Below are 62,493 nucleotides of genomic sequence, written 5' to 3' on the forward strand. Positions count from 1 at the left end.
ATGAAAGAGGGAGAAGAGAAGAGAAGAGAATTGAATTGAATTGAATTGAATTGAATTGAATTGAATTGAATTGAATTGAATTGAATTGAACGGAATCGAATCGAATCTGTTCTGGACATTTTATATTCGGGGTCATTCCTGAATCCTTTGTATTTTTGACCATGAAAAGAAAGCACACTTTACAGTTAATTCTGTACAGTAGGTCAGGCATTTTAGTTCTACTACATGTAAACTATGCTTGAACTACCAGACAAGAATCATAATGTCCAAGAGCCATTCTGTGCTACTGTACCGTTGCCCTCCCTTGCACTCTGTGTAAACTTTCTGAAGTGCTATGGTTCCCCCTCTCTCTGTTGCTAAAAACAAACAGTCATGGCAATTTCTCTCTCAGTATGTATATATACATTTATATAAACCCCCTCATTCCCTCCTGGTACTGAATGACAACCGCATACTCACACAGAAGCACACACACACAATTACAGTGATGTGCAATGAGCACTGTCTTCCATCTAGCCATAATTGCATGTATCAGTAACCAGTAAACATACACTCATTCATACTCAGACACAACTGGAAGGAGTAATGAAGGCACAGTCAGGCACAGTCAGGCACAGTCCTAAATAAGTCCTAAATACAATTGCCTGGAAATAGGACATCAGTTACAAAGCAAAAGAGAGATATTCATTTAACACCAAAACATTTAAACATTTAAACATCAATCCTATCAAATGTAAACATATATATATATATATATATATATATATATATATATATATATATATATATATATATATATATATATATATATATATATATATATATATATATATTGTGTGTGTGTGTGTGTGTGTGTGTGTGTGGTTTTATTGTGCATGTGTGTGTGTGTGTGTTTCTGTGTGCCTGTGTGCTTTGGAAGGGTTTAAGTGAAACGAAGTAATGAGGCTTTAAGTGTGAGGGGCTTTGGACAGGCAGTGAGGTGTTGGAAAGTGACCCATTTAAAGCTGTGTGAGCTCTCTAATGGGAATAACCTGCAGCCCCTCTCCACAGCATGATCCGTCCATGTCCACAGTGTCTACAGGCATGTGTTCCAACCACACGCCAACACCTGTGCAACCCTTCGAATGCAGATGCTGTGTTACTTTTGGTTAAATCTGCACCTTGGAGAACTTATGGAACCATGTTGAAGTTATTTAAACTTGAAATAATTATTTATATACAATAACATAGTTTGGCATTTGAACTCAAGCCATCTGGAAATTCAAGATACACTTATAGCAGGTATTTCAAAATGCATGTCCCACAGGGCCTAGCACTGCACAGCATGCGTTACAGCTCATAGAATGCATCCCTTTCCAGTCTTGTTCTACTATTAAGCATATTACTTTACTTTATTTGAAAGGGGCCATCGTTATGTGAAAATTGCAGTTAAATTGGGGGAGTATAGCACAATATTAGCTGGGCAAGAGAAAACGCATGTATCCGTCAATATGCTTGGCTGCGTAGTTAACAAAACCATCCCTTTGAGTTTAAAATGTGCATCCCAGAGTTGCTTTCAAAGCACATTTAGTATGTTCATGTACAAAGATTTCACACAAACACTGAATTCCATCTTCTTATTTTTCCAGGTATGTTTCCTGAGCATCATGGGGTTTCAGCTTCAATCCTGAGGCCTTGCTGCCCTATATGGCTTCAAGTACTCCCAAAACACCTGATCCAAGTCCATGTCAGGTCAGGGCAGTGAGATCAGGAGTGAAATCAGCTGGTGCTGGTCAGGGGTCATGCAAACACCTGAAGGCACCTTCTCAAATGGACTAGCTTCCAGCTGTGATGCTGGAACTATTACAGTCATGGCCATAATATTCAGATTCTTTTGAAGATGTTATAAGCTGAAGGTGTGTTAGATCAGTTCAGGAGGGTAGAGTTCCTGAGGCAGGGTCAGGCTCTGATCTGAAAGGTCGACACAATCTCATGAATGAGGAATTACAATGAGCCAGGGGGTTTCTGCTGGAGTTCATACAAAGGAGTTTGTAATAAAATCTCCAACTGCTAAATCTGTCCCTAATCTTAACCTTAAACATTTGGAACTTTTCATGACAAATTCTTATGAATGTGTAATGGTACTGTCAAGGTATCTTCCAGAAAGACCACCAAACCTATTATACCCACTGATTGAACATACAGAACTGGTTGTGATTCCATGAGTTCCACGATGATGTCTGCAAACAAGTGAAACCAGTGTTGCATCTCACTGGTTCCTCACCACTTTTGGCATAGCTGTGAAACCATACCAACTCCCCATGTCACAACACCCCCTTAAGCGCGTCCTGTCTTCAACTTTGAAAGCCTAAACCTAGCCTCAGCCGACAACTCTCCCACGAAAAAAAAATGCTTCCAAAACTTGTCGGCCTTCAAGCAAAGGAGGAGTGAACATATCTGTGGTGCATCTTATACCTTTTCATCCTCTCTTTTTTCTTATTTTCCCCTCTCTCCTCTAGCTCCGACACATGCCTGAAGACACTCCTTCATTTCCCTGGAAAAGGGGGAAGTCATTTAAAACTTATGAGCTGCACCAGTCTGTTCTGCTGGTGGCTTTCATTCTCTCTCTGTCATCAGTTCACCAGCCTTCCTTTTTGGCCACAGTTTCTTGCATTTGTAGCTTATACCCAAATTGATAGGCAGCAACTCAAAGGCCATTTCTTCTTTGAATTTGGGAGTGAAGAAAACAATAAGCCAGTGCTTGCTCTTTTTTTAGGCTGCTGTGTAGTTAGAGCTGAGTCTGCGTATGCATCGTGCGACTGTGTATGTGAGACACTGAGATAAAAGGTGACAGATACAGTTCAGTTACTAGGAGGTTTGAATGATATGTTGTGGAGATGTTCCTGAGCACTCTAAAGCCATTTCTAGCTGAATATGAGTAAAACATTAAATGTGGCTAGAACTTAAATTTGACCATAACCTGAAAACAACAGATCTCGTATGTCTTAACATTATACATTCTGGATGCTTTAATGCCATAGAGACTTCTTCTCTCTCTCTCTCTCTCTCTCTCTCTCTCTCTCTCTCTCTCTCTCTCTCTCTCTAGACATTAAATTCCATGTGTCAGGTGGTAGCTGGGTGGTGTCATAAATTCAGGCAGGCTTACGTGGGTGGGTGGGTAGCAGGGGATAATTTGTGGTCAAAAATGAGGGTGTTTTTTCCGCATGGCTATAAAACAGGACAGGGAGAGAGAGAGAGAGAGAGAGAGAGAGAGAGAGAGAGAGAGAGAGCACAAAATAGAAATACAGAAAGAGAGAGGTGTGCGGAGGCCCAGGTTTGGCACAGTAATCTAGCCAAACTCTTTCTTATCCCTTGACTGTTGACATCACCCTCAATCATGTGTACACCACTGCATAGCAAAGGCTCGTCATTTGTTTAACCTACCCCCAGGGGAAAAGGAGGGATGGAAGAAAGGATGTAGGAAGAGAGGGATCAGATGGACAAATGTCAGGATTCCTCCATGGACCTGCCTTCTTTCTATCATGTAGTATCTTCTTAGAATTTCTCTTTTTTTTTTTTTGTCTTTTTTCCCCTCTGTTGCATTATTCTTTTTTTCTATCAACTTTTCCCCAACTGACACATGATCAGCAGGTCAAGGCGAGAATAATGAAAAACTATTATTATAAGCTAAAACAGTAGCCCAAATTAAAAACCCAAATTTTAACAGCTTATAAAATGGTTTCTTCCTGTCACTGAATGTTGCCTTACACGTTCAGTTCGGTGCACAAGTCTCGGAAGGGCAGCCAACCCTTCAGCACCGCTGGGAATGCAGTGGCAGGACGCTACTCTGTAAATCTCACTCGCCTTCCTTCTCAGCCTGCTCTCCCCTGCCTTTTACTTCCTCAGAAAGAAACCACCATGGGACAGACCATTCACCCTGCACAGCATACGCACAGCTGCCTGGGCACCTGGGCCTACAAATGACTGTCAATGTGTCAGCGAGGCAAGGAGGCAGTGAGGCAGAAGGGAGGTGAGGGAGGGAGGTAGTGCTTGAAAGTGTAGGAGGCCTGCCCGCCTTTTTCAAGCGAGGACACAATTCTGCTCATGCATCTTTTACACACCTCCAGTAAGATTTCATTTTGCAGCTTCAAAAATGAGCTTCCCTACTGACTACACAATAACATTACCATCCCACCACTGGTGTTAAAACTTGGCTTTAATACCTCCGTGTGTGTGTGTGAGTGTGTGTGTGTGTGTGTGTGTGTGTGTGTAGAAATATATATATATATATATATATATATATATATATATATATATATATATATATATATATATATATATAGAACAGAGAGTGTGAAAGAGAGAGAGAGAGAGAGAGAGAGAGAGAGAGAGAGAGATAACCTGCTCCCATCAAATACTGAGTAATAGAGCGTTCCTTTGCAGGGCTATATTAATAACCATTTCTTTATGCATCACCATATTAAGGTATAACTGAAAAGAAAAATAAGAAACAATAATACTGTTTATTCAGGCGTACATCAGGGAATAACCATAACATTATTTGCAAACTCTGTGATATTGCCAGGTGTCAAGAGATCAAGTGTGCAGGGAAAAAAAATCTGAAACTGTAGCCCAACTAAAACAAACCTCAACAAGGCAGCCGCATGTCCAAGGAGCTACAAAAAAAAAAAGTCCAAGTTACAATGACTGAAAAACAAATGAGAGTTGGTGCCTGAGGCCCCTGAGCAGGGGGAGGTGCCAAGACATCACCCTGCCATTGCTTCATCTATGTGCCTCCCACCAAGTCTCCTCCACCATGTTCCCTGCGAGCTGGAGATCTTTCTGTTTCTCTTTTCTTCCTCTCTCCTCTTCCCCCGCGGGTCTGTCTTTCTTGTTTTCGTTTGTAAACACGCTCCCTTGGCCACCTCCCCCTGGGCGCATTTCGGACACGTCGCTAAGCAGTGCTGCTGATTCGCCTCTTCAACGCACAGCACCGCTGACTGCCAAAATAAGGGGCACTAACATGCACAGGCACATGTACACACGCAAACATCTCCCTTCAACTGTGTTCAAGTCATCTTAATTATAGTTATTGGTGACATTCGATGGTTCTCTTTCTGTATCTGAAAACCCCTCTCTGTGTCCATTCTTACAGGCTAATGGCTAACTTGCTAAAATACTCATTAATCTCAATATCATTGCCTCCTTCTCTCCCATGACTGATAGTTAGTAAGAAAATGAGAAAATGGCTTTTAAAATTGCCATTATAAGGCAACAAATCATACCCTGACACAACAGGAAACAGCAGGTCACAATCAATCGGGCACACTCTGAACTCTGACATTCAGTAAACATCAGGCAATATTTGAATGCAAAGCAAAGCATCCACTGAACATACAGACCCATAGATCAACCAGTTGTCTCAGAAATGGCCCATGCGCAGGGTGTCAACCAGAGGGAGGAGCAGGTAGACAACGAGAGCAAGATTAAATGAGGATGGTCGCTTGTATGTGCTCTGACTGGAGAGAATGCCACAGGCTGTCTATTTCTAATGAAGTGTGTGCTGTGTGTATGTGGTGTGTGTTGGCACATGAGAAAACTGGAAGCACAACCTGTCTGCACATCGTTCTGGCCACTGCCAAGTTCATTGAGAGGTTCTCTCAGTGTAATGGAATGAGCTAGCTATTACCAGAACAACAAGAGCTCTCAGCAATGTACTGCACTGGCAGCAGGGGCTACTAAGCAAGACACAGACATTTTGGAGAAAGTTATTTTTCACCTGAAAAGGCCTACTAGATTATTTGACAGGTCCGCTAGAGTTATCACTGACATGGTGGAAGTGTGCTTTTCAAAATAATAGTAAAACTCACACAATGAGAAAGTGAGTCATGGCAAACTAGCACCTAGTAAACAAAGTGTCTTTGCCCACTGCAGTGCAATCACATTTGAGGATTTTCATTGTGCAGGAACATTTATGGATTGCAGTAGCTGAGCTCCTTCAGTTTATCATGCAGTTTTCCGTACACCCATGTTCAGCAGACAAAGTGTTATTTACCCTGAGCAATATGACACACACGCGCGCGCGCACGTGGACACACAAGCACACACACACACACACACACACACACACACACACACACACACATTCTACCATTTTTATGGGAAATAACAAACCTGTCAGTACTGTTTTTCATTTTTCTGCTCTTCCTCTCTTTCTGTGTCCTTTTCCTTTCCTTTGATTGATTGTTTTAATTCGAAAAAAACACACTTATCTATATAATTTTTCTTTCTTTTCCACAGAGCTCCTATCGGTCAGGGCCAGGTCATTCCATTCCAATTTTAGCGTAAAATAGAAAAATGCAAAAAGATACTTCCCCTCTCTCTCCCAGCCTTTGTTCCCTCCCTCTTTGGTGTCTCCATTTTTTTTGACCTCCACATTTTAAAATAAGGTGAAGAGAAAGGGTAAGGAAAGCATTGAAAATTATGCAGCCCAGACGGTGTGAAATGAATTATAAGTGCCAAATGTGAACGTGCAATGTGAAAAGGACACAGGGAATGCAGTGCGTATGGGTCGGTACAGGGGAAGAGCCCCGGCGGACGGTCAAATTACGGTGAAAACGCCATGCACAAAAGTAGTCATTTCCTACACAGGGCCAGCATACAACACTCCCTCACGCAGGTGTGCGCCACAAAACGCTCAGCACTCGCTCGCACTTAACCTCGCAGCCCCTATAAAGACTGCGGTTCTTAATATAGATCCCTTCTGTCTCCGTTTTCCCCACTGAACCGGCAACGTTTTACAGGCCCGAGAGGTGCACTTCTGTCATTACTGATCTTTGCGCTCGCGTTAGGTCAAAGCAGAAACTTTTTTTCCTTGTGACACACTTGTGAAGCTCTATAATCTTCTTGCTTTGGCCTGTATCACGCTGGCATTGTTAGTTTTCCTGCTAGTCCAGGACAACAAATTCGTACACAGAGCTGGAATTAGTACACAGGAACCTGTCAGTGCTGTCTGGAGCAAGCTATCACATACCCTTCTATCTTCATCTTGTGTTCAGTTTTCTAGCGTGACAGGATGAAAGATGCTCTTAGGAAAAACAATAGGGAATGGAATAGGCGTCCACTTCTCTCAAACAACAGCAACTTGGCATTAAAACCAGGCTTACGCTTTTTGATGAGCGAGCACCATTCCAGTACTGGTCAAACCGAATCTGCCTCACACTATCAAATGTCCTGTAGATCGTCCTGTTGAGCAATCGCTTAGGGAGTGTTCAGCTTGCAGGAGGCTAGCACCTATTTTCACTCACAAGAAAATGTAGTCGGACACGAAAAGCGATGGGACTCACCTTTGTAAGATCCGTCTAAATGATCCCTAAATAATACGTTTTGGACTCCAGTGACCTCGGTTTCACAGCGTTTCCATTTGTCGTTTCAATTTAGGGCTAACGTAACTATGTTTCAATTTACAGCGAATGCACAGCATCGTCAGTGATAATAACCCTTTAAAGAAACAGTGACAATGAGACTATGTGTTATGTTCAAATGTGACCTTAGTTGGCCTTGTATGAATTCTGGTCCTTTAGCTAGATGTCTTGACATTGGTCATCACTGGTCTTACCTTGGGATACAAAGTGTCTGCGTTTGTTTCAGAAAACCGCAGTGAGTATGTAGGTGCAGCACTAACAGCCATATATGTAATCCTGTGGTATAAAACATGTATCCCGGTTTGAGGTACACAAGTCAAAGTGTATATTTTGTGCATTAAACCATACACTCAGTGCATGGTTGTGCTGTTTCAGTGGTGCACTGAGCTCTGCCAATGAAATGCAATAAAAACGAGCTACAGAGAGGATAGATAATGTAATGGAAATATCAAAGAATGTGTGGATGTAAAAGTAAGTAATCTGTAAGTAATCTGTTTTATGTGTTCAGAGCAGCTCTGATCCTGTTGATGATGTGTTGAACAATTTCTAGTGAAAAAAAAAAGATTAGTATGACTTTCAGACTCAAGTAACAGACTCGCTATCATGTTGAACAAATCGTAGCAGGTGATGTGGGTTAAAGTGTCTTTCGAAAGAAAGTCTTATCTGCATGCCAGAAAGCAGAGGATGTATGTAAAGTAGAAGATTTGCACTGATTATATCAGGTCGAACATACCACTGGTGGCAGAGATTTCCAAATGGCAGACCTATCATATTGTGATAGTAATGATGTGCTGGGACTGAGTTGGGGACGTGGGTCATGAGGTTTTTTGTGTGTGTGTGTGTGTGTGTGTGTGTGTGTGTGTGTGTGTGTGTTTAGGTTTTTCCAGCAGCTGTTTCAGTATTCACCTAGAGTCCTGTCAGCTTTCAACCCATCTTCCTTCCCAAGGCAACTCTTGCGTTGTTTGAAATGTGCTGTCATAATTTTGGACACTGTCTCCTGACACATTAAATATTTTCTGCTACTTCTTTTGACTGGCTCACCTGTAATTTGCCACCCAACTTTCTCCTCTTGCACAGTTTGTCCCACATAGGTTTAGGAAACTAACGATTGAGTGTTATTAAAAATGTCTTTTATAAGAGAAACATAATGTGCTATATTAAAATTAAAAAGAGACACCATATATTGCTTTTTAAGTATGATTTAATGCAGACTACTCATAATACCATCTCTTTATCTTCTGGTTTACCTTATTTTGTCCCCCTAGATTTATTGAAGTTATGAGCATATGCATCAAAAGTGTAAGTCAGCAAGCCTGTGAGCAAATGCCATCCACGATAAGTTTAATTAATATTAATATTATTCAGACCATCCACTATGGAGAGGTAGTAAGAGCACCTTTTCCCAGCATGTACAGCTACCTGAGTGGCCCTGACATTTGGCACAGATAGAGCTCTGTGGATGAGATGTGCCCATGTGCGAGTGGTCCATTTCAGTGACTTTGTAAAAACCTTCACGCCTTATGCCTTACCCTTCTCATCACTGCCTAACCAGTGACGAGTTAACCAGTTTCCAAAAACTGGCACACATATCAAGAATAAACAGGAGACCTTATCCATGCAAATGAAGTCTAATGCATAAGGTCAAAAATGTAAAGGGTAGAGAATATGCCTTAGTTCACTACCACTGAAGCTACACAGTTCTTACTGTTTTTACTGTAAGATAGTTCTTACATTCTTAGTAGTAGTAATATAGGCTTTGTACATTAGCTATAGATATTGCCTACATATTTTCATTGTAAAGTATTGAATACTGTATACTGGATATTATTTGTCATGCATATTGAATGGAGTATTTGCCTGATTACAGTGCTCAGTAGTCGGTATTTCTGTAGACATCAGAGCTGACGGGACATTAAAGCTATTCCTGCTGCAGAAAGCAAACAAACCCTTACATGGTTGGCATGATGGTGGCACTGTGACGCACACATCAGTGTAGGAACCATAAATCAGTTTCACTCAGCCCCTCCTGTGCTCTCCAAACACGCATCAGTTTTGTCGCCCAACCGTTAGGAGTGGAACAGCTTACTCTCTCTCCCTCTCTCTCTCTTTCCTCTTGAGTGAGGACAGAAGGGCAAATCAGAATGATTAGGTGACAGAGAAAACGTGCTTTCTGAAGTACAGCTCTGTCCTCATTTCTCCTCTCTTGTTACCATGGGGCCTCCACTTCTTGGATACTCTGGCAGATAACGCCAATGGCGAAAACATGGAGCCATTCAAAAACTAGGCAGTTTTTCCAAGTCTTCAGGTTTATACGTCTGTTTTTTCCTTATATTTGATTTGTTTGTTTATCTGTTTGTTAATTTACTTTGCTTTGACTAGAATGATTACATTCCACTTTCCCCTGAAGGCAGGGCTCATTTAGGATTTCCATAGAATTAATGAAAGAAGCTTTACTGCTACAAAGCTACTCCCGAGTGGCTGACTTGCAATATATCTATGTCACTATGCCATACAAGCCTGTGATTGACATAAGATATAAGGTGTGAGGAATTGCACTGCAGAATTTTGGTAACTTGTTAAGATAAACCTAATATTTCAGTAGTTCAGTAGTGAACTGGTCAAATGTTTATCAGGCAGAGTCTCAAAGGTTCTCTCTCTCTCTCTCTCTCTCTCTCTCTCTCTCTCTCTCTCTCTCTCTCTCTCTCTCTCTCTCTGTGTGTAACAGTTGTGACAGGTTTTAACCCTTGGCTATCACCTATCACACTTACAGTCTCATGGCAATAGGACATTTTTTTGTTACCCCAGACCTTAGTATGACATACACCTGCACATACATACACACACACACACACACACACACACACACACACACACACACACACATTAGGGGGTCTCCATGGATGTCTAGAGGTCAATATGTTGGCCTTAAATCAATGAAATATGGTTGGTCTGTTGGTAAATCCAAATGCAATGCCAGCTTAAAGTCATGATTTATAACCACACTGAAAATGCTCTCAAGAACTAGGTCAAACTACATCTGAATAAAAACTATATCAAACTGCTTCAGAATACCTTAATTAAAATGTTTTTGTTTAAGATTTTGTGTGTGTGCATGCAGTACTGTTTAAATGATTATGATGAGCTCATTGGTTTTTGAGTGGGCATGTATCACAAGTGGGTGTGTATCACATTCCAATTTGGCTGTTATAACTTATGTGTGTACACACATGCAAGCCCTCTTTTCATCACATTTGATTAAGCCTGTTTTTGTACCACATTAATAAGCACTTTAAAATGATGCAATGTCATAAATGTATATTTGAGTTTTTAAACCCAAGAAACACTTGTCCATATCCACATCATCCCCCACTCACCTACTTAAGGTTTAGTCAGCACGAGTTTTCCCTTTGGAGCCAATCCAAACTGTTTTTTATTAGGAATACTGAGTAGGCTTTTGCTACTGATTCTGAGAATGAGCCTAATGTGATGACAAATGTACAACAGCTGAGACAGGACACAGTACAGTCAGTGTTAAAAAAAAAAAAACATGGAGATGGGAATGGAGAGGTGTGGACCAGGGGACAGACTAATCAAGGGCATACCTGCCAAATTTTGGGCTCCAGGTTTTAAATGAGCTCTCTCCATTTTAAGGCCAGTTATTTTGTTGAATTCATTATGTGGTTTTACCAGGGCCATATGGTCTTACTGGAACTGTTTGGAACTCCAAACAAGTCTTTTCTTCTACTCTCTGTTTCTTTTCTCTACATCTAACTAAAATAAGGCTATATAATACACTGAAATGAAAAAGATGGATGGATGGATGGATGGATGGATGGATGGATGGATGGATGGATGGATGGATGGATGGATGGATGGATGGATGGATGGATGGATGGATGGATGGATGGATGGATGGATGGATGGATGGATGGATGGATAATTTATTTTTCTTCTTCTCCATGGAACAAGTGTGCCATCTACTGAGAATCAGGATGTGCAACAAGCCAGTAAACAAACACTCACACTCCTCATACACACACACACACACAACATACAACAGGTATGAATGGAAACTGAGGGTGCTGCACAGTCTGAAAGCATTGAAAGCATATTAGCTACAGGATCTTCAAAGCACAGATGAAGCGCTGAGAGCACGCACCCACATGCATGCACACACACATTCATACTGTGGCATTGAGTGTCCTTGGTGATCTGACTGACGTAGGTCACCTACCAGAGCCCTGAGCTGGAGCACAACAAAGCAGCCACACATGGCACAACCGTCCATAATGTCACAGCAAGGGCTCCCTTCCCCCTGGCCATATTAAAATTCACTTTACCAAATTAATGTGATAGACAGCTCTCTCCCTCTCCTTCTCCGTCTGTCTCTGTCTCTCATTCTGCTCCACTGTGCTAAGGGCTCCTCTTCCCCCGGAGTTCGTTAAAGGTGGCAGAGGTAGAGGTTCCTGGGGGGAAAGGGGAGCAGAGGGATGGAGTGTGCTTTAATAAGGAGGGGGAAGTAGACGGCGAGCCGCATGTATTATTCATACATGCTCACATCCGCTGAGTTTGCACAAACCCGATAGAAACTCCTGTTGTTTGACAGATCAGGCCTGGCTCTTTGACACATATGCCACTGATCGAATTCCTCTTATAGAAAAGGGTGCAGTCTGAAGGAAAGAGGAAGAGTGTGTGGAAATGGAGGGTGGGGGGAGTGAGCGCGTCAGAGGGGGAGAGGCTGTGACATGTGGGGAATAATGAAGGCATAAACAAAATAGGAAAGACTGCCTGTATCAACGTCGGTTATTTCTCTGACTTACTTTTCTTTTTCCTCTTGGCCTTCAAGGCCTTTCTCATCTTCTCTCTGTGTGTGTGTGTGTGTGTGTGTGTGTGTGTCTCACCCACTCACTCTATCCATCAGTATGAGAACTTCCATTCTACTGCAGAATCTTCAAAGAGCAATGTCCCATGCATGTGTCCAGGGTGTGAGGAACATGGTGAACTTGTGGTCCATACAAACACATATGGACAGGAAATAAAACAACAGAACAGCACACACACACACACAACCCCTGTCTCGATAGAAATGTGAAACACTGACAGAATTGGAATGAGTGTGAGAGAGAGAGAGAGAAAGAAAGAGAGAGAGAGGGAGAGAGAGAGAGAGAGAGAGAGAGAGAGAGAGAGAGAGAGAGAGAGACAGAACCACAGGCAAGGATGACAAGATTTTGGATCACTGTTTAATCATGCGAACAGTTCTCTCTCTCTCTCTCTCTCTCTCTCTCTCTGTGTGTGTGTGTGTGTGTGTGTGTGTGTGTGTGTGTGTGTGTGAGTGATGTTCTTACACCATGCTCTCTCTCTCTCTCTCTCTCTCTCTCTCTCTCTCTGTGTGTGTGTGTGTGTGTGTGTGTGTGTGTGTGTGTGTGTGTGTGTGTGTGTGTGTGTGTGTGTGTGTGTGTGTGTGAGAGAGAGAGTGATGTTCTTACACCATGCTCTCTCTCTAAGGACAAAGCCATGCAGGCAGCAGAGCGCCGCTGGAGAGAGACTAAACCAGTGTGACACTGAGCAGCTAGTGCATTGACTTTTTGTGCTTTCACCCCTTTCCACTCCTGAAAGGCACATCAACACATATGTATGAAATCTGGAGGTAGGTGGGAAAAGCTCATTATTCTCATCAGGCATGCCATAAGTACCTAGTCTCCACCTCTTAACCTCAGCACGCTCCAACCGAACTTAGCAGACGTATGCACGCCCACGCACGCCTGCGCACAGGTACGCGCATACACACGACTGTGTCGCTTGCTATTCCCGTTTGTTTGCCGCTCATTTTTCGGTCTTTCAGATCATTCATCGTGTGGTGATTTCTACTGGTTGTTAACTCCAGTCTTGCAGCCACTATTTGTTTTATTACTTTAGCTGATAAGGGATCTAATTCACGGATGAGTTGAATCAGTTATTAAAGAAAAGGAGCTATCAAACCTGCCATGGGCTAGCAGAACAGATCTGCCCCAGAGATACAGAACATAATCACAACATAGTTGGTGATTTGATCATGACAATTGCATGAGTGATGACCCTGCTTTACATAGTGCCTGTTTTTATACTACACTCTATGTTTTTAGATTGGTGCCCGATAGCAAATGAACAAAGAAATCCATCAAAATTGATGTGATGGTCTCGTACTGGTCAGTCTGATGTATCCTTTTGCGTTACATGGATACAGTTTAGACTAGAAGAGGAATCAGCATTATACGCATTTTAGCAGAACATCACTGCCACCTAGCGCAAAATTGGAACCTCTTTAACCAAACGCTTCGATTTTTCTGTTAATCTGGTTATTTTTTTTCCTTGGCTTTACTTCCTAAACAGCTTGTTGCCATTAGAAACCATCTCAGCATGTGGAACCGATGGGTTATCAGGGTAAGTCCAATTTTTAATATCAACAACCACCCGATCCTTTCTTATCACATTAGGGGGAAGGAAATTCAAATGTGCATGACCTAAAAAGGCTGAAATTGCAAAACGGTGTGACATCTAATGCTAACACAGCGAAGTCCTCAACCATCTGTACATACATCGTTACTGTACTTTCGGAATGCATGTATGGATAAGTGATAAAAGAAAAGTGATAAGTGATAAAAGAAAAGTGTTTCTTTATTGATATTTTTAGCATTTTTTTAAATTAATTTATTGTTCACTATACAAATATTCACACACAAACCTTCAAAAAAAATCTTTCATCAGTATCATCAATTTGTTTAGATGTGGGCACCGAAATTGGAAATTCTAATGATGGAAACAGGTGACATTGGAATATCGTTCAGTGATCAAGTCAGCATTACTTAAACACACTAAAATGTCGCTGCGTAAGCAAAATCCGAAAACTGACTGGTATTTTAATAACGCCCCTTATGTTTTGCAACCTAACATTTACGTCTCCGGTAAACGTTCCTGTATTATTTAATTTCAGTAATATGTGAGCAGTGTAACAGGAAATTAGTATAGTATATTAGCCTGCTTGTTTTGGTTATTTGAGCAAAAGCCTTTATCCAATTAAATGCTCTTGCTGGGTGTATTTCAGAAACAGCGCAAAATGGGCTGCTATTTCCTCTTAGCATCTTTAGGCCTGTTTTATAATCCTCAACTGGACCTTTCTGAATACAAATTAAGTATATTTTTAAAAGCGCTGCAAGCAATACCAGGCTATCGCACTGTATACAAGTTTCCTCGTCTGTTCTGGGGTTAGCCTAGGATTAGTTCTGCACCCTGTCAAATAAATTATTATACACGGTAACGTTGGACTGAAGGTCTGTGAACCATTAGCCAAAATCCCAATAACGACCTGCCGAAACCGTGCTATGGGTGCCACGAGAGTCCACCTTACTAACCCAAAACATGGAGGCTATATGTAGTGCGTACTTGTCAGAGGTTCGTAGCATTGCACTAAATTCTCAGTGTTCAGCCACTTCTGTTTGGGACACTGTGCTAAGTTTCAAACGCAAAGCCATAAGATTACCTATCTAAGCCTACCTATTGCTATCTTTAAAACAAACAAAAAACTAGGCATATATAAGGTCGAAAAATGTTCAATCTGATACATTTGCTTCTCGGTCTGCCAAACTCGAACTGTTTTTTATGGTAAATTTTCATTATTCAGTCTCATCATTAACCACAAAAGTTAGAAAACAGTATTGTTGCTTCTTGATATGGTAAGCTATTTGTCAACATTAGTAGGCATTCGTTACCAAATAGTTTTATATTCCTTTCCAGACCCCTTTTTGCATCTTCTCATCTAACCACCCAAAGGAAGCAAATATACTTTTATATCTGATCACAGAAATCTACTTGAATTGAGTTAGTTTCTTTTGAAATAAGCAGAATTGGGTAGCTAAGAAACAAACGAGACAGCAATGCCAAGAGTACACTGTGCAGAGCAGTGAAAGACTTTCTGTAGACTGCATCGCTATGCAAGCCTATACCATGCACTACAGAAGTGATCACAGAGCCTCCTGAAAATCTACTTTCATACAGAGATGAGTTCCACTACCTAAGGTGGCATAGCAGATAGAGGTTGTCTGCCTCATCAGAAGATCCTGAATGAACTGGAACTGATCTCTGCAGGAAGCTCTCCATAGGGGAAGCTGGTGACCACTGCCAAAGCAACACATCCCGAGAACTTGGGGCTGAAGCCTCAAGCTGTGAGGGAGCAAAATGACTCTCACCCTTCTTTCTAGAGTATCATGCATAAATGAGTAAAAAAAAAAAGTTTGTCGGGGGAGGGCCACTAATACATATGCTTTATCTGTATTTATTCCTCGTAATGCCTCTGGAGTAGTTTTACTCTTGGCCAGTTAGAACAGTTTCATTAATGTCAAAGGCTGATTTAAGAGTAGCCATTTCCATTATTAGTGCCCATTTACTACTGTACTTAAATTTGACAAATGTTACACATTCAGTAGGGATGTACAATGTCCTAATATAATGTCCCCCTGCTATGTGACACACTAGGATCTTAAACATATCAGTAAAATTAAACAAGTTGTGACCAGTTTTGTCAAAATAGCATATGTTTAGAGCCAGGCTATATTAAGGTGTGTGAGAATGAAGATCATAGTCACAGTGATGGTTAGACCCTTGAAACAGGGCATTTAGTCCAAGAAATAGGGGTTATTGAGGGGTAGCGTCACAATTTGCATAAGCATATATAAAAAGCACAGTCTTTCCACAGCTACACAATACAAATGCACATTCTACAATTAGAAAATAAGAACATTGTCATAATGAAAAAAATATGCTAAAAAATAAATATGCTAAGAGGCATTCTAAATGCATCAAATTGTCTTGGCTCCATCATCAATTTGCTGCTTTTTTAATGCATCTCAACAAAATCCTAACTTAACTTACTGTTATTCCACAAGAAATGTCCCTTTCCAAACAAGGAAACCTGTAGTGCAACAATATTTAACAGAATTTCTTATTCTTTTTCAATTTTTTTGTTTGTTTGTTTATTTTTTTATTTTGGTAGCAGTTTCTCTTCAGCAGTCACGATGCCCTTCTAACAACCCTTCTCACATTTTTCAGCAAAAGATACAACCTCTTGTTAACGTACGTATTAAGGATTGTTAGTCAAAAAGGTTTACATCTTAATACACAAAATGTTTCTTCAAGAGCCAGGTGAGCAGTAACAGTATACACAGGTATGTGTCTGTCATGACTATTAATCAGCCGTTAGGCTTTTCAGCTTTACAATAAGCACTACCTTCGGTTTTCTTTTTGATCTAAAGGGAATTAGTCAAGTACAGGAACTGTGCGCCATCGGTAAGCATGAGGAAGCTGAAAGCTCGCATCCAGCCTTCAACCTTCAGAATATGGGTCTGTTTACTTCCACCTTCAAAACGTTGGAACCACACCAATCATTTCTTTACTACATGGTTTACCCTAATTGAAAAACAAATATAGCAGTGTGTGGTGGTAGTTTACTATGACCTTAAAAACAAAAACACCATCTGAGAAACCAGCTGGCACTGTGGGACGGGACAGACAAAACCCGCTAGGATTCATAACAGTGGCATTAGTTAAGGTATTTTTCAATATTAACATACAAATGTGATGATTTTATTACTTTATTACTAACACAAGCAGACTTTTGAAATGAACAGTTTTGTGAAACAAATCTTTTTTGTTTTACTTCCCGTATATTATTGGACAACTTGGATTAATAATAGGTCTATAGGAAGGGTAAGTATTTAACGTTTTATATAGGATATTAACTTTTTTCTGTTTTGGTGTTTGAAGTAATAATATTAACACTGAATGTAGCAGGAAATGAACAACCATTTTTCCCTGGTTCCTCAAAATGACCAACTTCACCCTTGACCTTTGACCATTCATGACTTTTTTTTGGTGACAGGTTATGAATAAACTTTTTTTTAAAAAGGCTTCATAAAAGGCTTCCAAACCAGGAGATCACCTAGACAGAGCTACATTCCCCTTTTAATTAAAAAAAATTGGCTTCTGTTTGACAGTCGATTCATTTTTTTAAATCATCATTTATTCATTTTAAGGCTTTTCACATCTCCAGCTTCTCCCTGCCCTCCGCTCTCTCGTTCCCCTCACTGTTTTTTGCTCTTCTTGAATAAGCTCTTGATCTTTGAGCGTTTCTTCTCACCATTGTCGCAGGAGTCTGGGCTGGAGGTAGAAGGCCGCTGCTTGACCTCCTTGCTGGCTCTCCCCTCCATGTCTAGAGAGCTCAGTGAGAGGTGGCGTCCCTCAGGGGACGTCCCACCAGCAGGCATCTGGCCCATGCTGCAAGACTTCTCCAGCATGCCATTAGAGGCTGCCATTTTAGTGACAGGGTGAAAGGTTAAACTCTGGGACTCTGGGATAGTGGAGGAGCGAGTGAGGTCAGGTGAGCCCCTGCCGCCAGACGTGGGGTCGATGGAGTAGCAAACAGGAAGAGGAGGAGGAGATGTGTCCACGGTAATGGCTTGCATTTCCTGGGCAAACAGGAGGAGCTCCTCACGAGAGATTTTGCGCTGTGGGGTTTCTGCCCCTGGAGCACAGGGGCTAGAGAATTGCTTCCTGCCTAGAGAGGATCCCATGGAGTCGGAGTCTGAACACGTATCCTGAGAGTCTCTGCAGACAAGGATCAGAATAAACCACATTCAATTTTGTTTGGAATAAATCTTTTATTTTATATTTCTAGTGATTTAGAGATTTAGTGATTTAAATATGAAGTTTTAAATATATCCTAATAAATATGGTAGCAGTGATGTTGCTGTTCAAGGCATGAAGGTAACTGTAACTGTGGTATGAATGATTCTATAATTTCTATTATATGAGCATCGCTTTCCAAAAAAAGCAGCGGGATGAAGAGTAAGTAGTGAGGCGTTACCCTTTCCTGTCCACGCTGAAGTAGATGTGCTCATCATCACCCTCGGGTCTGTAGACACCAGAGGCCATGGAGAGAAGGTCGGGGTCGGGCGATAGCAGCGAGGACTGCTGGGAGAGAATGCTCCGGCGAGAGCGACACATGCTGCTGTTACGTGTCAGAGGAGGTCGTATCAGCGGGGCTGTTGCAAGTAGGAGAAAGAGAGGTAGAGCAAGCAAGCGCAAGCAAAAAGTTTTAAATACGCAATGTTTAGAAAGCATTTAGAACGCTTAGACATATTCCAAATGCTATATACGTATTACAAATTATTTTCAAAATCAAAGCTTGTAGTTTTCCAGAAGTAACGCTTTTCTAGGTTCTTAAGGAACAGCAAGCTTGCCCTCGACTTGACGCCACTCACAGTTGAACTGCGTGACAATGGGCGGGGTGTCCTCGTCGAGGTCGTCCACGCCCCCGGCGATAGGGTAGGGGGGCAGGGAGAAGCGAGGCATCACCACCCAGCTGTGGTCGGAGTAGAGGGAGGCGGTGAGGCTGGGCAGGCCCAGGTTCTGCACCACGGGGAAACCGCACAGCTTCTCGATCTGCTGCCAGCGGTGCAGGCGCTCTCGCAGACACGCTGTGACCTCGGACAGCGCCTTTCTGCAACACAAGCAGCCTAGGGTCAGCGGGGAAGCGCGGACCGGAGTCCGCAGCAGAGTGCGTGACGTGGCGCACAATAGCGTCTGTATGTCAGATGTGTGTACGGGGAAAACGTACTTGGCTTCAAGTATCTTGTGGTCAACTTCATCCAGCGAGGAACTGTGAGCTACATGGAGGGTTCCAAGCACAGAACTCCTCTTCTTTTTAATCTTTTCTGCCTAAAATGTGCACATGTAGACACACACACACACACACACACACACACACACACACACACAGTCTTCATATCATCATATATTCATATCAAATTCTCTTTACATCAAACAAATCCCTTATACAGTACAAACCACACTATAAAATATAGCAATATGATAATTATAATCCAAGGATAATATGGACAATGGATAAGAGACTGTCAGGAGTTTTGTGGTATACACATTTTGGGAGGTGTTCCTGCAACAGCCATTGCTAATTGCTTCAAGTAATTGCTTGGTGACTCATTTCAAATGCAAATGACAAAAAGCAAAAACTAACTATGTAATTAAAAAGTAATTTACCTGCATCATTAAAAGGCCAAATTAGTGGGAGAAAATGTGTTCAATTTTGTTGGTATGTGAATGTTTTTGAATCTATATATTTCTTGATTAATAATGTGCTTGGCTTAAAATGGGAAAACCACTCAGCTCTGCATTAACTAAAGCTGTAATTGTTTTACCCAGCAAGATTCGCATCAGTGGAGAGTTTGCTTTGAAAACCTACTGTAACCATGAACAGAAGATTATTCATGTGTATAATATGGTCCAGCAGTTCCTAAGCTAAATTACTCCACTACTGGTCAATCTTCATCATATCACCAAAGAGACCTTTTAGTGATAGCAGATTTCAGTCCCATTCAGGTCTTATTTAAACTTGAGCCTGCTGGTTTCTGACTGCATGGAAGACTCCTGATCAACTGAGCTAATTCCCTGTGAATGAGTAGGTCGGGGTGGCAAGCTCTAAGAGTAGCTGTACTGTGAGCCTGGTAGGAATCCGCTCGCATCGTGTCCGACGCACCTCTTCCTTGGCAACGGTGAGCTGTAGCTCGGCATTCTGCTTTTTGATGTTGTAGTACTGGACTTCCACCTCATGTGTGAGCTGCAGCCACTTCTGTAAAGCTTCAGGTACTGACCAGTCTGACTGCAGTTCCTTTTCTGCTCGCTTTAGAGCCATGCGAACCTACAGAGAAACAAACGCACACCACACACACACACACACACAGACAAACACACAAACAAACAAACACACACTGGTCTCAGCGAAACCACATAAATGACCACAAATATTCAGTATTAAAAGGTAACCGCAATCTGAATAACGTAGCTAAAGCTTCACCTCAGATCTGCGGCAAAGTTCAATCTAGAATACCAAGTTCTTTTGTCTCCCACCTGTACCAGCTCCTCCTCTGCATATTTGAGACGGCTGAGCTCACACTCGGCGCCCTCGCGGAGCTCGCGCAGACGGGAGGCCTCTTTCTTCGCCCCGTTGATCTCGTCACGCATTTTGCGCTCCAGGTCCTGCTTCTCCACGGCAACCGTGCGGTTCTCCTCCTGGGCTTTCTCCAGCCTAGAGCATAGAGTGTGTGTGTGTGTGTGGGGGGGGGGGGGGGGGGAGATAATCCTGGGAGTAGGGTGTAATGCCTTTCGTCCTGAACTTCTCTCCCTGTGCGTACCTGCTCTGCAGCTCCATCAGGCTCAGCTCTGCGGTCTGAAGGCTCTCCAGGTCCTTCATCATGCGGGAGATGTGGATTTTGGAGGACTTGTTCTGCACGTAGGCGAACCAGCAGCCTCCCACGCCAATAATGATGGACACCATCAAGATGAAGTCCTTCAGCCAGTTGTGCTGTGGTCCTGCAGCGGGGGAGGAGCAGAGGGAAGCACCAATCATGGAACTCGCACTGCAGTTCAGGCTGATGCATCATCAGCCATCAATTTAAAAATGTGAGCTCTAAACCAAGTGTAATGGGTAAAAGAACTCAGATTCAGCTTTGCATTACAAGCAGTGGAGGACATTGCAAATCATCAAATCATAAATATTCATTGGTGTGGGACACACACACACTTACGCATTGGAGGACCAAAGAGCACTGCATCCAGTGCTTTTAGATTTAGCTTCTGTTTATGCCGTTGATCTAATATCTTTAGTTGTGATGACATAAATGAAGGTTCATTAGCTGCTATTCTGTAGCAGAGGCAGAGAGAGAGCGTGAAAGAGAGAGAGAGAGAGAGAGAGAGAGAGAGAGAGCGAGCATGTGTGCATAAAACAGACACAAGACATTTTAAAATAAAGTCACAGTCATGGGTCGTGGGACGTTTGACTAAGAGAGTGGGAATATGCATGTGCCTACACTTCACGTGAGCAAGTTTAAATAGTAAGTACAAAATATCCGATAGACCATATCTGAAGAGGAAATGTAAGCTAGCTGTGACATCATTTCCTGAGTCAGCATGTGGCGGCAGTGAGAAGAAACCAGATCCTTTACTTAACCCCTTTCCTCACGGCCAGCCTCCCTGCACCTACCCACAGCTACCACAGGAGGGCAGTGCCATTCAAATAATAGCCTTCCCATTCCTCCATAATTTAAGTTTATCTTCAGTTTTCACAAGATAACCAGCTCACTTTTGCTTTATTGAAATACGAAAATTTTATTGTGATGCACAAATCTCTTTTTCACTGCTTCAGTCTTCAGGCATGCAGAATCTTTTTTAAGTCCATGGAGCCACGTGTTTCTGTATCTCTGTGCGTGTTTACTTGTGTGTGTCTGTCTGTCTGTGTGTGTGTGGTGTGTGTGTGTACCGAGGTAGTGTATTGCCATCAACTCTGAACTCCCTGAAGTTTGTCTCATACTGAGGAAGTTCTACTGACTCTTTTAGCCACTGTACAGCATCATCCATTGTCCAGTTATGAACTAAGAGAGAGAGAAAGAGACACAGACAGAGTCATAAGTAAACATTGTAGCCCCCTTTTTACACAATTTTAATCCTCCTGCTGCCATTTACACTATGGAAACATTTCATGATAAATTAACCAATTCAAATGGTCCAGAATTACTTGGGGGGGGGGGGGGGACTTGCAATGTCAGATTTTAAGAACAATTAAACTTCAACAGCAAAGGATACAGTTTTGGAGTTACTGGGCTTCTTATTACTGTAATGTGTGCATGTAGATATTGTGATAAACATGAAAATATATGCAAGGCATAATATATAATATCTTTCATTAAAGTAGCTAGATAAATTATGTAGATTTAGAATGTTTCTTGTTATGGAAGTTCCACTTCACAAATGTGGAAGGTATTTAGAGTAATGTAATATTTGTCAAACAACCCACAACACTTTAGGACACTTCATACAGTGGCACGAAGCCAGCAGAACACTAATAAAACCAGACATTTCACTAACATTCACACCTACAATTTCGGCACAACAAACTAACACACCCTACTGTTTCAACAATTTCCTAGACTGAAATCATAGAGTACCTTAAAAAGGTTATGTAACCTAATTTATGTCACAGGGCCATCAGGACCTGATTAGCAGTTCTCTAGGCTACACACACTTTGTTTTCTGTGTGTGTGTGTGTGTGTGTGTGTGTTATGAGTTTTATTCTGTTCTAGTGTCTCATGCAGCACGCACTGGCGTCTATAACAGAACAGGATGGTGTTATTGCTTCTGGCATAGTAAACTTTTACAATTGATTGTAGGTTCGATACACATGCAATGGCTTGTCAGTGAATCGACTATGAAACTGACTTGGAACATCTTATGTGTTTGAAATTCAGCAGGTCTTGCTATTTTATATGCATTCCATTCTGTCCATCTGCCACAACCCCTCTTTGGAATAGATAAAAAAAAATTTAAGTATTAGCACCTATCCTTTCTGAATGAACCCTATTTGTTTGTAACGCCAGCTCTCTCTCTCTCTCTCTCTCTCACCCTTACTCTCTCATCCCACTCTCTTGCTGTCTCTCTCGCTCTCGCGCTCTCTCTCTCCCCCCCTCTCTCTCTCCCTTACTCTCTCATCCCACTCTCTCTCTCTCTCTCACCCTTATTCTCTCATCCCTCTCTCTCTCTCTCTCACCCTTACTCTCATCCCACTCTCTCTCTCTCTCACCCTTACTCTCTCATCCCACTCTCTCTCTCTCACCCTTACTCTCTCATCCCACTCTCTCTCTCTCTCTCTCTCTCTCTCTCTCTCTCATCCCACTCTCTTGCTGTCTCTCTCCCTCTCACCATCTCTCTTGCCGTATCCCACCCGCTCACCTTCAGAGGTCTTCCAGCCTTTCCACAGTTCCTCCACAGTGATGTGCTGGTCCTCTCGGTGCAAGTTGCTGTGTTTGTTCGTTTGCTGCTGCTTCATGTCCTCTATGATGAACTGGAAACCACAAGACACATTCAAATCAGACATACACACCATCACCACATCACAGTATACACATACACACATGTCTGTGCAAGCTCAAGTCAAGAATGACACTTACAAAGTGCTCTTGCAACTCCTAATTCACAACTAAGATAAGAAATGTGTTTTATCCTGTCTGGAGTGAAGCAAGCATATTTAGCATAAGAAACTATTCTGTTTCTGTGTGTCCTGTTGTGTAAAGTCAAATGCCTCTTTAATGGCACTTTATTAAAACAAAATAAGAATATTCAGTCCTTCAATACCAACATCAGAGCCAGAACACAAAACGTCATTAATACAGCTGACATTTTGCATTATAGCATAAATGCAGTATAAAGCTATAAAACTGTTTAACCAGGTCTGATAAGTTGAAAGGCAACAGTTGTTCAAGTACTGTTTGCCTACTGTGAAAAGATGTAAATTGCCATCATAAACGGTGGTTGAGGAGGCATCATTTATTGAAAATCAATCCAACATCTGTGCACCGTGCACGCAACCACACACACACGCCTACACACAGAGTGCTGCATGACTACTTTAAGTTACAATCCAAACATGCACTGAGTCATAGAGGTGAAGGCCCTGGGTCTCAGCTTCATGTGAACATCATGACCAAACATAAACACTCACAGACTTGTATAAATAAAGCCTGTGCGCGTGCGCGCGCGCACACACACACACACACGCACACGCACACACACTCACACAGAGATGCTTGCTTTACATGGATTCTTGGAGGATCTGCCTTTTCTGCCAGATAATGGTACTCCTCTGGTTCTCAGAATGACAGACAGACACCCTTTCAGTTTCAGGCTAAAATCTGTTTGCAGACAGCCAACCTACAGGGAACCTGACTGTTGATCGTCACACTGACCTCGCTCTGTCTCTTTCTTTTAGCAAATATCTTTTGACATCTCCTCCTGTCAGTTTACTCTACTAATTCCCTTCCTGTCTCAGCATAAAGAACACCAACTAAGCTGATGTGGTAATAACTACAGATGCATTGCACAGATCAGAATTCTGTATGCCGATTAAATAAAATGCTGTCCTCACTAAAATAACAAACTAATTTCAAAACAGTATCTATTTTCTGTTTTAATGCTGATCTGGTAAGAGACTTTAACAGTCTACTGATCATTTTTGCTTGTATTCGTGAAACATGCCAACAAACACAACACATACACACATTTGAGCACACACACAAAGACACACACAGGAATTTGCAGGGGTATGAAAGATGAAACCAACTGGCAGCAAAGGAAAATCTTTCGATCTGCTGGGCCACTTCTTTGAGTTGATTCCAATATGGAAGTTCCCCACTAGAACATTCTAGATATAATATACACATACACAACACACACAGTCACACATGCATGCACACAAACGTGTGTGTGCACATGTTCCCTCTCTGCTTACTTTAACACACACACGCGTGCGCACGAGCGCACACGCATGCTTGCACGCACACACACTCACATGCACACAGGAATGTGGGGGTGATAAAGAAGGTCTTATAAAGTAACTTGTTGGCAAAGCCATTACAACATCCACGGAGTACACCTGCCATGCATACCAACCCACCATTAGCAAGAAACTCCAGAAAAAAAGACTAATATCACTGATACACAAGCCCCACTAACTAGACCTTTAATCTGTGCCTTGCAAAGCTGAGGGGGCAATGTGGAGAGGCAGAGAACTTAAAGGAGACAGACAGCAATGGGAAAATATGCTGGTGTTTGATCATCAAACACACATACACATCATTTTCCAAGAATTTCTGAGGATCCCCTAGGCACGGGTTGATTGCTGTCTCTAAACACTACTGGACCTGGGAACGCACATGCATGATCTTGAGAATCTCGAGGCAACAGCTGATTTCTACATTCCCCCCTCAACATGTGATAACTCTGAAGTGACTGTTCTGCACGTCCGGCTAAGTGTTGGAACCCCTGTGATCGCCCTCTCCACTATGAAATGTTTTAATGGAGCAATAAATGAATGTAAATGAAGACATCAGGATGTTTCTACTTACACACAGACATACACACTCCCACACAAACATAAACAGACACATCCACCCACACGTACACCCCGCCAGCAGGGTCCCGATCTTATCAAGAGGAAGGGGACATTCGTCCACGCTACTGAGGGTGCGATTAGCCCCGTCACCCCCTCCTCCTGCTGCTAGTTCTTCACAGGTGATTGCTAGTTCTTCACAGGTGACAAGAGCATAACCACAGAGCAGAGTCATGCCAAAGTTCGCCCGCCTGACCTCCACGCTCTCGTTGACCTCAATGCCACCGTCGTTATCGTCGTCCAGCTGCTTGTGGATGTGCCGTAGTGCCTCCAGGCTGAAACGGTCTGCCTCGTTCACGCATGGAGGGATCACCACCAGGCATGGGTCTGCAAAACAGTGCAGGTCACAGGGCAGAGGTCAGCATTCTGAAAGGCTGCGCTCCATCCTTATGCTCCGCGCGCAGCGTGTTATTTACTGCCACTCAACCCTGTGAAACTGATGTTATCTAACTTCCTCTCTGTCTTCAAAGAATGCTGTATACGTGTGCAGGCATGTGTGGGTGTGTAGGTGTGAGGGGGGCTGTTTGGTGTAGGGTCCTTTTACAGCAATGAGCTTTGACAAGACTTATTCAGTTGCAAATTGTTGATATGGCTAATGGTGCTGGAATTCGACTGGATGGCTGCCTGGTCTTACATAAGAAGAGAGGATGTGAAGGAGGACCCCAACCAGCTTTAACCACGTGATTGAAAAAGAAACCTGAATAGGTCAAAATCAAGCAAGATTCCGTTAACATTTCAACACAAAAAGGAGTGCGCTTAATCAAAGGCGGCCACGGGACTTCTCAGGAGCTTTCCTCCAAAACTAATCAGGAGGCAAATCTGTGAAAATGAACAGTTGTGAACTCCTTCACAGGCACAGTCCTGGTACAAGCCTACAGACTGCATCAAAGGGCAACAAAAGTTACATGTGAAACAGAGGCATGCAGGCCGACCTGGGGAAAGACAGGTGAATGCCTCCTGCGTACACCAAGCCTTTCACTTTGCATAAGACCTTGCATGTGTTTCCCACTACTTACATAACAACATTTGCATACTAAAACTCCCTTCCCAGACTCATATGGCCATTGTTTTTGCTATTTACATAACAATCATCCGGGAGAATGATGCTTGTTCAGAACACACTGCATTTGTAAGCTCAGTGCCAGGCACAGCTGTGCTTAAGCATTTGAAAGTCAGAAGGTATTTACATATCTCCCCCCAAGCATGCAAGCAGAGGAGAGACCCACACTACAGGACGTGACACACATGGGAAGGGATGTCAAACAAAACCAAGTGCCAAAAACATGAGGTGCTAATTTTAAAACAGGCAGTACTATAAATAGAAGCCCATTTCTGGCCATAGGGACGTAGTTATGTACAAGTGAAACAATGGTATGACTGTCTCTGAGCAAAAAAAACAGCTCGCAGTTATCAAGCTCGACAAGAGAAATTCACTAGGCCTAACCTAAGCCTAGTCTGAAACTCACAGATTAAAAATGACCAGGCTATACCGGCAATCGCATCTAAAAAGAAAGAAGTCAAGTTACTTTATACCTGAACTGCCCTTTAAATCAGACTACAAATTACTGGCTGGCAACAACAATGTACCCAGCAATTAACTTCCAATAGAATCTTCATGAGATCTGTTCCCTGCCTGGGAGGCATCGGCTGAAGACCCACTTCTCTTTCCCAGACTCTGGTTATGTTCGACATAGCCTACTACATGCTGCATACTGCACCCAGTATAGACTCTATACTGCATACTGGTCTCTGTAGTAGCATGCAGTATAGTATCCAGGATGCAACAAACGCAAACCATACTACAAGGCCACGTAAATTATGACAGTTTCCATTCACTTGTAAAAGATTTTCCGCCACCATTGCATGACAGGATGCAGTACACCAGGAAGAGAGCTCTGGTCACGTACTAGAATATTTGGTTGAAGTATTACGTTATCTGGGTATCTTTCACACACTGGAAAATTTTATTTCGGTAGCATACTGCATATGGCATACTGGTTTGGGGCTCAATCAGTACGTGAGTAGTATGTAGTAGGCCACAGACAGCTCAGGAGAGTGAGAGCGAGAGAGATGGAGAGAATGAAAAAGAGACAGAGACTAAACAGAAAGATGTGATGGGGCCCCAAAATGATGGATCCCAGTGGATGACCCATCCAAGGCAAATGAGGTTATAAAGATTCTGTTTACTATTACCAGCCCAGAAGACACAAATAATTTCAGCTAGGACCCACAGACATGGGAGACCAGACTGGGAGTCAGCCCTCCTATAAAGCAGTACAGTGGAGACCTGTAAACACCCTTAAGAGGCAGTCAACACTCATTCAGGAACCACTTACCTGGGCTCGTCAAACTGAAGAGGTTCTTCAAAAAATTTGACACTACTGGGATCAGGTGTGACAGGCTATATCAGAACACTTCACCAGAGGACATGCGGCCTAAAATGAGCCAGCACCTCAGCACACTGTAAGGTTAGAGGGGTATTCTTATTTGGGAAGTGTTAGCTCAGTGGTTAAGGTCCTTGACTTGTAATCAGACTGTTGGGCCCCTGAGCAATGCCCTTAACCCTCAATTGCTCAAGTTGTACTCAGTCATAATTGTGCAGATAAAACTTTGGATAAAAGTGTCAGCTAAATACCGTGAATGTAAATTTAGGAAGGGTTTGTGATGGCATCTGCTTAGCATCAGTAAAATCCTAAAATATGTTCTGGTTATTTTAGACAGTTACAAACAAACTCCATGATAGTGGTGTTTATTGTTCGGATCATCATCATCATTACTCTTAATTGTAACAAACTCAATTTGCCAATCTGGTCGATGCCATTACTGGGTTGCCACGTTTGCTATGGGGGAATTTTTTTTTTCTATCAGTGAGTTGTGATCTACCCACACTGGTTTTAACCATCAATGAGGCTTATGAGCACAAGAAAAAATCCCCAGTGTAACGCCTACAGTGTTAATTTCTTTCCGATTTGAATTAAACGAACAGCAAGCACTTTTACCTGCAAGCCAACACTATTACGTCAGGTAGGCCAAAAACATGAAAGTCATATAAATAACCATTTCTTGAAATTTGACCTTAATTGTTGTAAGCAAAAAATAAACTAATATCTTCACAACCAAAATATTTTCTCATGCTCTCTAGGACAGTGGAAACATTGAAAGAAAGTAAGCAAGTGCACCGCAGTTTTGCATGAGTGCAGTATGTCTGTGCATCTACAAAAATAAACAACACTGTAATTAAATTATTTCCAATTAATTTCTGCCAGTAAATGAGGTACTGCTGTGCATAAGAAGGAACTTGGGGTAAACTCTGTCTTAATTCAGCTCTGGAGATTTTGCTGTGATTAAGTTACAGCAGTATCATCAATCAGTAACAATTAACCCAAAACACAAACACCCTCACTCACAAAGAAACATAGCAGACAGCATGTCGAAGATGCTCGGTGCATGTGAAGAATACCAATCATACAGGCCCCATGTTTCAGGTTTCACACGCTTATCCTCCCTCCTTCAGCCAAGGAGATGATGTCACACCACCAGACCATTTAAGATAAATTAAGCTTAACAATGACTGAAGTACTTAACTACTGTTTAACATGTCTACTTCAGTGGCTGTCTTGTGATACGACATATTGCAATCACACGCAAAGTGGATTCACTGCTTAAATTTTGTTAAATTATCAAATGATTAAATCAGTGTTAGGAATCTGGATGAAAGCTGCAAAGTAGTGTGTCTGTGTGTGTGTGTGCCTGTTTGAAAATGCCTCTTAACAGGCTACACTGCACATTATGAAGCCAGGGCATTTTAACTTAAAGTAATAGTTTTACAGAAAATTAAATGTAATGCCTTATCACAGATGAGGATGATGAGCCAAGATATCTTTGGTGTGCAAATTTTGCTTTTATAGCTTTGCACAGGAGGTACAATGCTAAAAGCCAACAATTAAAAGGTACCCATACCCATTTTCCATAAGCTAACACAGTTTCCCAGGGTCTTAGCGACAGGTCCATGACATGCTGTGGTCAAAATACCACAAGAACCAAGCACCACAGCGGCCTTCTTACCCTGCCTACAGTCCTGTTCAGAATGGCCTGCGAGTGCCTGTTACTTTAAATACCGAGTCACTGCTCAGCCTACACCTCTCTACTGCGGGGTGTGCTGACACAAGTACAGCTTCGCGCTGCCATAGCAACTCTTGAGCATGGACCCTTGGAGAAACATGGCTGCCAAAGAAAACAGCAGTGCAACAGCTACGTGTGTGTTTGAACTGCTATATATCTGTTTAAAGCAAAGTCAGAGCACGAAGGGCCTCCTGAATAATTTAAAGAATCAAGGATGCAACAGGACCTTTCTGAATAGTTAGTTAACTTAGTCACTTCGACATTTCTTTTTGTATGTTTGCATTGTAGCTAAGGTCACACAGTCATGGTAGAAGTGGCACAGACAATGCACTGCTAGCATCTCAACATCAACAGTAATTCTATCAGTTACTCTTATATTATTCAGATGTCAATAAGATTAATTTTATCTTACAGACATTTGACTACCAGCATTAATGTTCCTGTGGATACTGCAGCAAGTAACTAATGCCACAGCAAGAAAATTACATCTATTACCTCAGCTGTTAGTTTTGCCATGAACAGTTAGTACTGATGCCTTTTATTACGTTTCATTGCCCTTCCTTCATTGTACTAACACAGGTTGGAAAACCAGTCAGACAAAGCACACTTGTATAGGTTTATGCAGGGGGTGGGGGGGGTGTACTTTTTATTGGTACCTTAAATTTGCTACCATAGCAAAAGCGGTACCACTTTATAGGTTTATCAATAGTTTAAAAGGTTTTTTGTATTAATTAGTTATCATTACATCCAGCATTATATCATCTTGTTAGGTATTTGTTAAAAAGTTACCATTTACCCACCATCGGGATATCAAGAGTCCACCACATATCTAAGAAAACACATTGTAGCGGCAAATTTGTTCATTTGGCATAATGCTAATTGGCAGCCATAAGCTTTCCTTATTTGTTACCTATGTTAGGCTTTGCAGATCCAGTGCAATATAAAAAGGAATAATTACAGCCAGCATATTTTGGCTGATCAATGTGGAGGATGGGGGGAAAATAGCGTAAATTTCTAACAGTGTAAATTTTATACATTCCAAAGTAAAAATGGCCAAAGAAAAAGTGTGAAACTGTTGTGATCACCATCACTTGCATGATATTTACTGAACTTCACCTCAAAAAAAGGTGCACTACCGGAACATGTCAGTGGGACACATCTAATCCACTGCTTATATGATACAGCAAAGGTGAATGAGGAAAAACAAGCAAAAGTGATTATCATTCCTTTTAGCTTTGGAAACCATGAGGCAGAATCCCAAACTTCCAGAAAAGGAGAAGCAGCTAGCCCTGTGAGTTCACAAGGAATGTGGAGAGCAGAAATGAACATAGGCTGGCCTAGACAGAAAAAGAGAGAGGGGAGAAGAAAAATAAGGAGAAGAAGGAATTAAAAATATTTAATGAACCATGAAAACTGTTCATCGTTAAGTGTGTGACTTGGCTGCTCCCACTTCAGAGTAGTTTCCTGTTTACATATTGTGCCTGTAAAACAAACCTGAAAGTGAAGCACTAAGTTCTACAACAGGAAATTAGTTCAGGCTAACACTTATCACACATCAAACATGCATGTATAGCAGAAAATCTCTCTTTATTGGAAGACAAAGTGATACAGGACCAATACATACAGTTAACCATTGTAAGAGCCACAGAAAAACTGTTTTTAGATCAGGATGAAGCATCAACATAGGACTGCAGTGTATAACTACTTCCTCATTTGGGTCAACTCAAATGGTAATAGGATATTCTCTACCTGCCCATTCCTCTAAAAGCACTGCTTATGACAGACTAATCACTTTTGTGCAATGTCAGCATGATCAGAGGCAACCAGGTTGTGTGCACTTCACGTCTCACAGACCATTACTCACGACAACCCTGTGATAAAAAAAAAAAATAAAAATCTCATCAGAGATGGACTATTCTTAACAAACAGCTGTTTCAGCCTGGAGACCCATGTGCAGCACATATTCTTTCAAACCTTCTTAAAAGAATTATTATTCGTGGTGAATTTACAAGCAAAACATAAGCATGAACTCTCTAGTATCAGACACAAGTGCTCCTTGGTCAAAAAGCAGCACCCACGAGGCTCCTATAACTATTGACCCGCAATGTATGACCCATTTACCAGGTTCGCCCTCCTCACAGGCTACACGCAGAAAAGCACGCGGTTATAAATGATACTTTAGTAGCTGTTGAGTTTAGGGAAATGAGTGGAGCAACTTCTGTCTTCTGTCACTGCTGTCAGTGACCTTTGTGCTCTTATTTTAGAAGTTTATTATAAGTTAATAACCATCTGTTCTGAATGATATTCATGTTCCTTCCATATAAAAGTATGCTGACATTCTTACCACTCTACTTTATCATACCCCTCAAAAATGATGCTATTTTTTTTTTTAAATTATAGAATAAATGAAAGATTTTAAAGCCATGGGTGCAAGGCATCACTGCAGTCACACTATATTCTCCACCATCACTTTCAGCACCTTTCAGACCCAGCCAACCCTCAGCATTAGAATAGCACAACACGCACCACAATAGGAAGAATATGCTAATGTGTAACTCCTGAAGCATCCGGCTTGCCGAGCGGAATTGTGACGTGATGCATGGAGATCCGGACGTGTAGGCGGGGAGAACAGCTGAGTAATTCCCTGCACTGCCATTTCACAGGCTCCATTAACACTAGCTGTGTATGCCAAAGTGTGAACAGTAGTCTACCGATTTCTGGGGGAGGCCACTACCCAACCATAGTGCAAGTGTAAGTGTTCAGATGATTGCTTTGTGCTTGTATGGCTTGCAGGCTATACCATACCCAGAGGGTTAACTTCCAAGTCAGTGAGCTTGAACATGCGGAAACCTCGCTTTTTCCACAGGCTTATGTAACTAACAAAACACACAGACCAGCAGATTTTCAAACTGGGAGAAAAACTATTTGACCATCTAAAGGTCTGCCTCCTGGCTTCACCCCTCTGCTGCTGACCTTTATGTGTAAGAGGACTGACTTTACTGCGTAAGAGGAATAACCCTCCTGTGTAAGAGGCTTTGGCTTCCTGCCAGTCAGGAGACACTTCCTGTGTGGTGTGTGGCATGGCTGTCTCCGGGTGCTTCTGCCACCTACCTGAGCCCAGTGCGAGGGTTGCTGCTGAAGGAAGCATGATACCGCCAACAGTGACAGTGGAGGTTCCACCTTCGCTGAAGGTGCAGCACACACCTCCTCTTTCTCACCGTGACCAAAGGTGGTCATTTCACGTAGAGGAGCCAAGGTTAGCTCCTGCCTACAGCCTCTATGTTTGATTAATTACAGGTGTCACTGTCCTATGTTTGTCTCTGTGGGCAGTGGACTGCTGTAATGAGATTTGCCACAGAGCCGGCCAGAAAAAAGTTTGCAGTGGAGCAGAGGAGTGGGGACCAAGATGCAAGGTAGAGGGTCTCTTCAGATACACAGAAATGGTGGCGGCATACCAGGGGCTTATCCCCAGCATCAAGGGGCTTATCCCCAGCATCAAGGCTTACTATAGACACCCACTTCATTCAGATATAGTTAGTGTGATGTTTATTAACAGCAACAATCATCACTCTGCCTGTGTATGATCAATAAATAGTAACAAACAAGACATAAATGTGCCACATATAGCTTGCGATATATGGTAACTCATCAACTCATCAAATCACATTGTGCCACAAAAGATGCTGTGAAGTGCCAACTACCCAAATCCAGTAGCCAAATGAAGCCAGCTGGCCTGCAACACAGAGGTCTGCGTAAGGAGTTCAACCCTGACGTCACCCCTCATCCTCCCCTCACGAAACTTCATTCAAGCAAAGTAGTTTTAAAGGTTGTATGAGCTGCAGCTTATAACAGCTCTTAAAGTGCAGCTCACGAAACACAGCAGCGTGTGTTCTCGTGTTACCGTCTCCTTGAGACATTTTTTTTGTGGCATGTTCCGCAAAATCTAACGGGGACATGGTTGTGCATGCAGGCTCTTGGTGAGAAAAGAGTATTCACATTCAGGCATTGCTAAGGGCTTTTCTGCTTGCATCGTTTTCGGGAGCTGAAAAAGCCGGCTGAGGCAAAGCAGAAAGGATGAGTTCCACAGCCAGAGGCGTCGGGCTGGCGTGCAGAGCGCCAGGGAAAGCCTTTAGATTCCTACGCCACCCAGCCAGATTCTTAAGAGACAATACCATCCTCTCATCAGCAGAGCATTTCCTTTACTAACTAACAGTTTCAGTGGCTTCTGCAGCGACAGAGGCAATTACTCTCACTTATTGTTAAGTTATGCAAAGGCTACTGGAGGGCTGTGCATGGCCTTGCTATGTGAGATGCATAAAGCAAGGAGAAATCTACACCAGTCAGCCCTCCTGAGCTACTGCTCGCTCTACCTCTCTCCTTCTACCTCTCCCTCTCTCCCTCTCAGGGAAAGTCCCTGAAATAAGATGGCACAGCTATGCCGCTCATCTAAAATATCCCTCCACATTTCTGTCACGTGAACAGTATCCAAACCCTCCTTAGCTTTTCGTTTTAAAACTGAGTGGTAAAGCTCAAAAACACACAAGGTGAGCCATGGACTCAGACTGCTGAAATACAGTTTGAAGGGAATTCAAGACCTCTCAACCCAGACAGGTCTGAAAAGTCAATTATTACTATAAATTGAAACAGGAAATACAGGTAAAGCAACACTAGCTGTATGCAACTTGATGAAAGGGGATTTCATAACTTAGTTAAGTTACATTGTTATTTTATTCACTTTATAAAGCAATTATTGCAGCAAACAATACACACCCACATGCAGCTTTCTTTTTTTTTTTACACATTTCCACAGAAGATTAATTAAGATTTACAGATGTTTCATCAGCTGAATTTTGTGTTCAGTATTTCAGTATTTTGTTTTGTCCTAGTCATTTCCCTAGCCAATTCCCACCCTGCTATCTAAGTTTCTCCATCACGCGATAGCTACCAAAGTGGGAAGCTGGGAGCCTGCATGACACGTGAAGCCAAACACCTACTTTTTCCCCCAGGACACTGGCCGTCACAGGGCAAGGGGTTACCCTCAGAGGAGATTGCTCACCGTCCAGGTCTTTATATGTGACCTAACCAGCCCGTGACTGGCTGACATCACAATGATAGACAGGGGAAAAACGAAGCCACCTTTCCCTGCCCCCGACAGCAGGCCCCGTAAGGCTTCTCAGACTCCAGTCCAGGGACGGCTGCGGCTTTGCTGGGTTTCGAACTCGTGATCTCCCAATGATGTGACGATGGACAGCTGTGCTACTCTGGGGTCCAACTGTTGTTTGTTATATGCTATGGAAACAATAGATGGTTCTGATGTATATCATTAGAAAACTGCATAGCAAGCATCACTTTTTTCTCCTAAAGGGGTAAATGCTTTCAAAGCTGCAATGCTTTTAAGAAACCAACTCTTAAATAAGATATACAGTGATGGAGAGCGGAAATACAAGGAAAGCAAATCTTTCACTGCAGTGTTTCAGGACGACTGTTCTAGATGACCAGCCTCAGCATTAGAAAACCAAAGATGGCAGCTGCTAGAAGGGGCTACAGCAGAAATTGGTTTGTGACTCTTGTGACACAACCAGTACAAGCAATTCTGTTCACAAAGATTTAACATGTGCGCGCGCGCACACACACACACACACACACACACACACAAACTCTTTAAAATCTACCAAAGAATACCACACACATTCACTTATATTTTGTCAAATGCAAGATAGAAAGGTACAAATAAAATATCCAGTAGTGTGTGTGCGCGCACGCACGTGTGTGTGTGTAAAGCATGTAAGCCATGGCCCAAATCTGAATAAATCCGTTGTACATTTTCCTCTGTAGTGACTCTTAGCAACTCAAATCCTCTTCCTCTTTTAGCTCCATCAGCTGCCATTCCTAGTGCTGGACCACGGCTGGTCCACTTCAAACCAGGGCCAGGAGCCAATTAGTCCACAGCATATCCGCTACTGCAGGCGCGACATTAAGACATCTGACAGGCGTGTGCCACCATACAGTAGTCTGCAGTGCCTGAATGCAGGCAGTGGAGCTCGGCCGGTGTCCAGACTCCTGTCAACGATGCCCCACGTGCATGTCAGGATCCTTTTCCTTTGTTTACATTTAGTTTGCTAACATTTTCTAAGATGCATACTAACTCGGCAGCTGAAAGATGTTGGACAGTTGGAAAGATGAGCTCAGCATGTAAGCCATATACAAATGCAGTGAGTAATTCTGGGGCTGGATCAACACCTTATCGTAAAACAACACGAACAAGGCCACATCAGAAAGTACAGCATGGCAGTACAGTGCAATGAACCATATTTACATGGAGAGCAATTTTTTGCATGACTGGAGCTAGCAGATAGATGAAGTCCTTCAAAGAATTGGCTTAGTGTGCAGGGATTCCAAGGTGAAGGGATTACCCTGCATTTATCTCCACTGCTCCACAGATCTTCACATACAAATGTGGATTAGAGACATGCAAGAAAGAATCAATATTTGGGATGTGTGTCACTGAAGACTGCATTGGTTTCTAGGGAGCTAGCCAATTAGGTAACCATAACCCGAGCCAAAAGAGACTTGCACTCTTATGTGGTTATCAGAAACAGATACGATTAGATTCCAGAGTAGACCATACTTCAAAAACTTTACCCTAACAGAAAGGCCTTAACCCAAACATCAGCTGGCTTATTGCCACAGATCTGAATCTGAAGAGAAGATAATATAAACTAGATCTCTGACTTGTATACTAGATCTGAAAGAATATATTCATCAAATGAAAGCATTATCATGGTTCTGGTATTTCTTAAGTGTAGAGGTTTAGGGGAAAAGGCCATTTTAAGCATGATGACCATGGTGGACTCAATTCTAAAACAACTTTCCCTAACTAAAAGGGATAAGGGATACATTTAAATAAACAATTATCAAAGAATATTTTCTTCATTTGCTCCCTTAAAAGTGGCTATCCTCATCCTCTATAGGGTTCCTCTGACACCTTCACCCATAATAGTCAGTCTGGGTCACCACAGCAAAATCCAAATGTCATGTGTTTGAGCATGCCTGTTTTGAACCTCAGGGTGCAAAACTAATTACCCCCAAGGCAAAATATAACCTGAAAGCCAAGTTGCTGTCTAACTGTGACAGAGCTCGAAAACTATGCGGAACATTCCGGAGCCAGTGACTGCATCACACGCGTAATCACAGGCAACCTTGATTCCGCCATTCTTGATCCCAACACAGGCAGACAAATGTATATCTCTTGGCTGCATCACATCCTACTGGAAAACATTACCACTCGTGGCAAAAATACCTGCCCTCTGCCCATGGATGCCACAAACTTGTTCCTTGCCCTCCTTCCCAGGAATGGGCTGGCAGTATTAAAGCTCCAGTTGATGAGCTGACATCACAGCAGGATTTGTACACCAAGTTCACCGGTTGAGTTCAGCAATAGTGAGAGTTAGTCACATTATGGGAACTGTGCTTCTTACAAATCACAGAAGAGAAGATGAAAAAGATTTTTTAAAAGTTGATCAAAGATAAAATAAAATGTAAATAATAAGCAAATGAATAGAAACTACAACATGGTCAAATAATAACTAACTCCTAAACACTGCAAAAGTCTCCTATACCTACCAATGGGGTCAGGAAGGGAAAAGTAAAGAAGCATCTCTTTAAAATGACAACCTCTACCAATTTTCTAAAACCACTTTGAGCAATCATGTTTGCTGAACACTGTGCTAGTGTTAGGCACCAGATATGGTCTCCTGGCCAGAGTGATGAAATAGACAGCATGCAAATGAGTGCTTCAGTCACTTCATAGATAAGTCAACAAACACCATGGGTAGACCAAATGTTTACTCTCCTGTTCAAATAGCCTCTCTTGTTACTGCAAAGACTCTTCTGACAAGCAAACACATCTCCGATCTCATATATATTAAGAGGATAAAAGATGCATTACTGTCAACTGCAATGCACTTTAACTGACAAAATTCTTACCTAAATAGGAATACATCTTCGCAAATGTTGGTTTCAGCATTGACTTTCTCCTAGTTAGGTCTTTGAAAATATTTTTTCATTCCTCTTAGTCCAAAAAGGAAACTCTTGGCACAGATAACAATGATATTGTTACTGGCTGGCTACACTTGGGGTTACAGTTGATGGGTTCACTTTTTCTTATTTCCAAATTGTTTTAGAACACATCCAGTAGGCAGATTTACTCTCCTAGTAAATGAACATCTGAGTGAACATGTGTTTTATACAAAAATAGGTTAGTAAATAAAATCCTAACTTTTTAATTACGCTATGCTGTTTAGCAAAAAACATGGCTGAGGAAGGAAAAGTATCACATTATTAGAGTGCTCCTCACAGCCAACCACATGGCACGTGAAAACCTACTCCTGACATGAGAAAGGAAAACAAGGCTGTATGAAGTTTAGTCACCGTAGATCAAATATGAAAACATGAAATAAAATTTAACAATGACATGCTAGTCAATGGTCAGCACAGGAGATAGGAAAAGAGACACCAGCCCAGCCACCCCTTTTTTTTCCTTTGTTGTTGTTGTTAAGACCGCAAATTATTAAACCTAAGGGTAATACAGGACCATCCGATTAGTACCGGATTTAATAATGATACTTCTTTAATAGTGCAAGTAAAACCAAAGAATAAATCACATCATTTCAAAATTTGAATAATTCCAATAACGATGTACTTTCTAATTAGCCAGGGTATGAGTAAACATCTTTCTTGTTAAAACTGTTAGTCTACATCATTTATTTTTCTTTAGATTCACTTCATCTATAAATGAGGCACGGCAGTTGACAGATTAGCTAGTTTGAAGAACGCACAGCCAGTGACAAACAATATAGTTATCTAACTAGCTAGCTGTCAATGTTCAGTGTACCTGCAGCTAACTGCAAGCGCACTTACAGTTATGTGCAAAATAATAGCAGTGTGTTTAAAACAACTGAGAAAAAGCTCAATCCTCATAATAGCATTTATTTCCATATACACAAAGGCACTGGGAGCACTGCACATTCAATTCCCAATGAAAACATGAACAAAATATCAATTTTTAAACTGAAAATGAAGAAAAAAGAATAATGGGTTGTTCAGAAAAATAGCAGTGTCTTCATTTTCATTTACAAACTCGAATATTTACAGTATAAAATGAAAGCTGTTTTCAGTTTTAGCTTTTCTGTTGATCACTGAAGTAATATTTAGTTAAATAACCTTTATTTCTGATAGCTGCTTTACATCTGTGTGACATGGAGTCAACTAACATCTGACACCTGCAAATAGATATTCCAGCCCAAGCTGACTGGACTACATTCCACAGTTCTTCTGCATTCTTGGGTTTTGCATCAAAAACAGCATTTTTGATGTCACTCCACAAATTCTCAATCGGATTGAGGTCTGGGGATTGGGCTGGCCACTTCATAACATCAATCTTGTTGGTCTGGAGCCAGGATGTTGCCCACTTGCTGGTGTGTTTGGGGTCGTTGCCCTGCTGAAACACCCATTTCAAGGGCATTTCTTCTTCAGCATAAGGCAACATGACCTCTTCCAGTATTTTGATATATTCAAACTGGTCCACGGTGACTGGTATGCCATAAATGGGTCTGACTCCAAAGTATGAGAAACATCCCCAAACCATTATGCTTGCACCTCCATGTTTTACAGTCTTCACAGTGTACTGTGGCTTGAATTCAGCATTTATGGGTCGTCTCACAGACTGTCTGTGACCTTTAGACCCAATAAGAACAATCTTGCTCTCACCTGTCCATAGAATGTTACGCCACTTCTCTTTAAGCCAGTCAATGTGTTCTTTGGCAAACTGTAACCTTTTTAACACGTCTTTTTTTCAGTAATGATACTTTACGAGGGTTTCTTGCAAATAGTTTGGCTTCACATAGGTGTCTTCTGATTGTTGCAGTACTCACAGGTAACTGAAGATCTTCTTTGATTTCCCTGAAGCTGATCAATGGATGCTTCTTTGCCATTCTTGTTATTCTATGATGTACATGGATGGTAGTATTTCTTTACCTACCACGTGTTTTGGGTTTTGTTTGTCATTTTAAAGCATTTGAGATCATTTTAGCTGAGCAGCCAATTATTTTCTGCACTTCTTTATATGTTTTCCCCTCTCCAATCAACTTCTTAATCAAAGTTCTTTCTCCTACGGTACAATGTCTGGAACAACCCATTTTACTCACTGAGCAAGGGCTAAAACCAGCAGGTACAACATTTGCCCACTTTCTTTAAATAAGGGCCATAATTGACAGCTGTTTCTTCAAAGAATGAATGACCTCACTAATTGAACTCCACACTGCTATTAATTTGAATACAGCCCTTTCATTAAATGAGTCAATTACACCCAATTAGCAGCATGCATGTCATGACTGATTCTGTTGGTTGCCCATTACTCGGCTACACCCAGTCATGAATTTTTTTCCCCATGATGTATTATCTTTTCTGCCAAAATCAGTAATTAAATACATTAGTGATGTCAGACTACTATTATTTTGCACATAACTGTATGTTGTTAATTTGTTGTACATGCACACTGTTCTGAATTTATCTTTTATTATTTGAACCAGCACTGGTAAACCACTGAGATATTCTGGTTATATCAGATTAGCACTACCATGGTAAATTTGCATTAGTAAGGAATCCTTTGTTAGGTTACACTGTGAAAGTGTGTTTGGCAGCATTTGTGTGCAGTAACTTAATTCTGATGAGTAGCCAGCTAAGGGCGTCATCTTTGACAGGATATCAAGTTTATCTCTACTGTAAGTGCTAATTGTGAGCTTCCAATTTCAGAGGGGTAATCAAATGTTACACCTGAACCATGATAAGCAGAATAGTTTGTTCCTGTTTTGTAGAATCATACCCATTAATTAAAGAATATTATTCGCGAACAGATTTGTGAAAAATTATACCAAGACCATGATTACTTTGGTCACTGATTTCATGAGAAAGTTTCAGAGGGAATTCACGTCACCTGTAAGTTTGCTACCCTGAACTTTAGCTACTTCTAAAACATCCACCGAGCAAAGCCCCTTAAATGATGGGCACCTCTGCCTCTAGTCTGTAGAAACACCAAACAGGCAATCATGTAATCAACATATAATGATTACATCACCTACCAGTGTTCATCAGTAATCCTAGGCAATTCTTATTCTGGGCATTTATGGGGTTATGGGACGTTGTGCTGTATTAGAAATACATTGGCAAGGAGGAATTTCAAGAAATCTAAATGTGAAACAATTCAAAAAGAGAGATTAAGCATTATTTATCTGAACTATGGGGACCAATTTCATGATTAAGCCAAGCAGATTGGGTTGATATCTTCTATCCTAAATGACAAAACATGCTAGAACATACTAACCCTTACCCCAATGTGAAGGCCACACACATTCATCATCCCTGTACTCTAAACAGTTACGATAGCCATCAGTAGCAGAGGAAATTCCATCATTAATGAGTTTGCAACTGGGAGCCATTTACTTACCCAGGCCATGTACAAAAGAACACACATACAACCACTCCCTTTCTGGAGTTATCACATTCTCTAAATATGCCTTCTCATAAGTATGAGCAAACACACTTAGTTGTTTGCACTTAATATGTATAGATTTTCTCTCCATCAATCCCTCAGTTTCATGAATACACACCCAGTGGTGTTCTACATAGCAGCAGATGACCATAGCAAAGTGCCAGATGGGGAATGGGTCATTTGGTCAACTTGAGCAGGCCTGCCAGATACTGAAGTACAGTTTTGTTTGACATACACACAAACCCTCAGGGAAACTGGTGCAATGCCAACACATCACCTTTCTCTCTCTCTTCCTCCCTCTCTCGCACTCACATACACACACCCAAACAGTCATGGCACGTGGGACTTTCAACTCTGTTCTCTTATTCACGTACCTAAAGCTTTCCCCCACACCTCCTCCAAGCACTATAGTCCTGTGCCCCCTATCTTCATCATGGGGCCTCTGCCCTCTGCATGGCGTAGGACACAGACTAAAGCACGGAAATGTAGATGACATCTTTCTTCCAGCCATCCAAACCCACACTTTTGGCCTACGCCTCACTGTCTGAAAGCTTCTAATGAGAAACTGACATTGGCACTGGGGCTTCTCATAAGAAGTTTTCTCTTCACAGCACAGGCTTAACTTGAACCTGTCACAGTCATGGAGGCAGTGCCAACTCAGCACTCCTTCTCATTTGTTCTGCCTCATCCAACCCTCTCGAGCTGAGGAAGTGAAAGCAGGCCTAGCCCGGCAAATACTTACTCACACTTTCTGCATGCCGTGTACATGGTCAGTCAGCTGTATATTGTGTAAAAAGCTAGTTTTGTCAAGTCAGTTTCTGATGTAATAGCAAAATAGGCATGTAGCTTTTGTCTTCTGCTTTTCTGTCCCTCAGAGCAACTCTGAGCCAATCAAATGCCTGCCCTGGATCTTTCCAGGAAGCCACTGCAAATGGTTGGTCCCTGGAACGTTGCTAGGTGTGTCCATGCAAGACTAAGTAGCCTTCAACCCAGGTGAACCGAGTTTCTTGACAGAAGTTAATAGACCTAATAAATACACCTCAGATCTCTCTCTTTAGCCAGTAGTAAACATATAAAAATCATTTTAACTGTAGATAAAATATGTGCATGTTAAGCAGCATTAAATGGCCATAAATAAAGTTGGTGGCTCATCTTGCTCATTTGTTTCTAAAGTAGATTTGGCACTAGGCTAATAGGTGTATTCCTAGGACAATGATATATTGTCCTGTGCTTGGAGCCTGTAACTGTGCACAGGTGAACTTAAGTCTAGCAACCTAGGCAGTCTGGATCCATCTTTGAACACTGATGCCGGCTGTGCACTTGGCAGGGTGGAAGGGGTTACCACTGAAGTGCGAGCTCTCTGTCATAACAGCCTGACCCAGGCCAGACGGCTACACATCCGAAATGCTACACCGTCATTAAATCCTGGCCCAGGAGTGAGAAAGCAGCTGGACAGGACTAACCTTGCCAAGTCAGAGCTGCAGAAGAAGTGCCACATACGCTCACACGCATTTGAGTTTGAACCTCAGTATCCTCAGTGCACATTCACACACTTCCAGCATGTAATGCCCACATGATACAACAATATTTATTTTCTTCTTTTTTCTTTTGGGGGGCGGGGGGGGGGGGGGTCTGTGCTTTCATTTTGTAATGCAGATACCCCATCCCATACTCAGAGCTATTAAGGAAAGCATATTTGCATATTTGTGAGAATGAAATGAGAACTTCCTCCAGAAAAGTATGGAATGTATGAATATTATTTTCATAACTGTGGACTTCCTAAGGAAGTCATAGATGACACCTGGGCTCATGTTTTACCTGTTCAGAGAATGGACACACTGACCTGTAGACAGATTTTCTGTTAAAACATCAAGAATTCCTTTGGCGCTCACTCATCATCCTACAAATATAAAACAGTGGATAATATTATAATTAAACACTTCAGAATCCTCCAGGGTGATGCAGAGTCCGCATCCCTCTTTAAGGATCCTCCACTAATCTCCAACAGACAAGACAAAACAAAGATACGCACATTAAGAGTGAGATAAATGACCGAATAATAATCATGCTGCTGTAGCCTACAACCATATATGATGTGCTACATGTAAATATATTGACGCAGTCACTAAAATAACTAGCAAGAAAGGACCGATTGTTATTACCCTTGCCTCCTCACGCATAACTGCAGGAGTTGTCAATTGTGTGGAACCTCTTCAGATCATCAGAATTAAAGATTTGTCATTTCCTGTGATAAGGCAGTTTAATGCTTATGGATAATGCATTAATCACATCAGTTTGTATTGCCAGTTGTTGCTATGGCAGCAATAGAGTTAGGAAACTCAAAGGAAAATACATGATAATGTGATTTAAACATCTACTTTTCCTAACAAACTAGTTTCACCTCCTGGAATCCCTGAATACTTTAATGCCACATTTCTACATTTTTTACAGTACATTGCATTACTTTTACAATACAGTACATTACTCCCTGGAATCTTCTTTAGATATTTATATATACATAAGTCAGAGTTGTGCACATTGAGATCATACAGTCTCCTTCTGGTGTTTGGTGACAGGAATGTCATGCTGTAGCACCTCAATAGAAACCTGAGGTCTGGCGCTTTGCTGGTGCACCATTGCAGTGGTTACCACCTGCAGCACTTTTGTAGAACACCTACATCAAATGATCAAGTTTTCAACTCAGCAGCACACTCTCGTCCCTATTTTACCTGGGCATGTTCCACGGAACAACTGTAATCAACCCTCTGCTAATCTCAGGAGTCACGAATCGCAAGAGGGTATGTGGTGACTACTGCACATCAGTCGGTGATGGTGAGCTACCAGTCTCTTTTGCTCCAGTGCAGGAAAGAGTGAAATTGTACTCCATCCATTTAGCACTGTGAAAACAAGAAAGCTGTAATTTAAGCGATGGAGCCAATGGTCCACCGTCACTATCGCCCCACAGCGGTAGACACAATGTGTAATACTTAACGCTAGCTGAGGAATGTGACGGTAAACAGAGGGGATGCCTACAGAGAGGATGCCTACAGAGGGGATGCCTAAAGAGGGGATGCCTGGCTCTTGTTAATCCAAGGGCTGCCCCCATACTCTTGTGGGAGGGGAACGATGAGACAGCGGGAGTTCTGGGTAAAGGATGGGGGGTTACCTCTGTCATTTGGGAGACCATTCTTGCTTGTTAGAGAGTCGCATTCTCTCGAACCTTCGAGAGATAACGTAAAGGGACGGATCGAAGACCAGAGAAATAACCGTACCATCGTAATTACCTCGTAACACGGATGCCGAGAGGAATCATCATTTATATACACATTAAGAGCCACATTAAATCTAGCAAAGAAAAATATGACCGACAAGCGTACAATTTTGTATCGTTTCGCAAAGAAGTCGTGCCTTGCTCTGCATGTAAAAGGGTAGGGATTAGCACGAATAACACAATGATAGACTTGGAAACCTTACCTGTAGTTGCAACAATTGAGGCGTCTGGGGTCGCATGGGTCAACAGACCACCGGAGCGGATTTCTAATCCCAATACCGCAGAGATGACGAGTCCACGTAGCAATACAACCACTGCCCGAGATAAGTAAGTCATAGTGGGCGAAAGCTTTCAATTCCTCCCACGGCAAGGGAGGAGGATACAAACGTGAATTTTCTCGTTTCCCTATATTGAAACCTAATCGTTAGCAAATCCGTCAAACAGTCAAGATTCGATTAACAACAACGGCACGCCAGACCCAGCAGTTAACCTATAAAACGCACCGTATTTAAATATCAGCAATCGCTGAATTTAAGATTTCCATCAGGGAAATAAAAAACACCCCAAATATATTAGCTAAAAGAGAGATAGTAGGACCACAATGATATGTTCTTGATAAACGTATTCTATAAATATGTTATCTATATTTCACATAGAAGCTATGTCGGGAACGTTAAAAGATCCAAACTCCATGAGTGCGTAGCCAGTCCACACTTCAGAAAGACTTATCGTGCTGTTGCTGAGATTAATGTAACGATTTAGCAGGATCTCTGGCAAGCCGACAACTAAACCGTTTCAGTCCATTAGTTAAGTTCCAAAGACAAAAGTGCAAATGATGATGAATTCCCAATTCAGGAACATCACTTCCATCCAGGGTTAATAACACAATTCCTTGCCAGAAAAAAAAAAAAAAATACAGGCTACGTATCCAGTGCCTTTAAAGTGCCATAGACCCTTATGACTGAGCTAAGACAAAATAGTCCCTGTACTTCCACACAGAGTACGCAAACATCATCTGTAGTCCCTTCAACATAATGAACACACGGTGTAAATAAGTCCCGCCTCCGCGAATTAGGACAAGATTCCGTCCTTCGATTTAATACAAATCCGAGTGTCCGAATGATGCGCCTCTACGACACATCCTCTGAGTGCCTCGGGTTTCCATGCCAGCTCGGCGTGTGTGCGGGACACCGGGGCTCCTCTCATCGCCACCTTCGCAGTCAGTGTAGAAGGGAAAAACCAGTGGCGGAAGTCCTTATGCAAACCGCTTAATAAAAGAGCTGTAAGTGTATCGAGCCCCTCTGCAGCTGCGAGCGCACAGCAAGAATGTGTATTTTCCACTTTTCTGAATTCCGTCTGAGGAAAAGTCACAATTACACGCAGTGTCTCAGTCAACCCTAGCCTATATGATTAGAATAGTTTTATGTGGTGAAACACACCACTATTGGCATGAGGAAGACACGCAATAAGTTCTGGGCTGGGAACCCTCCTGGCGCGACGAAGCGGAAACACCTCGTTCTATTGTCCAACACTTCCTCGTTTCATTACTCCCATCATGACTTTCTCTAGAAAGAAGTTGCCTTTTACGCAGACGAACGACTAACTCACCCCACCCAAATCCTCACTTCAACCATTGTAACAGAAAGGGTAACACTAGTCTTCGACAAACGGGTAACTTCCACCTTGCCCACCTCGACACAATGCCCGCTTGGCAGGGCATCCACGTTTTTCTCCTCGATTCCTTCTGTAATTGGTTAAACTGTCCCAACATGGCAGAATCTGATTGGTTGCTATAGCAATCTCTACGTGCTCATTTGAAACGTTAAACGCGGGAATATGCGTGGCGGCTGAAGGAAACCACGCAGGACTGTGAATATAAGAGAGGTAACGTTATAGAAAGCCACCATTTATTTTGAACAAGACCACAATTTTGTAACACAAGCTGCACAGTGTTTGTAAAAGGTTCAGCTCTGCGGACAGGCCACGTCATTGCATAGTGAACGCGTTCAGATGGAAAATCGATCAAGCCTTTTCTGACTTAAGCTCTAATGACGCTGGAATGAAAATATGTTCTCTGTTACTCTGACTTCAAGTAAAGCTATCAAAAAAAAGTACAACTGCACTCTCTTGCCCAGCTACTTGGGCGGGGAGTCGGGGATCAATACAAGAGTTTTTTTTTTTCTTTTTATTGTTGTACCTTAATGGTAACTAACATTATTTACAGCGTTAGTTAACAAGAACAGATAATAAACTTTAACTTAAAACATGACCGACTTAAATAAAGCCATTATGTACTCAACCGTATAATTGGAATACACCACAAATGGTGCATATATACAAGTGTTGGAAAAAGAAGACAAGAAAACATGATAGAGCCATTTACACGAAATCTTTCATCAAGGAAGTGGCTGGTGGCTCATTAGTCCTGAAGTGCAACCTTCTCACCACTAGGGGCACACTGACGTTGTATAATTCAATCCCAGAGTATGCTTGTTTGAAAAGGAGGGGGTTGATCAGCTCCTAGGAGATAAGCAGGGCAGGGCGTGGGAAGCTGGGTAGACAGGTGGCAGATGTACTGAGACTAGTCATCCAGCAGCACTGCTGTGTGAGGCAGTGAGAAGCCGGGCAGAAAAGTGACGAGTGGCATAATTTGATATGAGCAGGCAGGACTGAAAGAGGCCGGTGGCCAGCTGACTAGCAGTGGTATAGACGACCCAAGCATGTGTCAAAGGAGTTTACAGGGTTTTGCTGTGAGCCAGGGTACCTGTAAGTTAATGATGCTAGCATTTAAAGGGCTCTGTGTGGCAGAGTGCTGGACACCTTCTCCATATACAACCTTTCAAATGATTAGGCAGACTTCTCCTTAAACTTTAACAGATCAGGGCTGAAACAGAATCCAAATAATCTGTAATAAATGGGTGGGCAGCAGTAACTGTAGCCACAAAACAACACTAAACAGTGTACTTTAAACTACATATTTAATGTAGCTTATATGTTTTAAAATATATAACCCCTCATGATTATAACTTACTATCTTTCTATAAGTCAAAGAAACATTATTTACCTGTTCAAGTTTGCAGAATATTGTAAATGAAGTTTATAACAAGGCAGTGCTAAAGAAACTTCAGAAATGATTGTCATGTCAATGTATATATATATATATTGATACAGCATTAAAACATGATTTAAAAAAGTTACAGTGACACAATAAGGTCATTTCTGCTTTGTGTTGTTTAATGGGAAGATGTATTATGGGTGAGGGGGAGAGAGCTCTATTTAGGTAAACTGGCATAGCAAACAACATCTGCTTCATACACTTCCATGGGGATGTGTAATAACATCCTTAACGGGCACATGCTTTATAATTCACATAATAACAATGTAACTGTCTTTCAAATTCACATTTATGTGCCATTTTCCTTCTTTAATCTGCAATACAACAGATGCATGTCACACTGACATGGGGTAGTATGCTATAATGTTTGATTATTGTAGACAAGGGATTTTAAACTACATGTATTTCACTCACAAATGCTTTAACATCCTTTGTTTCTTTACCATATTGTACTCTTTATATTATGTTCACGTTTCCTTTTTTAAATTCCAACTGAATGGATAAGATACATTTTTAGATTTTAATATGTTAAATCTCTCAGTAATGAATAGCCAAAAGCAGCAGCATCACTAGTATAAATTTACTTGGGTTTATGAAGTTAGTATGTAACACTAATTATTACATACTATGTGTCTAATTTGACATAATTCATACATTTGAAGGATGGAATCTATTCAAGGAATATTTCAACATTAAACCTCAAAAAGCATTTTAATCAGTATTCAGAGTAGTTTAAAAGGTTTTTAGGATTTTGTTCTTCAAATATTTGGTTACATCTGGGGCAAACATTATATCTTGGAATTATGTCCCGTGGAAGTCTATAGGAATCAGTGTTAATATACATACATATATAGGTCCTTGAACATGAAATGGGACTAAAAATGTAAAGTTAGTCTCGTATTTTTGTGGCATGTGGTGTGTAGATTGCCTCTATTTTTAACTTATCTCGTTATATTCAAGACATCATTCACTGCAAATGACCTCAGCTGGTATAGGCAAAGCAGGCAGACTTCTCCTCAGATGACATTCGCAAAGAGGAATATCTGGAGGAGAGGCATGACCTTTAGGGTTGAGAGGTCAGCAAGAACAGCCTGTGACAAGACAAGGACACAATGAATGACAATGGGAGGAACGATTGTTCTGCTGAACATTATTTCTCCATCAGCAATAGAAAATCCTTCCCCCCCCCCACAAAACCCAAAAGTATGCCATTCTGCTCCCATTTAGCAAATCCAACTGGAGAATTTCTCCACCTCAGCAAGAGGCTGAATGTTTGGTGGACGGTTCGAGGTAAGCCAGATGCCCTGTGGCCCCAGTAGCTGGCTCTAATGCCCAAGGGTAGGGCAGGAGGAATCTAGTTTTTCTCAAGCATTCGCAAGCCCTGGCCTTTTAGGATTGGTAGCGAGTACATTTAGGGTCTCCTATCATGTTTGCAAGCCTCTAAAGTTTCAGGCTCAGGCCCTGGGTGCTAAAAATACAAAGTGTTATGATATGTTCTCCAGTAGGGCCAGATGGTCCATGCCCAGCAGATCCTGCCCAGCAGCATCTCCCTTGCGCCCTGGGGCCCGGACCTCTGCGTCACTGTGGATTACGGCCAGGCGCCGCTGACAGAGACTCAGATGGGCTTTTACTACAGGTGTCAGTCAAACCATCGCTTAAGGCAGCAACAAATGATGTTGCCCTTAAAATGCTATTAGATACTTGCAACTAATATATTCACGTGTTAAAAATGAAAATATATTATGTCAATGTTGTATTTTGTAGTTACAAAAATAAGCAATCTCTTTCATGTGTGTTCCACATAAATATGTGATGACAAAATGTATTTTAAGGAAATGACTGGTTAGCAGTTATATGTGACCTCTTGCCGAGGAGCATACAGGGGCAAAAAAGACACAGAAAAAAATCACATATTGCAAAAAAACCCTGTCAGAAAATCACACAAAATGTCACATATCACAAAAAGTCCTGTCACATTTGGTTCTGGATGCATCAGGGCCCCAGGGAGGGGTGGTCTGCTTTTAAAAGTGGACAGGCCAGCGATTCTGAGACATGTGCCTCAGAGAGGCTAAGTTACTGGTGCTGGCTAAGAGTCAACACGCTATTTCAGTCACCTTTCGCCCTCTCTCTCTCTCTCTCTCACACACACACACACACTTGTATGCTGTACACACATACTACCCACACACTCACCTCAGCTGAGGCCAGTGATGTCACCTCCATTAGGTTTTCAGCTCGAAAGGCGAAGACTGCAGCCGCCAGGACTACGGAAAGAAGGATGGAGAAATAGCCAATCAAATATTCAGCCGATTAGCTGATACACTTTTACGGTCATATACTGGAAGGTTCCCTTCCATGTAGATCATGGGACAGAGGTTGCTTCTTAAACTTACTTATGACTACAAGCTACTAACTTGTATGCTAGATGAAAAGTATGTAATTCAAAATATAATGAAAATATATATCCTAATAGTTGTATTAAAACTGAATTTGTATGTGTGAAAAATGTTTACTATAAACGTTTGCAAGTTGTTGGGTGAAAAACAGAAAGGAAGGGACGCACCTGCCACTAACTCTAAAGAGTCGTAGCCAAGGATACGGTCCCATAGCAACAACAGCTGGTCAGTAGACAGGTACCCTGAGAAAGCCCGAACCATCCACTTAAAGGCAATACGCAATCTAAGGTAGAAACACACATATGGGCATTTAGATTTCATTTTCTCTCAAAGATAGATCTTTTCTAAGGACAAACTAAGCACTAAAAATGGGCAAATTACTAAAAATTTGCAAAGCAGTGTAACAGGATATGAGACACGAATACACAGCATAAACACTAGGTGGAGCCATGTGAATACTGCTTGCAAGAGAGCGGCATCTTTCCTCTAAATTGGGACTGCATCTTACTACTTAGAATAAACTGATCGAGAATCTGTCTTTACATTTCTTGTCCCATAAACTTGGTTATATGAAAAAGGAAAAGCACTATTACTCAGATTATATATATATATAGATAGATAGATAGATAGATAGATAGATAGATAGATAGATAGATAGATAGATAGATAGACAGATAGACAGATAGACAGATAGACAGATAGACAGATAGACAGATAAAAAGGAATTATGCTGAGTAAGGGATTATGCTGAGTGAAAGATAGCATGCTGAGTGAAAGATAGCATGCTGAGTGAAAGATAGCATAGTAACATAACACAGCAATCAATTGTGACTTACGGCTGGGCCATGATCTCCTGTAGATGAAAGAAGAGCTGTGGCAGATGGATTTGAAGTAACCTCTCAAACTGCAGACAAAGAGAAACTATACCCTGCAAACACAAGCACACACACACAGGCCTTAAAACACACACTTCCAGCCTACAAACCGAGACATTCTGTAACATCTACTTACTGAGGGGCTGGAGGAGATGGAGTGTAGCCTGAAGAAGTAACGTACATACATCTCCCTGAATACACTGTACAGCTTACATGGCTCGTTGTACAGAAAGCACAGAGGAGCCACTGCAGGAGACACACACACACACACTCTTAATGCCCATTAACTAAACTTTCCCCATATTTCTGTGTCAGCCAAAATAGATGTGCTGTCTTCACACTCACCATACATTGAGAAGCCATGGAAAGGGATCACACCTAAGCGACAAACAATACCCATCTGACACGGTAACAGAGGCACTGTTTTATAACGTAGGAATGCAGTTACAAGACTATTTGCACTGGTGAGAGCGTAATGGAAGAAGCTCCTGGATGGGTTGAGATTACCATTTGGAGGATACACGACAGCAAACTCCTCTTCACCAGTCTTGCCTGAGGGAAAGACATATTTTATTAGATGACCAAATAATACACAATAGCCAACTTACACATGGATTCTCACACAAAGATCCAGACATTTCTAACAGCATTACCCTGAATGTAGGATTTGGGAGGGGTGGCGCTGTTGTAGCTGAAATGCTCTAAAACTGCAGTGTCTCGAGAGAAGCACAGTAAGACCTGTTGAACAACAAAATCAATCCATGTGTGTGCGCATGCACACGCATGCACACACACACACACACAAATACACGCATGCACACAAAAATACACCACAATGTCCTTCCTAAATACAGAATTCTATTTTTGAACCATATTTATTATGTCAATGGCAAATTGCTCAGGTGCATTTACATTTGAAGAGCACTCCACTTAAAAACATTTGGCCAGCCAACAGTCCATTACTTATTAGAAATTCCATTTAAAGCAATTCAGGACACAGAACCTTAGCCAAAAAGAAATCTTTCCAATTTGGCATACTGCCAGCTATTACCTTTTTAATTAGTGTTTTGTTTACAAATGATTTGAATATAAAATCCCACTCTACCAAGGAAATATATTAAAATTTATAATGATAAAAAAAAAACTTATATATGCTTCTCCATTTCTAATGAATCCTTGGGCTGAAAAACATGACTGAAGCCATTATTCCAGCTACAAACCACATAAACAGAACAGTTCTTTATCTGCTCAGAGACTAGTACAAAACCAATATTTATGCTCTACTGTTAATCATTTCACACCTGTAGTCCATGATAAGACTACATAGTGATGACATAATTTGCACATTTCATTGAGATACAGCAACCCAAAAAAAACCAAACAAACCCAGAATGACTGAAAAGAGTAACATTTTAGGATAAGTATATTTTTTAATTATTCAGCCCAGCCTAACGTGTTATATGATAGATTTACGTTTACAGGATTTGGCAGACACTCTTCTACAGAATGACTTCCATGTATTTACCTCTATGTCAGTTTGAGTTCTCTTGGGAAATGAGCCCCTGACCTTGGCCTTGCTAGCGATGTACCCTAACTGCTCTCCCAAGTGGGCCACAGGCAGATATTGCAATAGTATCTCCCCAAGATACCATAAGAATTGCAATTTTAAAAAATACACACAGAAAATTAAAGGTCTACAAGGTATACATGCATGAATGTCAGTGTGTGTGTATATATACATTGCAAGACACACAGCCAATTACACGCACAGGGCCAATTAAAACTTGATGAAGTAAAGGGCTGAAGAAAGCAGCCTGTTAAGATGTACACATGCGTGTGTAACACTCACCTGATACAAAACGTCTTCAAATACAAAATAGTAGTCATCATTACTTGCAGTCAGTTTCACATCCTGGGGAAAAAAAACTATACAAATTGACAGTAAATCCTGACTAAGGCCCCTGTATAGGAAAGTGGAAATGACATAGTGGATTCCATTCAACTGTGAGCTGGTTTCATTATAGTTTCATATCACATTTCTTTTGTTCTGATCTAATCTGTGTTCATATGCTAAATGTACCATTTCAAGAAGACTTTGGGACAAGATGACTTCTAGCTTTGGTTGGGACACTAAACCTAATTAAGAAGATCTTATGATATCAATCAAGTAGCCACAAAATCCATTTTTATTAAATAAAATGTACTTCTTAAACATTCTCAGGCTTCTATGTGTATGCCTACCTTATATATTAGGTTATCCACCAGCAGGTCATGGTGTATAACAGCAGCCTTGAGCTGCTCATAATGCGCAACGTCCTGGCAAAGAGAAGCAAAATATGGTAACTGAGCCTGAATGGCCTAATACCACACAACTACAAATGAAAAGCCAGGACATATGTGTTCAAAAAGCATCAAGGTCAAAACAAAAAAGATTTGAATCATTACCTATAGGTCAGTCACCAACATCTGCCACTTTAGCTCAGAAATGCCTCCCTTCTTACCATCACATTTATTAAAAATACTGCAAAAACAGACCACTTAGTAACAACTGCCATGTGCTACCTTTAACTCTTCTAAATATAGCTGGTGATCAGTCATGGATATGATGGCAAACTTTGACTATTGCTGATACTGTACTAAACAAACCGTATATTTTTAGGTAATAACATATGCAATCTAAAAATATTCCAGACGATGGAAAATAAAATATTACCTTGGACAAGGAATAAAAAAGGTAAGCATAGAGAAGGAAGTCACAAAAAAGCTTTCCTGTCCTGATGGGGGTAGGGGTATAGGAAAGTTGTGGAAACCATCAAGACAACTGATCCACATCCAGACCGCTTACAGATCTTTTTTACAAAAGAATAAAATGCCTGGATCATGTCAGGACGGAAAGATTACAATTCACCTTAAAAGTCCTAAAAGAAACTGCTTGACTGGAAACTCTTGAACTGTTCTAAAGAATTTTTCAAATACAGTCACCTGTGACATTAATCACAGCAACAGGAACTAAACCACAATAGGTCAAATGAGCAGCAATCTTCAAAATTGAACAGGAAATGTATCAGACCATGGCATAAGATTCTGCCATATTCATCCTCTTTTTCTAGAGTTATGGTAAATCCAATCTGATGAACATTTTAGAGTAAACAGATCTTACTCCTTCCTAAATACAGAATTGAATAATGTCCAATGCTAATTCCTTGGTGGTCACCTACTGAGAATCTGCAGAGATGTCCTGCACACTCCTGCCTTCCTAACACACACACTGCTTACCTACACTCTTTTTTGCTGAACTGTTTTGAAGAGAGCACTCATATCTCTGATAACATAATTGCTCCACCTGCTAAAACATTAATGCTGCCTCTCATTTTTCACTGTCCACTTTGCCATGCCATATGCTTCTGTCCTGTAATCGTCTGAAGCAGTGACATGGCAGAGGAGGAGGTTTACAGGAGAAGAGTATGTTTACTCAAGTCAATAAAAATTGTGATTTTTTTTAACGCGTGTTTGTCCCTCTGCTGTCAGCTATCCTCAACGCTCCCATTTGACTACGCAAATAGCAACTAGGAGCTCACGTCTTACAGAAGACTAAAGTTAAGCAGCCTGATGTACACAAGGTGGACAACCGAATGGGGTGACTGTTTTAACCTTCTGCCACACAATTGGGTGACACCTAACTTCATATTTATGCAACAGTAATGAAGGTTAATTTAGCATGTCAGAGTAAACCCAGTGACAGGTTACATTAGGTGTGTGCCAAAGTGGCATGTGTAGATATTGCCATTAAAATTCAAACACTGGTACAATTAACATGGTGTGAAAGTAATTAAAGAGATTTTACTTGATACTTTTGTGTATATACTTTACCATATTGTGCCTATCAAAGCCCCTGTGCTTAGGTGTCCCCAGACTTGCAAGTTGTAATTTAATATATGCAGCATATATAATGGACATTTGTAAAATGCATTATGTAATTGTGTGTGTTTGTGTTACCTCAGGGTCGTTAGTGATATTGAGGATTAGAGCCCATAGCTGTGCTCTGAGGCCTGTAGGACTGCCTTGCCTGCTGTACTGCTGAGCAGCCGCACTGTCCTGCTCATCCACCACTAACACATGTACACACACACACGATTCACTGTATACACTTTCAAGAGGTGCTCCAGACCTACATAGCTTATCCATACACATTTCAATTTTTGATGGACTAAATATTCCAGGTGTAGAAAAAAAAACTGTTAAAAAGCATTTAAAGCATAAACCCCGAGCCACTATCTCCATCTGTGTTGTTAATATAGGTAGGTTAGTGCATGTGTCTATGTATCATCTAAGGAGGACCAAATGTTATGCACAGATAAGATGGAATTATGGGTATTCAACAGAAACTCTCAGCAAGATATAGTGTCCCAGGAAAGGGGGACTACATAAAGATTGTTTTTTTTACCTTTCTTTCCAATACGAATGTGTTCACTTTCAAACAAATCTGTGTAAAAATAGATACAGAGAACAAGAAAGACAGAGAGATCATTTCACATTTTTCTCTCCAGACGGGTTGAACACAATAAGACACAAACTGGATAACATACTGAATGAAAATCAAATGGATGGGCATCATTCCTAGAGCAGGGTGCTTGCTCAGTAAGAACTTGCACTCCCAGCATGGATCAGCCTCTGCATTAACTGTGCAATATTAAAGACAAAGTTAAAAATGGCTAAATGGCATCAGTTATGACTTTAACCCATATTTTGTACCAAATATTGTGAAATCTAACATTAACTGTTTCAGGCTTTATATCATAGCCAGAAACCTTATCTTATTTTGATTAATTTTTAAAAAGTTTTATCATACTTTTAATAGCATCTTAAAAACCAAAGCAAAACATGCTTTTTGTTGTGTTCCATGCATAAGCTTTAGGGACTTACAGTATTTTAAGCAGAGGTGTGGGTGCCACATTTTCCAAATCAGAAGCACTTACACAACATGCCAGTGCTTTACAGAAGCACAGCCTGAGTGGAGATCTACCTGGGGGAACGTGTGCGTGATCATCGATGCCAAGCTGGCTGCAGGACAGACTCAGTTCTGGATAAGCCTCTCTCTGAAAAGACACGGAACAGGAACAGATGATGAGTGGAACAGTGTTGGCATTTGCTCTTCTAATTTCAACATGAGCTTTGGATATGCTGGGGGGGAAATCAGTTAAAGTGAATGGATTTCCTCTGATCCCCTTGTTTGAGTAGACTGGAACATGGTTCTGAAAATGAGAAGTAGGCGGGATAAGGCTTACCAGCTGGGGGACATCCCGGACACTGAGAGAGATCGGAATAAGGCCCCAGTGGCTCCTGGCAGTGAGCCCGTCGCTGTGGTCGTGATTGGGGTTCTTCAGATTGATAAGCACCTTCCAAAAAATAAAAAATAAAACACAGGCTGCTATTCTAATATTCATTACATGACATGCTGCACATATATAATGTCATTTTGCAAATTTAAATGTATGCAGAATGTCTTATAATGTAGATATAAAACAATATATAACTAAAATTTCTATGGCCTATTTATGGGTTTATTTATAGGTTGCATGCGCATGACTTGAGCGTTCCTTCATTCCCAAGTACAGAACACTTCAGCCTGGCAATTAAGAATGGCATATGTGCAGTGCACCTCAATTATAAAGAGAATGAGTCTGTGTCTATGCCTGTCAATCACTGATAACATTTCGTGGGCCATTTCAGAGTCATTTTGTGGACCATTTCCTACTGGAATACAATCAGCCATTGGCCAGCCAAGCCCTTCATTCACTTGAAGGTAGCAGATGTTTCCAATCAAAACTTACCTCTAGGAAATCTTTGGGTGCATAAACAGGCCTGAACTTGCTCAGATCTGCAAACAGGAGACTGTAGTGGTTAGTCAGTGATGATGCATCACTGCACAAAGACAAACAATAAGCATCAGAAGCAAATTGCTTTGCATCTTACATATTAGTATGACAGGTGAACTATGAAAGTTAAGTGAACAATAAAGAATTAGGTGTTTTAACTTAAAGACCCCTTTAAACAAGAAGTGTCAGAGAGAAAGAGAGAGAGAGAGAGAGAGAGAGAGAGAGAGAGAGAGAGAGAGAGAGAGAGAGAGAGAGAAAAAAAGACGGGAGGGGCAGACTATAAGGCAAGCAGTAGCTTAGGAGGGATAGCTCCAGTTATCTCCACTCATTCCAGAGTTCTGGACACGCTCTGGTTTCATAGGCTAAGCTGTTTATGCCATTGGCCAGACATCCATAAATGTTATCATACGCATGGCAAACAGATAGCATTGTTATGGAACTGTTACATCCCACAGGATAACTGCATGCAGGCAGATCTCAAAAAATAAACTCAAGGAGACGGACCCATACACACGGGGGTGGTGGTGGGGTGCTTCAAGAGTGCCAACACACAGATATTCAGAATTAAAAGGAATGTCCCTCTCAACACTAGTGCTGCATGCTGCTTCAGACAAGATGTTAGCAGGTGAAAACTGGCCTATGAGCCCTTTCACAGAGCATCTCTCACTCTGCCTCTGAGAGGTATGGAGAGAACTTCAAGCTGCATGCTGTTGTCTCAGGTACCACTGCAGTAGTACACTCCAAGCTGTGTTGGATCTAAGACTGAATCATTTTTTAATGCCGCAGCATAGTAAGTTTTAGGTGTTCTGACTGGAATTTATCAAGAGCGGAAACTCAGCTGTTATATTCTGTTTAATACAGAATTCTGTGTACAAATGACATCAAGGCAATGCAGGCTTGTAGATGAAAACAGTTAAACTGGTGAAAGGAGGCTCTCCACTTTGTCCACTGTCAGTTCAATTCAATTAACCACAATTAAGAACTGGGTCTGCTTTTTATATGATCTACACCAATCTTGGTTACATAAACATTGCAAATAATCCAAGATCAAGATACAAAGTTTAAGCATACTGAGGTCCCTGTGTAATTTCCACTGGCAAAAGAAGACAGAGCAACATTTGAGCGTGACTACAGGCTGTGACATTTTACATTTTAGTTGTCCTTTATTTATTCAGGTACTATCCTGTTGAAGTTTTCAATGTCATTTACAACTGAGCTGGAAAAGTAAATCCTCAAACTCCACAAATAAATTTCACTCTAACATCTGTTCAAGTTAACATAACTAAAAATATATATAAAATAAAGCCTCTAAACAGAATAGTTTATATATTGTGTGATGTAAAATCACATGAAAAATCATTTACAGGTTTACATGACGAGTCATGAGAAAATCTCAAAAAATGTTTTGACAAAAGTTTTATACAGACTCTGCAGTGTTTCATGGTGGATTTTCATTTACTAGCACTAACTGACTTTTATAGACATCGGTCCCCTGGTGTCCATGCTCAAAACCAGACACAGACTGAAAGCTGACCCTGGACTTGGTGTCCAGACATGTGGTCGTGTGTCTGGGAGCCTTTGCTGTTTGGTGAAACTAAACACCAAAAACAGTTACGCAGCATAGGCAGGTGCCCTGAGACTGTCAGAGAGTCACATGTGTTTATGTGTGAAGGTTGCATGTGTGTATTAAAACTGCATGAAAACTGGACATCATGTGTTACCTGGTTCATCTGCACCCATCTCATTCCATTTGCTTGTCAGCTCTTTCTGCTCTAGGACAGGCCGCTAGGGTAAATGTGGTAAATTTTAGTAAAACTGCAAATAGAACAGACTTATGGGAAGCTGGAGTTCTAGCCAGCAAGCATGTGGCTTTGGTGTGGGTTCTGAGCAGCAATTTGTCTGGACTCTACCTTCCGAGCCAGTGGAACCCCCAGCTCAGTACACATACTGTTCAGACTCTTCAGGATCCTCTTCTCCCAGCTTGCCTGCAAAGAAAGATGTGTGTAGATGTGAGGTGTGAAAGAGGGGTGGGGATTGTGAACAGACAGAGGGCGAAAATGCACAGAGGAGGGTGTGACTAGGACGTCTTACCTGGGCCTTACGCATGTATGCCAGCGGCTCTTTAGTGTGCTCAAGGGGAGCTTCTGGGTGCCCAGATGGAGGCAAACTGCAAACCACACGCATGATCCCAACAGGTTCAGCTGGTTTAGTACATTCTCATAATGTTGAGTATCTTCACATAAGTGAATTTTAGTGCACCCCAACACAAGCTCTTGCCAATCCCCACATTTAATAGTATTAGACCATCATGTTAACACAATTCAAATTCCTACAGCAGAATAAATCCAACATTCAGCAGAGACACTTTGACTTCAATACCTCCATCTGGATTCACATATGCAGGAAACATCATGCCATCACCTTCCCTCAACCATCAAATTCAGTGACTGTGAGCAACAACAGCTCTAGGTCTCTTCCAGTTATCTACTGGCCTCCTTAAAACACTAAATTCAATATAAACATGCCATCTTAAAGACGACATGCAGATGACTTGCTTGGATCATTTGTTTTAAAGATAGCTTCATAAGACATGCACAAAATACATTTAAGGAAAGACTACATGGTGCTCTTTAACAATGCCAAGTGTTTGCTCCTAGACTGCCGTCACTCAGTGTCCATCTGCTAACTCACACTCTCCACACGTGATAAACAGGAACAAAGGAACCCTCTCTATGGGACCCATAACCCAAATACAAATGCCCAGTGGAACACACACCGCCAAACAGAGGAAATATTAGCCAAGCTCTGTCATTGAAATGCTTTCAGCTGCTACAGAGGAACTGTTTCAGCACCACACTCACAGGATCTTTTTTTTTTTCACTAGGTTGCAGACAGCTGACCTACAGTTTTAATACCGGTCAACTTGCATGAGCAGCACACACACACATATTGCCTAATGCTCTGCCCTGTAGGCCACTGAAATATCACGAAAACCTAAAGTAATGTTAAAGTGTTCCTCTTGTCACAGTGTCTAGGTCAGGTAGACCTACACATCTGAATGCACCTCTAAACATTATTGTATAACCGCTTCCATACTGTTGCCAGTATTTGCATTTCGTTTATACTCATCTGTGTTCCATGTGCCATTAGCTACATCTCTTGCCATTCTTAAACACAGGTGACAATATAAAACATAAATAATATAATGACGATATAAAGTATCGTCATTAAAACGATACAGAAAGAGAATATTCAAAGTGTTGCTTATTTTATCACTTATATATATATATATATATATATATATATATATATATATATCGCATTACTGGCTGCCGATGATGACATAACCAGTTCCTTTAAAAAATAATAATAATAATCGCATTACAAAAAGCTTTGATGAGATTTCAACTTAACCTACATGTGCAATTCTCTGTAGACTGCGTTCTGCAACTTTCTCTCCCATCCTAGCAAAAACAGAGAAAACCGATTATACCTAACTAGTTATCCTACTTCACGCAACGCTTAAGCAAAGAAAAATCACTGCAGCTTTCCATCACCAATCCAGCGGACCATGCCTACCTGTAGCCCTCAGGAATTTCCGAACGTCTTCTTTTATGGATTCTAGTCTTATCTCCGGTCTATGTAAACATTCCTAAGAAGGGAGAAACAAATCCGTTTCTAGTTAATAATGGCACTGTATGACTGTCGCTAGTTAAAGATGCCATGAGAAAGGGAGTAGTGCAGTTAAATCCGATGCACATATTGCAGGTGCACCTCATGCAGGCTACATTAACGTTAGCTAGCTAGCTACCCACTTTCGCTTGTTTCTCCAACTGTGAGTGCAAATGAGTTCCTTTCAGACGCTGGACAATCTGAGCGATGGTGACAGACAACTCACTTCCCTCGTTCATCATTACAGGTATTTCGTAATACCAATCAAACTCACAAAATAATTTTACTGTGATTGGGAGGCTCAGAAGCTACGAGTGGAGCACCGTATCTTAGCAACTTCGAACTACACGTCTGAGGAAACAAGGACATTGAATACATGGTTCCTAGGTTCTGAAGGTATGTTAACTTTACATAAGGACACGTTGCAGACAAAATTAAATAGCATACTGGGACCCAAGACTAACCAAAGGGAATAATAATTTGTAATGCATTGTAAAGCATCTTACAGTTTATTAGGCTGCAAATTACTGTGAGAGTTGGACAACTGATAGAGAACTGGTGATGAATAAGCCACAGTGCAAAAAAAAAGATGCAGTGTTTGGGGAAAGCATGTGACAGCCTCGCCCTCCCTGGCTGGTAGCTGTTGTGTGATAGAGGGGAATAACCTGACAGGTGGGAATTGATTGGTCAGTCATAACATTAAGACCACTGACAGGTGAAGTGAACAATATTGATTATCTAGTTTGAGTGGTATCTGTCAAGGGGTGAGATATATTAGGCATCCATCAGCCACCTCCTCTACATGGATGACATCAAACTGTATGACAGAAGTGGATGTGACATTGACTCCATAATCCATCTCACTAGGATATAAAGCAACGGCATTAGAATGTCATTCGGGTCGGTTGGTTACCAGGAGAGGGAAGGTAACTAGAACTGAGGGGTTCATACTGCCAGAAGGAACAGATATTGAAGGCAGCTACAAGCACCTTGGAATCTCACAGGAAAATGGGAATCATGAAGAGACCAAAAGGAAAGCAGCTACAGCCAAATATGTACAAAGAGTGAGGCAAGTCCTGAGAAGTCAGTGGCATGGGAAGAACAAGATCCAGGCTATCAACACCAATGCTTTACCATTTATCAGATATCCTGCTGGAATAATATGCTGGCCAAAGGAGGAGTTGCAAGTTGTGGCCACGAGCTGGACTTGGTGGGTGTCCAGCTGATGTGCCTTGCATATATTCCTGCATATGATCACTGTCACCCTGTTACTTTGTTGTGTCACTGAGTGTGTGCTTTCCCTGCCAGCATCCTGCATCGTGCTACTAGGTGCTGGATTGTCTCAGTTGCTCATTTGCTGGTTCTGCATATATATATATATATATATATATATATATATATATATATATATATATATATATATATATATATATATATATATATATATATATATATACTCTGTGTACTTTGCTACAATTTTGAATATCTCTCTCTCGTTCTCTCTAGATAGATAGATAGATAGATAGATAGATAGATAGATAGATAGATAGATATAGAGAGAGATATTAATATCTATCTATCTATCTATATATATATATATATATAGAGAGAGAGAGAGAGATATTAATATCTATCTATCTATATATATATATATATATATATATATATATATATACTCTGTGTACTTTGCTACAATTTTGAATATCTCTCTCTCTCGTTCTCTCTAGATAGATAGATAGATAGATAGATAGATAGATAGATAGATAGATATAGAGAGAGATATTAATATCTATCTATCTATCTATATATATATATATATATAGAGAGAGAGAGAGAGATATTAATATCTATCTATCTATATATATATATATATATATATATATATATATATATATATATATATATACTCTGTGTACTTTGCTACAATTTTGAATATCTCTCTCTCTCGTTCTCTCTAGATAGATAGATAGATAGATAGATAGATAGATATATATATATATATATATATATACTCTGTGTACTTTGCTACAATTTTGAATATCTCTCTCTCGTTCTCTCTAGATAGATAGATAGATAGATAGATAGATAGATAGATATTAATATCTATCTATCTATCTATATATATATATATATATATATATATATATACTCTGTGTACTTTGCTACAATTCT

General features: G+C 41.3%; 2 protein-coding genes across 6 annotated transcripts; both read right to left on the reverse strand.

Annotated features, from left to right (window-relative positions):
- Positions 1-16,023: 16,023 nt before the first annotated feature.
- Positions 16,024-46,114, reverse strand: stim2b (stromal interaction molecule 2b). Of its 4 annotated transcripts, XM_081694589.1 has the most exons (13): positions 44,591-44,730; positions 42,960-43,016; positions 25,643-25,773; positions 23,232-23,343; positions 21,766-21,877; positions 21,035-21,150; positions 20,642-20,819; positions 20,358-20,535; positions 19,987-20,148; positions 19,051-19,151; positions 18,695-18,933; positions 18,298-18,475; positions 16,024-18,038 (listed from the first exon to the last, which is right to left on the reverse strand). In XM_081694589.1, exons 4-13 carry the CDS (start codon positions 23,326-23,328, stop codon positions 17,516-17,518), a joined length of 1,884 nt encoding a protein of 627 aa, XP_081550715.1. In that variant the 5' UTR covers positions 23,329-23,343; positions 25,643-25,773; positions 42,960-43,016; positions 44,591-44,730; the 3' UTR covers positions 16,024-17,515. The 4 variants fall into 4 exon arrangements, with proteins under 4 accessions (XP_081550715.1, XP_026859600.1, XP_081550716.1 ...); XM_027003799.3 differs by lacking the exon at positions 42,960-43,016 and having other exon boundaries at positions 44,591-46,114; XM_081694590.1 differs by lacking the exon at positions 25,643-25,773.
- A 115-nt stretch (positions 46,115-46,229) lies between these two features.
- On the reverse strand, positions 46,230-60,681 carry tbc1d19 (TBC1 domain family, member 19). 2 transcript variants are annotated; one of them, XM_027003814.3, is made up of 21 exons: positions 60,465-60,680; positions 60,229-60,301; positions 60,068-60,113; positions 58,741-58,816; positions 58,560-58,634; positions 58,371-58,434; positions 56,605-56,651; positions 56,059-56,169; positions 55,797-55,869; positions 55,218-55,256; positions 54,770-54,882; positions 53,015-53,089; positions 52,623-52,685; positions 51,427-51,511; positions 51,281-51,325; positions 51,119-51,151; positions 50,910-51,019; positions 50,735-50,826; positions 50,066-50,181; positions 49,696-49,766; positions 46,233-48,593 (listed from the first exon to the last, which is right to left on the reverse strand). In XM_027003814.3, exons 1-21 carry the CDS (start codon positions 60,561-60,563, stop codon positions 48,519-48,521), a joined length of 1,581 nt encoding a protein of 526 aa, XP_026859615.1. In that variant the 5' UTR covers positions 60,564-60,680; the 3' UTR covers positions 46,233-48,518. The 2 variants fall into 2 exon arrangements, with proteins under 2 accessions (XP_081550717.1, XP_026859615.1); XM_081694591.1 differs by having other exon boundaries at positions 46,230-48,593; positions 51,119-51,325; positions 60,465-60,681.
- Between the last annotated feature and the right edge of the window lie 1,812 nt (positions 60,682-62,493).

This window comes from Electrophorus electricus, chromosome 13, assembly GCF_041902795.1.
Source record: "Electrophorus electricus isolate QZ-2024a chromosome 13, ASM4190279v1, whole genome shotgun sequence".
NCBI lineage: Eukaryota > Metazoa > Chordata > Actinopteri > Gymnotiformes > Gymnotidae > Electrophorus > Electrophorus electricus.

Excerpts from the sequence above, each read along its gene's own strand:
- tbc1d19 (XM_081694591.1), bottom strand. The coding sequence starts at position 60,563 with ATGATGAACGAGGGAAGTGAGTTGTCTGTCACCATCGCTCAGATTGTC. Across the intron at positions 51,512-52,622 it reads TTGAAGACGTTTTGTATCAG|GTCTTACTGTGCTTCTCTCG; the intron begins GTGAGTGTTACA and ends GTTGTTCAACAG. Across the intron at positions 50,182-50,734 it reads CAGGAGATCATGGCCCAGCC|ATTGCGTATTGCCTTTAAGT; the intron begins GTAAGTCACAAT and ends TTTCTACCTTAG.
- stim2b (XM_027003799.3), bottom strand. The coding sequence starts at position 44,723 with ATGACTTACTTATCTCGGGCAGTGGTTGTATTGCTACGTGGACTCGTC. Across the intron at positions 25,774-44,590 it reads CTCAATTGTTGCAACTACAG|ACCCATGCCTGGTGGTGATC; the intron begins GTAAGGTTTCCA and ends ACTGTTTTGCAG. Across the intron at positions 19,152-19,986 it reads TCACCGTTGCCAAGGAAGAG|GCAGAAAAGATTAAAAAGAA; the intron begins GTGCGTCGGACA and ends TGCACATTTTAG.